The 72,089-nt window shown below is 37.9% G+C and overlaps 4 protein-coding genes across 4 annotated transcripts; 3 read left to right on the top strand and 1 right to left on the bottom strand.

The window, feature by feature from the left end:
• The first annotated feature begins 4,466 nt into the window (after window positions 1–4,466).
• On the top strand, window positions 4,467–6,068 carry LOC136259401 (E3 SUMO-protein ligase ZBED1-like). Its single transcript, XM_066052891.1, has one exon. It carries the CDS (start codon window positions 4,467–4,469, stop codon window positions 6,066–6,068), a length of 1,602 nt encoding a protein of 533 aa, XP_065908963.1.
• A 26,685-nt stretch (window positions 6,069–32,753) lies between these two features.
• Window positions 32,754–33,662, top strand: LOC136259400 (serine/threonine-protein phosphatase 4 catalytic subunit-like). Its single transcript, XM_066052890.1, has one exon. The coding sequence runs from the start codon at window positions 32,754–32,756 to the stop codon at window positions 33,660–33,662; it is 909 nt and encodes a 302-aa protein (XP_065908962.1).
• Window positions 33,663–37,932: 4,270 nt separating this feature from the next.
• Window positions 37,933–55,393, top strand: LOC136258554 (uncharacterized). Its single transcript, XM_066051874.1, has 12 exons — window positions 37,933–38,119; window positions 38,249–38,422; window positions 39,987–40,105; window positions 40,438–40,572; window positions 45,158–45,205; window positions 49,564–49,621; window positions 49,679–49,765; window positions 52,374–52,430; window positions 52,484–52,570; window positions 53,473–53,529; window positions 53,583–53,669; window positions 54,767–55,393. Exons 7-12 carry the CDS (start codon window positions 49,682–49,684, stop codon window positions 55,301–55,303), a joined length of 909 nt encoding a protein of 302 aa, XP_065907946.1. The 5' UTR covers window positions 37,933–38,119; window positions 38,249–38,422; window positions 39,987–40,105; window positions 40,438–40,572; window positions 45,158–45,205; window positions 49,564–49,621; window positions 49,679–49,681; the 3' UTR covers window positions 55,304–55,393.
• A 981-nt stretch (window positions 55,394–56,374) lies between these two features.
• Window positions 56,375–57,625, bottom strand: LOC136257557 (uncharacterized). Its single transcript, XM_066050783.1, has 3 exons — window positions 57,471–57,625; window positions 56,943–57,076; window positions 56,375–56,768 (listed from the first exon to the last, which is right to left on the bottom strand). Exons 1-3 carry the CDS (start codon window positions 57,585–57,587, stop codon window positions 56,681–56,683), a joined length of 339 nt encoding a protein of 112 aa, XP_065906855.1. The 5' UTR covers window positions 57,588–57,625; the 3' UTR covers window positions 56,375–56,680.
• Between the last annotated feature and the right edge of the window lie 14,464 nt (window positions 57,626–72,089).

The following is a 72,089-nucleotide window of genomic DNA, read 5'->3' as shown; positions in this document are numbered from 1 at the left end:
ATGACTGCATTTGTAAGCTATGATCATTATAAATAAATACATATAGTTTATTTTTTCTCATATTGTCACCATACAAATTGATTTTTCTGTTGTTGAGACTTTGTAGTGCTGTAACTTCGAAACTTCTTAGGCTTCTAGAGCTGAAACTTTGACAAATGCACTACATATGGGGTTCTTGCAGATCCAGTCACATTTTAAAGGTGAAAGGTCCACTGAAATAGTAAAATACACTTTGGCTATTATCAGTCCTTGCTACTAGTGGGATAGGTTGGTGCATGTGATCATGATTTAGTCAGATTTTGTTTTCTATAGTGTATCGTGGTTATAGTCGACTATATTATGTCATAACACATCAGACAAAGAAACTTTAGTATGTGTGAGGTTCTATTAAAAGCGACAGAAGTGTGCATGTACTGGTAGATTCAATTTAGTTTCACATCATATCTACCACAACTTGAAATGCATTAAGAACTTCTGCTACATCCAGTTACAAGCCTAAAGGAGATAGTGAATTTACGCTGGTCTTGTGGTAAAGAACACTCGAGAATGCACTGCTTGAAGGTTCTTAGTTTACTAATTTGTTAAGATGCCTTACTGTAGTTATACTCATGGTAAAGTGTCAGTAAACTTAAGTATATGGAACATAATTATTTTACTAAGTTTTAAACTCTCAGTAAAACATCAGTGAATGCGGGTTTACTGAAAAACTACTAAAATAACAAACAATTAACTGTTCCATATACTGGGGATATACCACTGTAGTAAACTAAGATACTTCAAGCAGTGATGCCTGTTAAAGGGACTATAAATCAACAGTACGGTGGTCAAACCACATCTAAGTTTATTTCTTGGATATTTTAAGGGTCCAATACAGTGAATGGAGGTAGAGAAATGCAAGAAAAAACAATTTCAATGGCACCACTGGCAAGATATGCATGAAAGATTATCCCTACCAGGTGGAGAAGTGACTCAGGGAAGTGTAACATTGATAACATTGTTTGTTTCATGGTACTGCTAACCCAGCTTTGTAAACAAACCGAACTGATCTTACTTCAGTGAAGCATAATGAAGCTAGTTGAGCTACAAGCAACTGCACAATTAGTTGTTTTCCAGCAGAACATTCAAGTAATCTTAAGCTTGGAACACTATAAAGTTGAAGAGGAGATAGAGCTTGGTATTGCCACCTGCACATTAGACTTTCACTACCTTTCCCATTGTAAAATGTCTAATAACAGTACTTCTGGTTCTTTGTCTTGTGACATATTTGTGGCTTAATATCTCAGTATAACATTGTAATTAAATTATTAAAAGGTGTGTTTTGTGTAATGCATGATACAGCCCATTTATTCAATTAAAAAGATTCATTTCAGTATTAAGCCAAATTCCAATGCTATACACCAGTGCTCCCAATAAGAATTCTTAAGTGCCAGGACAAATCCAAACTTGGCAGGACACATTATATACTTTGCATGACACAGGTGGCCTATAACACTGCCTGTAGTAGGCATTCTTTGATGTAAGGCACTCTAGCTATAAACATGATGTGTTGAGACACTATTATGATTTTGTGAGGTTTCTGTACAGCAGAGAAGTTAGCATTGGTACACTTGTGGTTACTCTCTTGGGTGGCTTGAATGTTCAATCTCCTAGCAACCAAGAGACAGCTACTATTAGTAAACAGTAAACCAAATATGCACACTCTGGGCTTTTTGGGCTCCTATGATAGGACATTACCGTATACGGCAAAACTTTTGAGGGGGGAAACATTCGCGGTTTTCGCGATTATGCTGCCAACCGCGAATGTTTTCCCCTCGAATATTTTGTGTGTAAAAAACCTAAAAACTATACCTTTTTGCATTTTGCAGGTCTTCATAGCCAGAGCAGCAGTTTTGCAAGCTCACACATTTGACGTTCTTTAATTGGAGAAAAAATAGTGTTTGTTTGGGAACGCTTTTTTAATGTTCAACACATGGCGCTGCTTAAGTATGTCAAGCTCAAGAAACCGACTTTGCCAGATCTGGCACTGTGAAAAAGATGGGATATAAGATGGTATTTCCAGTGGCTTATTGGATACAAATAAGCCTTAATATAAACCCTGTATTATACTCATGTTATACTTTAGTATAATGTATACTATACTATTACATGTATGGTTTCAGTTTTATTACCACAATACTTGGAATAGCTTATATCTGATATAATGCCCACACTATACTATTACATATAAGGTTTCAGTATGTTTAACACATTTACTAAAGCCTTATAGGGATTGTTAGTATAATACAGGTTATACCAAGCTTTTTTGTATTCAATAAGCCACTGGAAATACCATCTTATATCCCTCTTTTTTCACAGTGAAACACCTTAATAGAACAATCTCTCATACTAGGCAATATAGATACACTAACAGAGAAAACAAGTAAAGATAAAGTTGTTTTGTGAATATAATTGAAGAATCATAAAACATTAAAATATTTCTAAACAGCACATAATAGTGCCATACCTAATTAACCTTGACACATTTAACCTCTCAACTTATATAGTGTGACAAATCACATTTAATTGTGGGTTTGGGTTTACAATATTTGGTGCATACAAGTTGTGTTCCTGTAAGTGGTACTGTTAACATACTGTACAATACAAAATTTTATTAAATTGTTAATGAGGTATTCCCATACATAAAAAATCTTTTTAAAATCTTACCTCATTAGTAAGACCGCATTTGTGACTGGATTTTGGAAAAACATTCCAAATCGTATCTTAGAAGTTCAAGATAAATAGTTTTAAAGAATTCAAGCATAACTTGCCAAGGATAGTAAGCACGCATATGAAATTTTCAAAAAAGGTGCATCAATCTATTACCTTTCAGACCACTTCCAGTACTTGTAGCTGCTTGCAGAGCTTCCTGCCAAATAAGATAGAAATCTGAGCAGTTGGACGACCGAAATAGTATTACGAGTGCTCACAAAGGAGTGGAGGGAGAAGTTGGCGGGGAGAGCAAGTTCAAAATGGAGGAAGACCACGATTGGAGTCCAGACATGAGATTACAGGGCTGTGCTGTCTCCTTAGTGGCTGATATGCAGCAAAATCAACAGAACAAATGTCTGGCCAACCACTGATTCTTGCTAAGCCAGACCCTTCACAAGGCCAGATACTGCCATTCGACATCTCTATACCACCCAGAAAAGACGTCTGTTAAAACCAGTCTCAAGTAGTTTGAGTAGTACTGAGGGTGAAAACTAGTACGATAGTGTGGCTATTTAACGGTGGTGTTACGTAGTTTGATTTTCATGATGTGCGATTTGGATTGGTTTTGTAAAATCTGGTCACATTTTAATAACATTGCAAACACATGCTCAATAATTAGGTCTTCAACATAACTTGACTCATATTTGTAGCACTACCACCAATTAGCACCATTACAGCAATAAACTCATCAGAGGTGGATGTGCCTTTTAACAAATATCTGCCTTCTGTGTTTTCCCATTCCTTTTATCTTCAATTAGTCATCTTATTCTTCATGCCAGCTACAAAGGCATTATTTTTCCATATCAATACTTTCCTTAAATGAGAGAGAGCAATTATTTAGATTATACAAAATTACATTTTAGGTACTTAACGGACTGTAGTATCCTTGTGATAGCATTGGGTAGCAATTACGCAGGGCTTGTAAAGTGATTGCAATGGGCCACATTAAAGTCATCTGTTTAAAAATGTTTAGATGATGCTGTCTACCAAAGTATCATAGCCTCCGAGAAAAGATTTTGACTAGTTGTAAACCTCTACGTAATTGCCAACTTCACTTACTTTTAAACCCATACCATACCATACCAATACCCAAACCCTTACCATACCCACACCCTTACATAAGGACTGTACCCATTGCTACATGTGTCTGAGGTCTCACATGTGTTATTTAAGTTATACTGTATAAAACTGTCATATTTAAGGATTAATGGCTTTCTCTCCTCACAACCACATGTGTATTTTATAGCTATACTCTAACAAAAGTTTATGAACTAAGTTAGGTTCCAACGATATAAAGTAGTGAAACAATATGTGATGGAAGTCATGAGGGAAAATCTCTACATTGTAGCAATGTGGGAAAATCTCTAGTTTGGCACTGAAAAGATAGACATGCTAACTTGGGCATTTTCCCACAATGTTACAATGCCAATTCGGGATTTTCTCTCATAGCTAATTATTTTTTATGCCATTAATTATAGATATAACTTATGAAAATTTTTTGTTGATACTTCTGAATAATATTACAATGACATTATGGGTGTGCAACTGAATCAAACAGTACAATGTAGTACCATCCAAGTAGTGATGTGCGATAAAATCGATTAATCGATTATATCGATATATTTTAAATATCATGATGACAATTAACCAACAGCTTATATCGCGATATGGTACTGCATGCGCATGCGCCCTAATCACTTTTCATGAACATTGGAAAAATGGCGTCTAACTTAATTCCGCTCCCCAGTGGCAAGAGCAAAGTGTGGCGCTATTTCGGATTTAGAACTGATGGAACTGGAACAATTTTGAACAGAAGAGAAGTGGTATGCAAGGTTTGCTCGCAGACTTTACCGTACTCGGGAAATACGACGAACTTAACTCACCACCTTAAGCATAGTCACGATGAAGAGTACTCACTTCTTGCTAAGTCAACTCCGTCTCCATCAATGCCAAAGTCGAAGAAAAAAGAACAAACGATGGATTATTTTGTGAAAGGTCTTTACACTCGAGGAAGCCAGCGTTTTAAGCAACGTGAGGAGTCAGTGATGGAGTATGTGTGCAAAGACATGGAACCACTTACAACAGTTGACAGCGTTCCGTTTCTTCGACTACTACAGACACTGGATCCGAGATACAAGCCTTCCTCCCGTGCCCACTTTACTCGAGTACTATTACCTGCCAAGTACAAAAGTGTTAAGGCCTCTGTGACAGATACAATAAGTAATGCTAGCTGCTGTTCACTGACTACAGATATGTGGACTGGGTGCCATAGCCACTCCTACATGGCCGTGACTGCTCATATTGTCAGTGATGACTGGGAGATGAAGAGTTTTTGTCTTGCTACTCGTGTGGTTACCAGTGCTCACACTGCCGACAGTATAGCTGCTGAGCTGTTGGCTGTTATAGCTGAATGGAAATTGGACACCAAAGTTATTGGAATCACCACTGATAATGCTAGAAATGTTAAGAATGCTGTGGATAGTTTGGAGTTCACTCACTTTGGATACATTGGGCATACCCTCCAGCTGAGCATTAATAGAGGACTACAGCTTGGGTTTGTCTCACGTGTTTTGGGGCGTGTTCGCAAACTTGTGGAACATTTCCACAAGTCAACTAAAGCCACATATGCTTTGCGACAGAAACAGAAGTTGTTAGGAGTAGCTGAGCATACTCTTGTACAGCAATGTAAAACAAGATTGAGTTCAACATTTGCTATGCTGGAAAGGGTAGTAGAGCAGCAACAAGCACTTTGTGCTGTATTGCTGGATAGTCAAGACAGGGTTGTACGTAGTTTACTTCCTGATGGAGCAGAATGGAGTGTGATTGAAGAGTTGATGGTCATATTGAAGCCTTTTGCTCTTGCTACTATGGTGCTAAGTGGGTCATCCTATGGCACTATAAGCATTGTCTCTCCTCTTATTCACAAGTTTTGCTCAAACCTTGATAGGAAAGAAGATGACAGCGAGAATTTAAAGCAGATTAAGGTGGCGATTCAGTCAGACCTAATGGAGCGTTATGTAGGAGACACTGCTAAACTATTGCAAGAAGCGGCATTTCTTGACCCTAGATTTAAGCAACTTAATTTTCTGTCTGATGATGAAAGAAGAGATACAATTGAAAGAATGAAAGTGAAGATGTTACTTGCAGCATCACACGAGTCTTTGTCATGTGAGTTCAGTGAAGCGGAGCCTCATCAGTCATGCAGTGAAATGGAGCATCATCAGTTCTGCGAATCCACTGGTGCTCAGCCACCTAAGAACGCTATTATTTGGATTTTTAATTGTGGACACAAGTACAACATTAATTTAAACCTTCGCTGATTTTTTTTTCCTACTTTTATAGTGAATAGTATGCTGTAAGTGGTCTTGTACCTCAAGTTAGTTGTTCATGTAGTCATTGTTAGCCAGTGTAGTAATCATAAATTGGTAATTATCGTGTCTGTAATATCCATTAGTATGAAGTACTGAAGTATTTATTTACATTACTGTGACAAATGTGACACTTATTTACAACATTGTCATACTTTTCTTTTTTTTTCTATTCATATCATCATATTTACACCTCTTTGGATCCCCGGTTCTATCCACAGTCTCCAGGTTCAACCTGAGATGAAACACGCTGAATGGTTTCCCACTCCCTTGAGCCCAAGCCAAGTCTGGCGAGGTACTCAGTGGATGAATGGCTCAGTTCAATGCCCCTGGACAATGTCGGAAATGCATGGCAAATGGCTTTTGGTGGTTTTGAGTTACCACACGTGTGAAATGTCAAATGAAGACTCAACCTTATCCCATGCTGCAACTGATCCAGCTGCAGTGTGCCTCAAGTAGATGTACGTGCAGGAATTCTTCCCCACTTGCCTGATGTTTTATCATATCAGTTTTACACCTCAGATTAAAATAAAATGGCAATGATAGTAGCATACATGTATGTCTCTGGCTCCATAACATGGCTTCCTTATGATCATATCATATTGGGCAGAAAATTCAATGTAATGAGAGTCATGTGAATATAAGTTGCCATAGTAAGGTTTAAGCAGGCCAAGCAGTACCATCAAATAGGTTCATGAAGTGTACTATAAGTTATGACAGTATGTGAAGGCACTTACTTAATTGGTAGATTGAGCATTCACCATAGCTTTTGTTCTAACGTGACAGACTTGTTTGTTGGCTGTGTATATACCATCACATCTATGGGTAAGTGACTTTTTAAATGCAATGGCTTGCTTGTATGGGTGTTGCCAGGTTCCACATTGTGTCTACTCATGTGGGTAATTAAATGCTGACATCGTTAATGCCAGCTTAGGTGGGTTGTTTACCACATGAGTTTGTAATGAAGATTTGTAGTGGCTGAGTTGTCTCCCAGATCACGTGAGATGCTCACGTGTCCCCTAAACCAGGAATATGGTTAGCTACACAATAACGACACAAGACAATTCAGCCATTCCACCCTGGCACACCCATTCCTCCACACAAGCCTCATATGTATTCATATAATAGTATTGGTTGGTCATAAAAACCGCAACTAGTTAGCTAATTGTTTTCGTAAAAGTGTGTGTGTGTGTACCTATCTACATATCTATGTTTGTCCGTACGCACCCACGTGAGCAAAATCGTTTAATAAAGACGTAAGAAGTAAAAGTGAAATTAAGTCTGTAGTAAACTTCTCCACAGGTGAACTTTGCTCTGAGGTAGTTTCTTTTCGGCGGACTGAAATACGGGTGTGGTGACTTTCCTCAGACTACCTTCCCCTTGAGGTTTTCAGGCATTTAGCAACTGAAAAACAATGGTGCAGGCCTCGTACACTACCAGGAATAGCCTATCGCTTCGAGTTGAAAGGGGGCGTATCCCTTACGTACGCGAACGAAAATGAAGAGCAGCTTTGAGGCTTTGTCGAGAGAATTTGTGGGAAAAAACACGTTAGTCACACTATAAAACAGTTTAGAAGATAGTTCTGTGCGTAATATGTTGGTAAAAGCGGTTTGTTTAACAAACGCTTCCCTAGCAGTGCATAGCAACGTAATTGAGCGAATTACGAATATTTCATGAATTACGAAATATGAGAATTAGCTAATAATATTATTGCACAACCCAAAACTACCCTGTTTTAAAGTAGTAATATATAGTTGGTTAATTCATAGTAGCATATACTGTCTATAGTTAATTCCAGATGAGTTAGCTAGCTGCATGGCGCCTGGTTTTTAGAAGTAACACAACATCAACTTGTTTTGGTTGAGCCAGAAACTCCACGATTCCATAGAATGATGCAATTTAATTATTTTAGTTCAGATTCTTATCAGATTCATGGTGCTGGTTATCTTGAATATTTAACTTTATCATTAACCTGAGGTGGATTGCATGCCCTCCTTGAAGTTAATAGACATTTAATTTAACTTCACATAGCTATATAGCCAATAGCAACACATGTGACATATTCAAGTTCAAATGCAACTGCAGTCAAGGTCTTGACTGGGCAAAAATTCACCTTGACTTTGTGTGTCTTAAAATGTTTCAGTGTTTGACTGCTTTATTTCTTATTTTCCAATGTGTACTGGCACTTGTACCATAACAAGTGTGGGCTTGCAAAAATAGGGCATAAAATTTGCCTGCATTTCAAACTTCCATTACTCAAAACTTTTTTATTGTATCATGCTATGGTCATGCACTCTTCTGCCGGCGTTTAAATGGCTATTTGATACAAGTTACAGAATGCAAATATTCTATATACTAAGATATGACTGGTTGTGTGGCAGGATGTAGTTTGTGCCCACCCTATAGTATTTTCACAGGTCCAGTCACATACCAGCTAATTTCTTGGTGTGTGTTCCCAACAGCTATGAAGAAACATCATTGCAATCATAGCAACTTGTTATCTGCTGAAAGATCTTGTTGGAGATCCTTACTTCTTGTGAGTGGCATTATAATTCCTGTAAACTCACATATAGTTTTTGATTGTGGGTTTTGAATACATCCGGCCCACAAGTAATTAGTGATGGGCGATATCAGGATTTTCAGAACGATACGATATCGATACGATATTGACTAAAATTGACCGATATTGATACTTTTCGATACGATATTGCAATATTATTTGTTCATGTAAATTGCCAGTTTTCTTACATAACTTGATAGTAGGTAGCTATAGCTATACACAATGGAGATTCCCCGCCCACATACACGAGAGTAATAGTGATTTGAAAATTGCTGAAAATAATGGAAAGCTACAATTAACAATTAAAATTAGCTAAAATACATTTTTAAATTAAATTCAGATCACGTGATGTATCGTATCGAAATATCGGATTCTGAAAAATATATCGATACTTTTCGATATCAGCAAAAAAATCAAACGATACGATATAATATCGATATATCGCCCAACACTACAAGTAATGTACATAGAATGATTTTGTTGCCTAGCTTGCATGACCATTGACCTACCTAAGTATAGTCAAAAGCTAGTGACAATCTCTTACATATGACATATGTGGTAACGTATGATCAATAGAATGTTCAGTCTGGAGTGAATTAATATACTTGTTGTGCTACACATATTTTTGCACGCAGGCTACCCCTTGCACAAATACTGTACAAACATTTACTATTAGAGTTACGTAAAAGTCTAACCTCTCTTTTCGCCATGTTGTATGAAACATAAGCAGCGGAAGGAGAGTTGCTTTTAAATACGCGCCAGGCCCAGCGATGAATTTCACGTGATTTACTGAAAGGGCAGGCGAATGGATGTGATCAGGGGCTTGATGTGATGATGGAGGTTCCTCGGGAGGTTCTATGATATTACTTGTGCGCCAGGTCAGTTACGCAAGATACATGTTCACTCGATTTAAATTACAGTTGCACAGCAGGGGCGGATCTAGGATTTATAAAAGGGGGGGGCTAAATCAAGGTACTAATCTCTTGGGTAGAGGTGTGCAAAGCACACTTCCCAGCATGCGAAGCATGCTGGAACTAGGGGGGTCTGGGAGCATGCCCCCCCAAGAAATTTTTGAAAAATAGATGCTAAAATACTGCAATTTGGAAACATTTCCACATAAATTCATAATATTTTCTGTCTGTAGATATTTCATATACTGCCTTTAGATTATAGCAAGAGTCCATAATAAAGAGGAGAGTGTCCAACTCAGTATTGTACCATCAAAAATGAGCCCGGTAAGTACGTAGTGATAATTGTTCCTGTTTGGCCACATTATATTCAAAGAAGCCTCTCTATGAATGGGTGTCAAAGTGTTTAAAGGGCTTCTATCAAAACTCACTAGGCTTCTTTAATATGAATATGGCTAAAATATGGTCACACGGGACAATTGCCACTATGTACTTACTGGGCTCATTTTTGATGGACCAATACTGAGATAGACACTCTCTTCTTTATTATGGACTCTTGATTATAGGTATGGCTCTTTAAAGCATTTTGCTAATGGAAAAGTTTGGGTAGGTACAGACAACCAAGTACATGATGCAAACAAAATCTGACTAAATCACATGCACCAACCTATCCCACTAGCAGTGTTGGGCAAGTTACTTTTTACAAGTAACTAGTTACATATTACTTGCAACCAAACTATTTAGTTACGGTTACATATTACTCATAAAATAAAGTAACTATATTAATGTATTACTTTGTGTCCATAGCCTTAAGCTGTCATGTGTGAAACTACCACCTTATCACATGACATGATTGCGTTGTTGGAAAATGTGCAAATCTTGTTATATGTAAGAAGCTGACGAATAAGCTTCATTCAGTAGGCTTCATTAATTTGTTGTGGCTAGGCATGACTCAGTGGATTACTAACGAGATTAGTAACTTTGTTACATGTAGTAATGATATTACGTGATATTCCATAATATTACAGTAATTATATTACTTAGGTAACACATTACATTTGTAAGTAAAATAACTTGAGTTATATTACCTGTTTTTATAGCGTATTTCGTTATATTACTTAGTTACCACAAAAGTAAAAATATTACGTAACACGTTACTTATATAACATGTTACTCCCAACACTGCCCACTAGTAGCAAGGACTGATAATAACCCAAGTGTATTTTACCATTTCAGTGGACTTTTCATCTTTAAAATGTGACTGGATCTGCAAGAACCCTATATGGAGCGCATTTGTCAAAGTTTCAGCTCTAGAAGCCCAAGAACTCTCAAAGTTACAGCACTACGAAGTCGCAACAACAGAAAAATCAATCATGAAGCCACTGTGATCTTCTTGTGGTAGTGGTGACAAATTTAGGACAAAAGGTCAATAGATTACCTTGTCCTTCACCAGCTAACAGGTGACATACAGCTTACACCATCAGGTTCTCCATGAACAAGCAAATCCATTGCTGGGTAAGTAGGCTCTTCCTATACCAGGGCAAAAGCGAAAATTTGAGGAAAAAAAGCAATAGTGAACCGCTTGTCCAACCAAAGCAGACTAATGCCCATACCTTCCATCTCATTGTGAGCCTAGTACTAACACGTAACAAAGATTTTGGAACTCCTCTTGCTTTTGGGATTGCAATGCTACCAAGGTTTTTGGCATTCCTTCCTTCGTTGCAAAACAAGGGCTTAAAAATTTATGGATATTTTTACGATTTTGTAAATAATCTACCCATTGCGTTTATTGCATTCTACTGTAAAATTAGGCTTGCACAAACATATGGGACTCTTGCACAAATGTCCACCATTCATTGAAAAATTAGTAAAGGTATCTTAGAAACTTGCACATACACATGTATGAAGGTGGTTTTATTGAAGAGATGATGACAAACTTCTTTACGTCTATCATACACACATACCATTGGGGCTACAGAAAGATAAGCAGGCAAATAAATTATGATAACTACAGTTTAACTGGTTTGAGACTGACATCCCTGAGCAATGGTTTAATTAAAACTTGAGTATTTTTTGGTTTCTCCAATAATTATTACATTAGACGTTTGCTTAATGCTGACATGCTCATAAAGCCAGAGCGGGCCATTTTACAGTTTCCATTGTGTTGGTTTCCTTATCTAGGTATGAAAAAAGTAGAATAGGCTTACCACACTAACTCACAAGTAGACCTGTTTGAAAGCAGTTTCACCAGAAAGCAGACTGGCCATACTCTTACACTTCTAGTATATTAGTACCTGATATTAGGAAATTATCAATACCACATGAAGTTCTTTGGCTGATAGCTATATAGTTACTCTACAACAAGACAATGAAATGCACAATTTGCTGGTACCCAGATTTCAAGGTTTTCAAGTAGAGAAAAGAAATTTTAAAAAGCATCCTATTCACTAGTCTGTTTTAGACCACAGCAAGATGAAATGCTAGAATTTCATTGGCTACTTACAGGTATCTAAATCCTTCAGATCCCTTGTTTATGTTTCACTAGATCCCTGTCTCTGGGACGATATAAAAGATGGCTATTATGCACCTGTAACATTGGCAACACCTATTATATATACTACGTACCCGGGATTGGAAATGGAGACACGTGATCCAATGGACAAATTTCATAATGAAAAATTGACCGTTGCCCTAAACTTTACATTATTTGTAGGTTTTAGTGTCTTAAGTCACCTCTCCATGTTTTGAAGAAGATAGCACATATAAGTCATGAGATGACATTTTGAAGTTGCAATTTTCCCATACATTGTCAATGAGAGGGGATAACAGTTGCCCCTTCTCGGTAATTACACAAATCATGGGATTCAAAGAATGTCATATCTTATGACCTATATACACTATCCATATATAACTTGGAGAGATTATTGTTGACATTCACACCTACAACTTATGTAAAATTGAAATATATGTACTTTTGAAATTTTGGTTTTTGCATATGTTGAAATACCTCATTTTTGTGATTGCCCAGAAGGGGCAACTGTAGCCCTCTCACATAGATATGTATGGGAAAACCACAATTTTCAAAATGTCATATCTTTTGACATAATACGCTATCCTTTCAAAATTTGGAGAAGTTACTTTAGACATCATAACCTAGAAAATAATGGGAAATTCAGGTTGCTAGGGGCAACAGTTACTTCTATATCCTACAAAACCTTATTATGAAATTTGTCTATTACTTGTGTACATTTGCTCAAATCAGTCCACGTTGGAGCGCACCCCCCAAATAACTGCCCATTTTTCAAAGTGTTTGTATGGTAGAAGACGAAGGAGAAGGCTTAACATCCAGGTTGAGATATGCCTAAAGCCACTAATACTGGTAGGTCAATAGTTGCTTAGGCGCCTACCGGGGTCAAAATTCATACCTAGTGAATTCGCTGTTCTGTCGTGTCAAAACCATTTAGCCGATGGACTCAAAAAAGTTTTGGGGGGTGTGCAGTGTAGTGGGAATATTTCCAACCCACAAAAAATGTATACAAGATCAGTGTTTAGTTACCTAAGTGGTACTAGCTAACTAAGTAATTATGTCCCTTTCTTAGCTGTTTTGCCCCTACCCCAGGCCTGTAGCCTGTACAAGAATATGGTAAAACTCTTAAGTGCTTCTGGTCTCAATCATTTGTAAACCTGACAATTTCACAAGTTAAAATGATAGGCAATTCTGTATAGAGTGGTACTGTACAGCTTTCAAACTTGAATAGTACTTCAGCTAGTCAAAATCTTTATCCAAAGATCTAATAATAGCTACACATTTTAAACATTTGAGTCACCTGGAGCACTGATTGAGATGTTCTATACACTACTGCAGATTTTGTCCATGAAAATCCAATGAAAAAATGTTCACCCTGTGAAAAGTGAAGTTTTCATTGGGTGGTCCCAATGAAATCTTATTTTCATAGGAAAATTTAATGAAAAATTACCACTGAAAACTCTGTGAAACTATTTTTCATGGAATTTTCATTGGTAATTTTTCATTGGTTTTTCATAAAATTTTCCTATGAAAATGCTATAAAAATAAAATTTCATTGGGACCACCCAATGAAAACTTCACTTTTCACAGGGTGAACATTTTTTTCATTGGATTTTCATGGACAAAATCTCCAGTAGTGATACCATATGCATATTTTGTACTATATGCGTATGGTATAGAACATATCTCCAAGTGTACAATGTTGTGCATGTTTCTGTGTTGGAACAGAAAGTCATTTGAGTGTACATATGTACATAATGAATTTTGTATGTTATATGGTTCCTACCACTATACTCAATTTCACGGCAGTGCTATTCACAGCAACTATACAGACTATAGATAAGTGACATATTGTCATAGATGACTCCATTGCTGGATAAGTACAACCATCCCTCTAGCAATATGTTGCAATATACACTGTTGTGCCGTACTGTCATGTTGTTAATTTTGGAGAAAAGGTTTAGTCTACTGTTACAAATGACAAGTTACTGTTTATTGTTTCTTAAAGTCAATGTTTGTTGTTCAGATTTATTTTCCAGTGCTGCCCTTTTTGAAGGTTACCTTTTGCCATAGTATAAATAGAGCAGTACTATAACACTTTTTCTCTCTGCTAAAGACTCTGTAAAGGTTGCTCCTAAACTCTACAAGAAGTTTTATTGATAGCTGAATTCTATAAGAAGTTTTGCTGAGGACTAGCTGAAGAAGAAGTGAGACTAAACTGTTTATTGTTGTTATCTTGGAACTAGAAATAGCTGAAGAAGAAGAGAGACTTAACTGTTAATTGCTGTTGTTTTGTATGCCACAAGATTATTAAAATCATTCTTAAATCAAGTTGTCTTGAAACCACACTTTCTGGGCCCATAACCCAGAGGTCGATGGATCGAGACCATCCTCTGTTACCAGAAAGTGTGGTTTCAAGACAACTTAATTTTAAGGAAGGATTTTAATAATCTTGTGGCATACAAAACAACAGCAATTAACAGTTAAGTCTCTCTTCTTCTTCAGCTATTTCTAGTTCCAAGATAACAACAATAAACTGTTCAGCCTCACTTCTTCTTCAGCTAGTCCTCAGCAAAACTTCTTGTAGAATTCAGCTATCAATAAAACTTCTTGTAGAGTTTAGGAGCAACCTTTACAGAGTCTTTAGCAGAGAGAAAAAGTGTTATAGTACTGCTCTATTTATACTATGACAAAAGGTAGCCTTCAAAAAGGGCAGCACTGGAAAATAAATCTGAACAACAAACATTGATTTCTGAAATAATAAACAGTGACTTCAAGAAACAATAAACAGTAACTTGTCATTTGTAACAGTAGACTAAACCTTTTCTCCATTTTATTACTACAATGTACAGTGGAACCTGTTCTGTATAAAAAGGTCTCCTCTCTGAAATTGGCCAGCTTTAATCCCTTTAGTGAGGCAGCTATACACTAGCCCAATTGAATAAAGCAAACATCAAGAAATGTTGGCCTGAAGGTGACCGGCTTAGGACAGGTTCCACTGTACATCAAACACATTGATGTCATGCATTCACAATGCAACAGTCAAAAAGAGAGGGAAATCACAGTAATCATATACTGCACTGTGCTAAGCAGAGATGCCATGTACGTTTATCACCACTACTCTTGCCTGCTATGGTACATTCACTTTAAGGTAAGTGAGGGCAGGTAATTCTGGACACTTAGCTTGTCCTCAGCAATAACATATAATTGTACAGGAAATGCACTATAAGATAGGCCTTGCAGCCATAGCTACAGTTACTGTTAACTTATCAATGGAACATGCTGCAGTTGTTTTAGGACTGGCACCCATACTGTTAGGCCAGACCACTTCTTTCTTTGTCACTGGGTAGGGAGAGAAATGGTCTGTTTCAAATCCCCAATTGTCATGGAGTTACACCACAAGCGTGCAGTATTAGTGACCCCTTGTGCTTAAATTACATTACATTTGATAAAACAACAATAACCAGAAGACTTCAAAAACTTTAGACACCAACTGGATGGTTCAACTATTTCATTACAATGGAAAGATCCACCAGGCTATACCATCAATGTTGTTATTTCATTCTCCCAAACTCATCTACCTATTCACACCAGCAAAGTTTCTACTCTAAGGGCTACTTTCCATCTAGAAATGCACTCTAATTTTGTAATGACATAAAATTTAATTTGTTTTGTAATTTCCCTAGCCATATCACCTGTGCTGTCTGCTCTGTAACAATAATATACGTACCATTGTGTCTGAGCATAATCTGAGTAATTCAATCTCGAATTCAATGAACTGGTGACCTTGCCACTGGCCACCCTGCCCCACCTGTTGAGTTCACCTGGTCAGCTACTGTAACTCCAAATAATTCCTTCATTTAGTAAACCTACGAAATACAAATGTTGCGTTAAGTAGCCCTTATATCTCTATTAGCTAGCTATGAGAAAATGAAAAGAATCAACTACTCGTCTGGCTAGGTGCTTCACTGTCATAAGGGTGCACTCCAACGCGGCTAGTTTGGATAAAAATGTGGCGTTTCCAATCCCGGGTACGTAGTATATATATATAATCTGACCTGTAACATTAGCAACACCTGTAACATTGGCAACACTTAATCGGCCTGTAACATTGGCTACACACGGGCATTTAACAGGATAGCAAGTGCCATAACATGCGTAACAAGCATTATAAGGTACAAGTAGTCTTGCGTGGCCAAACTTTGTGACCTCTATGGTCTATGGTCACGAGATAAGGTCTGGCCACATGAGACTAAGGTACAGGGAGAGGTGTATTGAGCTACATTTCTCATGTCACAAGCAGCTGTGAGGATACAACAAGCAGCAGCGAAGGTACAACAAGAAGTTGTGGTCTAGATTAGTTAGACATCAAAACAAAACACAGGGTTCTACAGAATTTATAAACCCTCAGGCCCTGTAGTAGCACCCTCGCTTCACTCGTGTGCCTCAACAAAGCGTCTTTAGGGTTTCTAAATTCCTTTGAACTCTGTGTTTTGATGTCCAACTATTATATAGACCCTGTGCACACTAGTGATGCCATGATATGAAATATCACAATATCATGAGATTTATCATGATAGTGAAAATATTAATGAATTGAATGTGTTAACACCAGTCATTCTACATAATACTTAGCTATAACAATGATGTGACAAAGTTGACACTTGTTTTTTATGCATCACTACATGTTGCCAGAGAAATATCCTCATATTTTGCAAACAGAAAGTGATTTTTCAATAAATGATTTGTGCATTTTTATATATTACGATAATTATAAGTTCTTCTCTATCACGATTATCACATTTCTATAACAATTATCGCGATGTACAATATACTGTGGCATCACTAGTGTACACTAAGACATGATTTGGTAAAAAGTTGCTATGGCTTCAGATTTCATGCTGATCTACCAGAATCTCGGGGGAAAGGGAAAAGTACCAAGTATTCTATTGCAAAAACCTTCTCTATGTAGAATAACTAGCCATGGAACATGTATAGTGTTATGTACTTTTACATAGTAAGGCCACTTCAACTAATCTTTTGTTTCTTGGGCCTGACCAACCCTATTTTTCACAACAAAAATCATGTTAATCACGTGATCACCTTGCAAGTAGTGAAAATGCCATGAAGGGGTTGCAAAGTTACTTTTAAGCTATCATAAAAGTAAGTAATACTCAATACCTAAACATATAGCTGCCTACCAACAAGTGATACAGCAATCATAATGTACCTTAGCCACTGTTTGACTCACAAAATCACTCTTCAGCTGGCAAAAATAATTTATCTGACCCTGTACTTGGGCTGAATTTAGCCCGAAAAAGAAAAAGTGGCCTAACTTACTTTGTTAACGTGCCAAGCCTTTGTGTACACATGGTCTATATAGACTTTTGTAGTAGTCTGACAGGTCACATGAAGTTTAGATTAACAACAATAATAATAAATACCACCAAAGAAGTCTCACACACAACACACAAAATGTTTCTGTGGGGGCATGCCCCCAAATCTTCCCAAACTCCCCTAGTTAGAGCATGCCTAGTGTGCTTCACCAGACCTTCCAACTCGCCTGCATAATTGAATTATCACCCACATGCCAGTCAGAAACTCACTAAAGACTTCTTCTAAAACATAAGAACATTCAGGACCTACTGAAACTAGTAGACATCAGATGAGACACTATTATATATGATTGTGGGTTTAAATTGCAACCACATGAGAAGATGTTAAACAGAGTACCAATGATGGGAGTTGTTTATGATGATGATGTTCTGGTCGATTATTCAACTGTTCTGTGTTTGATGTGATTTTGTGTAAGTAATAATACTGAGAGGAATTCTAACAAAGGACAGTGCAGGTGTGAGCTGTGACCACAGAGTCTCTGAAGCACTTTCTGTTAAAAGCATAACAGGAATATTACCTGGTGAGGGGAGTTGATAAGGTGAAAGTCCAGTCATATCCACATCACGTGATGCAAACTGGACATCATACAGGATGGCAGATGCGTAGCTGTAATGTTTGTAGTTAAGTCATCCAGTAGTGAATAAGCTGCAGTTACAGCAGTGCATAGGTTTAGCTAGGGGCAATGCACTTTAACCAATACTAATTGTGTATGATGAATACTTGTTTTTGAGCCCTCATGAATGTGGACTCTGCATACACTTTGCTAACTACAGGGAGTTAAAGGTAGATTCATGCACACAAAGCTATTCAGATACTGGAAAGTCTGGCTTCACACACCTGTTCCCACATAAGAATATCCTAGATCTCAGGCCTGCCAACCTTCATGGATTTACCGTGAGACTCACAACTTCACTACCAAGCTCAAGGTCCCACAAGCAGTAACTCTAAACTCACAAATTTTTAGTTAAGCCTACCAATTCTCATGGATCATCACTGTAAAACTTTTTCAACCTTTTCCAGTTATTTGAAATATTTCTCCGGTATGTAATTGTGGCACAACTAATAATAGAGGCAAGATCACATGATTATAAAGGCGGAAATTGTTGCAAGAACTCACCTTTGGTCTTCTATTTAATTGGAGAGTATTTGGAGCAAGAACTGGAGTTGATTTTAAGCAGTCAGAACTCTGATCAGAATATACCAACCCTGAAGTGCTTGGTTTGCACATTACACAAGAGGCAACAGCACCTGCTTTCATGGGTTTGTAGTCTACAAATGGTAGGTACTATGTGTTTGGTTAGTATTTGTGACCGGGCCTGCAAAAACAGGGCATGTGGACACAAGCTACACTTTGTTATGCTACAAGTCATATCTCATGATCAGTACTGGAACAGAATATTTGCATTCTGTAACTTGCATCATAAATGCTTACTAAGAACTGAAAATTGCATTGCCATGGCATTTTGGTAAAAAAGTTATAAGTGATGAAAGATTGAAAAAGCAAAAATCATGTTCCCACATGCCCTATTTTCACAGGCCCAGTCACATTTTATTTGCTTTTAGCCTCTAGGATGAAATTAATACATCTCTAAATCATCACATGATATTATAAGCACCTAGTGGCTTATATTGAGAATGTTCCATATCCAGTCACATGTTACAATTTCACAGCAATAAAGAGCATAGATATAGTATATTCTAGTAATGCTATCTATGAAAAGAGTAACCTTTTCAACACACAGTGGCTTCCGAGTAAGTACATTTAGCTGGTGAAATAAGACTCACATGCACACATTTACTGCAGGTCTAGCTATTCTAAGTATACATTAGTGACGTACAACATGTTTTAAATGCTAATACAAGGGGTAGTCACTTCAATACTGTCTGTTGAAACACTTGTGACTGGGATCAAGATTCAATCAAATGATCAAGGGTGTCTTGTGCAGTGAATCAACCAATCAAGTTGTCCTCAAAAGGGATGATAAAACACCATTGAAAGCTAACTTTTAGCATACACGAGAATTTACTGGTGTTTTACAGTAGACTATCAATAATCAAGCCTCTTTTATAGGCGAAATAAAGTGATCAAGGAAAAATTTTGACAATAAAAATTCTCAGTGAATCCGGTTGCAAGTGTATCAACTGGCGGTATGGAAGTGACTACCACTTGCCATATGAAGATGGGCATGTGTATAATTGCATGGCAAAGGTGGCCTACCTGCTCATTGTATGGGCATGGCGGCTGTTGCAATTAGGCACCGGCCGATTATGCCGGCATAATTTAAAGCATAATAGGTGGCCAAAAGCATCAAGCATAATGCCAGCATAATAGGGACGATGTTTGAAAAATTTATTAAATGTGCAATACGCGCGTCTGTAAGAAAGCAAATATTCACTGCCAATAGTATTATTAGTGCATTTTATAATTAAAAACACGTAATACAACTTGTTAAACCGTTTCTTTGTTGGTTATTCACACTTTGCAGAAATAAGATCGAGATACTCTAATAGAGCAGTCAGGAAAGGCTGATATACTCTAATAAAACAGTCACTTATAGAGCATAATTTTGATTTTGAAAGCATAATTTTGAGCATAATAGGCTTAATTTTTGAGCAATGCTCAAAAGCATAATAGGTAAAATTTCGGGCATAATAGGCCGGTGCCTAGTTGCAATTTGTTGTGTCTGCCTATAATAATGTGCAGATACTGTGGATGTAAAGACCAAGTTTAAAATTAAAGGTTTTTCTGTCTCCTAGGCTGGCAGTCTGAGATCTACCCTTGTCGCCTAAGCCTGAACCAACTTTGAAATTTCTAAATCCGCCGGCCATTGATTTAATAAGTACAAACTACAAAAAGTTGAAAACAGCTAGCTATGCAAAAATTATACACAAATTTACCTGTGCAGGGGCGGATCCAGGGGGGGGGGGGGGCTTTGGGGGCTGAAGCCCCCCCTTCATATTTAGGCTTTACTTGATCAATATGCTGAGTATTATAATGAAATTTTGTCTTAGCATAATTATATGATCACTAATAATACAAATACTCATAAAACCACCTTATAAACATCTTTTCAAGGTATTATCAGTGAATTTATGCTAAAGTTTATGCAACTAGGACCTGGATCAGCATTGGAGGTGTACAAGATCGAGATACTCTTAGCAGTCAGCTAACTACTCTAATAGAACATTCACTGGAAACATGTAGTTGGTTCTGTTATGGAATTTTTCCAAATCTGCCTGCACCTATACATACAATGAAGTGCATTGATTTGTTTAAAGGGCTTCATTCATCCACTTGTGTAGTTAATATATATGGCAACGCTTAATTCAGGTACACAATTTCCATTGAAAATGCTCTCAGATTCAATCTTGTATTGTTCAAATTTCAAAATTTTCCACTTTCAACATTATTATTCTAGCATGCACCTATTCAGTGTTGTGCAATTGTGTTTCCTATAGTGTATTGTGGTTATAGTCGACTATATTATGTCATAACACATCAGACAAAGAAACTTTAGGTTCTATTAAAAGTGACAGAAATGTGCATGTACTGGTAGATTCAATTTAGTTTCACATCATATCTACCACAACTTGAAATGCATTAAGAAATTCTGCTACATTGTACATCCAGTTACAAGCCTAAAGGAGGTAGTTAGTGAATTTACGCCGGTCTTGTGGTGAAGAACACTCAAGAATGCCTGTTAAAGGGACTATAAATCAATAGCACTGTGGTCAAACCATATCTAAGTTTATTTCTTGGATATTTTAAGGGTCCAATACAGTGAATGGAGGTAGAGAAATGCAAGAAAGAAACTATTTCAATGGCACCACTGGCAAGATATGCATGAGATATTATCCCTACCAGGTGGAGAAGTGACTCAGGAAAGTGTAACATTGATAACATTGTTTGTTTCATGGTACTGCTAACCCAGCTTTGTAAACAAACCGAATTAATCTTACTTCAGTGAAGCATAATGAAGCCAGTGAGCTTTGATATTGTGAAGCACTACAAGTTGAGCTACAAGCAACTACACAATTAGTTGTTTTCCAGCAGAACATTCAAGTAATCTTAAGCTTGGAACACTATAAAGTTGAAAAGGAGATAGAGCTTGGTATTGCCACCTGCACATTAGACCTTCACTACCTTTCCCATTGTAAAATATCTAATAACAGTACTTCTGGTTCTTTGTCTTGTGACATATTTGTGGCTTAATATCTCAGTATAACATTGTAATTAAATTATTAAAAGGTGTTTTTGTGTAATGCATGATACAGCCCATTTGTCAAATTCAAAGTTTCATTTCAGTATTAAGCCAAATTCCAATGCTATACATCAGTGCTCCCAATAAGAATTCTTAAGTGTCAGGACAAATCCAAACTTGGCAGGACACATTATACTTTGCATGGACACAGGTGGCCTATAACACTGCCTGTAGTAGGCATTCTTTGATGTAAGGCACTCTAGCCATAAACATGATGTGTTGAGACACTATTATGATTTTGTGAGGTTTCTGTACAGCAAAGAGGTTGGCATTGGTACACTAGTGGTTACTCTCTTGGGTGACTTGAATGTTTAATCTCCTAGCAACCAAGAGACAGCTACTATTAGTAAATAGTAAACCAAATATGCACACTCTGGGCTTTTTGGGCTCCTTTGATAGGACATTACCGTATATGGCAAAATTTTTGAGGGGGAAAGCATTCGCGGTTTTCGCGATTATGCTGCCAACTGCGAATGTTTTCCCCTCGAGTGTAAAACCTAAAAACTATATCCTTTTGCATTTTGTAGGTCTTCATAGCCAGAGCAGCAGTTTTGCAAGCTCACACATTTGACGTTCTTTAATTGGAGAAAAAGATAGTGTTTGTTTGGGAACGCTCTGTTTTTTAACACTCAAAACATTGCGCTGCTTAAGTGTGTCAAGCTCAAGAAATCGACCTTGCCAGATCTGGTGGGGAGTGTATAAACAGTGGAATGGACTACTGGAATAGAATTTTGTAAGGTTCAATATCAGTTTTTACATCCAAATAAGTACAACTCTACCCCTCAAGTAAGCAAATAAATAGGATTCCCCTTTAAGTCAGCTCTTTTAGCATACTTCACCTCACCATAGACAAAGTTTACCAATGTAATGTACTGTAAAGTCAGTTATGAACATGCACAATAGCAGTTATTGGGAATACCAAGAAGACTCCTGACTTAACCCTTGTTCTCAAATGATAAAAAGTTAGCTACTGTAGCTAGCTGATTACATGTACAGCTGTACCCATTGTAAAAGTACATTCGAATTATTCATTCATATATTTTCAACTTTACCAGTTAGGCACTGGAGGGTGAAAATGAAACAGAAGGCAGAGCAGTACTACTGTCCTAGGAGCCTAAGCATAAATATTTGGGTAAAGTGAAACGGGACTATCTTGTAAGCATTTACAATGAGCCTTTTCCACAATTGTCGAAAATCAAAATTTAATCCAAGTTCGTTGTGGCAGTGCCACATTGCACACTGAACTGAACCTTCATTAAGACAGTTAGTTTCAGACAAGTAGTAAAGTATTGAGTTATAAGTCATACAAGTGTTGTGGTGAGGAAAAATATGCTAAATGAGCTGACTTCTATGGGGAATACTATTTATTTGCTTACTTAAGGAGAGGAGTTGTACTTATTTGGATGTAAAAACTGACAATGAACTTTAAAAAATTCCATTCCACCATTCCACTGTTTATACACTCCCAACACTAAACTGATACTGGCGCAATGTTTTTTTTTTAAAATGCTTTACTGGGTATGAAGTGTGTCCTGTTGACCCTTTTTCATGGTGGATCTCTGATTAATATTCCAATTACTTTTACATAATGAAACCACCTGGGTGTTCCCCTGTGATGATATTGTCTTGTGACATTGCTAAACAAAATATTGACTAGTTTGCAAACTCTATTTCTGAATAATAATAATAATAGCATTGAAATAGTAAAAGTTGCGTACAATTATTTTAAAGTGAAAAAATATTCGTATCATTACAGTTTATATACCAGCAGTAGATTTGCCTCTTTACTAGAAACAGCACATCTTGCTCTACAGTGTATAGTGGAACAAGTAGAGTAGAATGTGGTCTGTGTGTGACCTTCTGTGAAGTGTTATAATAGTATGAAGGAAAACATAAAAGTTAATGTATACGTACCTTTCATCTATGTCTCTTCTTCTGAGCAGGTAGTGACAATGTTGGTGCTGATGGAATTGAGTTGATTTTAGTGTCTTCTATTGCTAGTAGGGATGCGTCGATTTCGCCAGCAAAATTATTGGAATAATAGGAATACAAGAGCAACAAGCAAAATGCTGGCAAAATAGGAGCAAAATCGAGCAAAATAGGCGCAAAATAAGCAAAATTTGTTAATCTCAGATCTGTTTCAGACAGTGTGAATGTAACTGCATAACTAACACAAGTAACAACTTACCATAGCTACGTTTAACACTCGTACGTTAAATGAGTATGGCTCTAGCTGAACTTTGACCCGAAGGCGAACCCACAATACATGTTAGCGAATAATCACGTGTGAAATAGTGTCTACAATGGATGTGATAGAACGCATTGACTACAGTTCAAGTGCTGAAAGCGATGTTAGTGAAGTAGATGACAGTCTTAGCATTGTTAGTAATGATGATGACCGTGAATCGTCTCGCGAGTCAGATGTTACAACAACTTCGACTAGTACAACTTCGAGGACTCGTTCTACCGGAAGTGCCAGCAACTCAACGACGCCAACGTCTAGTGGAGTGTCCTTGCTTAGTGTGCTAAAGGCACCAAGTGCATCTGACTTCTCTCGTAAGAGAAAAATTGCCAAAAATCCACCAGCTGGCAGGAAGAGAGCATTACATTCGAATTCGCAGAGCAACCCCAAAACGATCAAGCCCCAGCAAAGAGTAACCGAATATTCCAAGGAACCCTTTACTGTAGCTACTGGAAAGCTTTTTTGCCAAGGATGCCGGGAAGAGTTACCCCTCAAAAAGAGCAGTATTGAGTATCACTTAAAATCTACTAAACATGCTAATGGAAAGAAAAAGCTGCAACAAAGGAATGTTAAAGACTCAGACATTGCACAATCTCTGCAAAGGTATAATGCAGAAGCTCATGGGCGAGGTGAGACTCTTCCGGAACAACAGCAGGTTTTCCGAGTCAAAGTGGTCAAAACATTTCTTCAAGCGGGTGTACCACTAAGTAAGGTTGACCAGTTTCGTAGTCTTTTTGAGGAGACAGGCTATCGCCTTACAGATCGCAGATTTATGTTTGACCTTATTCCTTTTATTTTAGAAGAAGAAAAGGCACGTATTAAGCAATCACTCCAGGGTCAGTTCTTGAGTGTCATTTTTGATGGTACCTCTCATAGTGGAGAGGCATTAGCAGTCTTAGTGCGCTTTGTAAATGATTCTTTTGAAATTCAACAGCAGCTTCTAGCCATCCAACTGCTTTCAAAATCTCTCACTGGGGAAGAAATTGCACACGAATTGGTACAAGTGCTTTCAGTGTTCTACAGCATTTCTTCCAGCCATCTTATTGCTGCTATGCGAGATAGAGCATCTGTTAACAGTGTAGCAATGAGGACATTGAAGATTGTTTACCCTAATGTAATAGATATTGGATGCTTCAGCCATGCTTTTGATCGTGTTGGAGAGCACTTCAAAGTACCAACCCTGACTGAGTTTATTGGTAATTGGCTAGCACTTTTTTCACATAGCATTAAAGCCAAATTTCTATGGAAACAACAAACAGGAAAGGCAATGGCATCGTATAGTGCTACCAGGTGGTGGAGCAAATGGGAAATTTTTAAGCAAATAATGCTCCAGTTTGGTGATATCGAACCATTCCTAAGTGAAAATACAGACTTAGGCCCTGCATCTCTTCCAAAGTTACTAGCTATTTTAACTGACCGTGAAAAGCTTGAACACTTAAAGCTTGAGCTTGCTGCTGTTATTGATTGGGGGGAGGTGTTTGTTAAGGCTACATATAACCTTGAAGGAGATGGGCCACTGAGTTTCACAGCTTATGAAATAGTACAGACTGTTGTTGCAGCAGTCAGGGCAGCTCATACTCCAAACACTGAAGCTGTTATTCGCAGTATCACTACTCAATCAACTGCACAGCAGAGGCATCGCAGCTATGCTCGAAGCTGTATGCAACCAGCTCTAGATTACTTTCAAGAACTGCTAGATTCTTCCTTAAAGGAGCAAATTTTAGTTTTTAAGGCTGTGAGAGTTTTCAATCCGCACAAGATAGTAATGCTTAAGCCAGATGTTTCTCATGTAAATGCATTGCAGGTTGTTCCCTTCTTTAAGGATGACGAGCTTGAAAATTTGAAGGCTGAACTTCCTTCTTATGTAGCTAAGGCGGATGGTATTAGTGATGAACTTGCTGCTCTGGAATGGTGGAAGCTCAATGCAACTGATTTGCCTTTATGGTCAAATGCTGTAAAGAAGGTCTTGACCATACAGCCCTCCTCGGCTGCTGCAGAAAGGGTGTTCTCACTATTGAATTCAGGATTTGGTGACCTACAAGGAAATTCACTAAAGGATTATATGGAGGCATCAATCATGCTAAGATACAATCACTAATATCTAAACACCATAGTGTATGTAAACAGTGCTTATTGATTATTACATGTAATTATTATTATTACATTGTACACCAACTATGGAGCAAAATAGATTGTTGACAAGCAAAATATTGAGCAAAATAGGTAGGTAAAAAAAGAATTGCTGGAAAGAAAAATAGGTGAGAAAAAAAGCAAAATAGACTCATCCCTAATTGCTAGTGATGACCATTGTACTGTGGACAACAACTAATGAACAAATACATCTGCATATATGCAAAGCACAAGTGGAAGGAAAAATATTTTGCAGTCTAGTAGGGACTGTTGCAATAAAGTGAAGAAACTATAGATACTATGAATAGTGTATAAGCAACCATTTATCGGATGGGCTCAATTACCGGAAATACATGCTTCAGTTATCGGACGGGTGTTATACTAATAAAACGGTGGAATTCCGTGGTACCAAGAAGAGACATGGTTGACAAAGAGTGTGTTGCTTGTTAAAGGTTGTAATTCTAGTGATAAAGGAATGGACAAAGATTAACTGTTTGTATAACTTCCGTGCTGTAGATTTGGGGCTGTTTTCAGAAGCGAGTTCAGCCTAGCACTTTTTCTTCGTCACTTTGAAAGCCCATGGCAGTCTACTGTTAATTTCTACTTCATTGTTAGTTACCAAACAATAAAGGAAAAAAGACAAGCCATGATCAAAGCCAGCAGTCACTGGAGCTTCCACAGAAAAACATGGTACGGCTAGTGTCGAACTTTCCAGTTGAACTGGCGTAACTTATGATGACATGGCGGCTGTAATGAAGGCAGAGATTGGTGAGAATGTAGTCCAAAATAGTGTCTTGCCATCTAGCCAACTGTTGAGAAGTGTAAGAAACCTAATATTCATCTCCACGACTGAAGTTCAAGTATGCCACCATGCTTTCCCTACAGGGCATCTAGAAATCACCAAGAGATCAAGAACACAACCAACAGAAGAATGTATAATTGATTGGGAGCTGGTTGTTCCACTATTAAATACTGTAGAGCCCTTAAAGGACCATTGTGTGTTCAATTATCAAGCAATTTATGTGTGCATTTTTACAACAACAAAAATCATAGCTCATACATTACGTGATCTGACGTGCTGAAATTTTACATGGATGTCAGTTAGACCTTCATAAATATACAGGAATTTCTTTCAGATTTTTGTGAGGTTCCAGCACAAGGCCATGACCAGCTTTGCACTATTGTTTGATAAGTGAAACACACAAGCCTATGGAGTTCTGGTGATTGAGCCATTGTTCCGATAAATGGTTACTTCCAACTTTTCACATTTTCAGCTGTTACTGGTCAGGAGGAGCACCTTTTGACACCAAACTTGGTATATACACAGGAAGATGAAATCAAGTGGAATACCTCTGCCAAGAATAATGCTCCAGGAATGTTCTGACGAGAAGGAACGTGTGGCAGGATTAAACGCTCTGTTAATTGGTTGCTTACGCTATCTAAATTTAATCCATAAATGTCAGTATATCAGTGGTATGGGTAATGTAAGGATTAAATTTACACATCATCAGGTGATGATTTGTTGTAACAGTTGATCACTCAGGTAGGTCCAGGATTGCCAGGACAAGTCCTTTGGTCTGAAATTGTCCTTTACAATATATAGACACTAAAGGACATCCAAAGGAAGTCCTTGTATTCACCTATAGCATCCCAAGTCCAAGTAGTCCCTGTACACTAAAAGACATCCCAAGACATGTACAGTCTCTGTATATTAACCTCTAGTATCTCAAGTCAAAGTAGTCCCTGGAACACTAAAGGACATCCCAATACAGTCCTTGTGTCTCTCACCGATATATAGTGTCCCAAGTTCTAATAGTCCCTGGAAGACCTGGGACAGTAAAGAACATTCCAAGACAGTACCTGTATATTCACCTCTAGTGTCCCAGGTGCAAGTAGTCCCTGCAAGACCTGGGACACTAAAGGAGATCCCAAGACAGTCCCTGAATATTCACTTCTAGTGTCCCAGGTCCAAGTAGTCCCTGCAAGACCTGGGACACTAAAGGACATCCCAAGACAGTCCCTGAATATTCACCTCTAGTGTCCCAGGTCCAAGTAGTCCCTGCAAGACCTGGGACACTAAAGGACATCCCAAGACAGTCCCTGAGTATTCACCTATATATACAGTATATACAGTAGTGTCCCAAGTCCAACTAACTAGTCCCTGCTTGACTTGGGACACTAAAGGACACCTCAAGACAGTAAATGATCTATATCAAGACCATCCTCAATTAATCTGCATAGTTCATTTAAGATAGGGACATGTAATGTATTCTTACACGTTCCCAATGGTCCTTTTTATCCTAGGATATGTTGAGAATTCCTCAAGTGTCCTTGTCATAAAGACCCTCTCTAGTCCCAGTCCCCAATGGTCCTTTTTATCCTAGGACATGTTGAGAATTCCTCAAGTGTCCTTGTTGCAAAGACCCTCTCTAGTCCCAGTCCCCAATGGTCCTTTTGTATCCTAGGACATGTTGAGAATTCCTCGAGTTTCCTTGTTGTAAAGACCCTCTCTAGTCCCAGTCCCCAATGGTCCTTTTGTATCCTAGGACATGCTGGGAATTCCTCAAGTGTCCTTGTTGTAAAGACCCTCTCTAGTCCCAGTCCCCAATGGTCCTTTTTATCTTAGGACATGTTGAGAATTCCTCAAGTGTCCTTGTTGTAAAGACCCTCTCTAGTCCCAGTCCCCAATGGTCCTTTTGTATCCTAGGACATGTTGAGAATTCCTCAAGTGTCCTTGTTGTAAAGACCCTCTCTAGTCCCAGTCCCCAATGGTCCTTTTGTATCCTAGGACATGCTGGGAATTCCTCAAGTGTCCTTGTTGTAAAGACCCTCTCTAGTCCCAGTCCCCAATGGTCCCCTATCAAAAATATTTTTCAAGTCTTGGCCAGAACTTTCAAGATATCTGCTAGGATATTCAAGGTTTTGAAAGTTAAGATATGTCTTGCATTCGTCTTGTATAATTTTTACATGATTATGTGCTGGACATCATGCCAAGATATGTCTTGCATTTGTCTTGCATGATTTTCACAAGATTATGTGCAGGACATCATGGCAAGATATAACTTGCATTCATCTTGCATGAGTACATATACTGGACTCATGCCAAGTTATTTCTTGCTACTGTCATGAATGATATTGCAATATTTTGTAAGATTTTTCATGTTTCAGGAGCTAGAGATCGATCTTCACTGTCTATGAAGATAGTATATATAAAAGCAAAAGAAGTTTACTAATTTTGAGACTCATTTTGTGTAATTGCTCTTGAAAGAAGTTCCCACTTATAATAATAATTGATTGCAGGTAAGTTTATAAGGCTATACAGCCTGTTACACCTGATCAACAGGTTAAAAATAATACAAGTAAACTAATTACGTACACATATACATAGTGTTAGGTGAATGGTGATCAATCAATTTCTTAAAATCATCAACTGACGTTGCACAAACTACTTCCTGGAGTAAATTATTCCGTGGTTCCACAACATTATAATTCTAACATCTAAATTTAGTATTTGTAAGCTAGCTTGCTATATACTTCTAATTAGGCTATTTACTAGCTCAATTTAAGTGTATCTCAGTGTGTATATATTAGATAAGTTTTAGGATATTTATACTATTAAAATAATATTTATGTTGAGCCAAACCAACCTCACCATGCAATGCTATACACTCATTGATTAAATTAGACTACAAATGCATACACATTTTGCAAACACTGTTACAAGTAAGGCAATTTACATTCACTCGTGCAAGTATCAAAAAATGGATTATGCAACTTTGTGCATCAGGGAGCATGCAACGTGCATCCATTTTATCAAGATAATGTATTAAACATTTGTCGAAGTTTCTTATAGCCATGCTTGCTTGATCATTTCTTTGTTATTATGCCCATAGGTGTAAAGTGTCATATAGTCTATAGTACATGCACATGGACAAAACAATACAAAATATCATCACCAAAATTTAATTTTGTGTATGTTTTAGCAGATGGTGACATGCATGCTGCAAGTATACGGATGATGATTATATTATGTATCACATCTGATGAAATAATAGATATCAGTGTGCACCAAAATCTAGCCATATTGGTATTTCATGGTGTATGCTTATATCTGTTGGGTATTGCATGTATCATGGATATACATATAGCTATACAAGCTGACTGGATCATGTAAACATTCTGCATTGTTACTCAACTGTTGAAGTTGATGTTTTGGGTCATTTCCAGCCACATTGTATACATTATAGTTTTATATAAGATAAATCACTTTCTGCAGCAAGAATTAAGAATCTCCTTAATGACATGGCCAGAGCTTCAATTTTTGCCTCCCAAAGGATTTTCTTTAGTAGTAACTGTGAGGAGTGGACATGCAGTTAATCCAGAATGACTGTTGATAATAAATGGTAATAAAATTTGCACTCACTTTTTCCTTGCCGTGCATGCCCATTACAGCCTATAGCCTGTCTGTGGTCGCACGTTGTCCAAGGACTAGCTCACTTATTTTTGTACATACACTTTACATCTGATGATGGTATTCATGCATTGTACCCTGTTCATTGACAAACCTGTCATGCATACTTGCATGCACACTGATGTGAATCGGTACTGACCATTTGTCACTATGATTATACTCTAGCGCATACCAACAATATACAACTTAATAGGAGTTTAAAAGGAGAAATTTATAGCTTTGATTTCATACATGCATGCTAAAGAAGAAAGGTGTGCGTAGCACTTTATATATCTACATTAGTTAGAGTAGTTGCAGTAAGTGAAAATACAGCAATATTAGCTATGCACCTATCGATCGCAAGCCCCATCCCCCGCCTGGGGCTTATGTGGCTTGGGATGGGGTTTTGTCAAGTTGCATGTAGCATGCATGTGCTATTCCCCATATGTGGGGCATCACCTTTGAAGCAAATTTCCATACAAAGCCCTACTTCTCCCATCCATGATCCTGGGATGAGTGCTGGAGATTTGAATACTTTTAAGCATGAGTGAGTGCATTAATACAAGATTTACCCTCATTACAAGAGTAATGTTTAACATTGCTAGGTTCACCCTTTTGCAGACAAATCCCCACCATCGCCCCACATATGGGGCACACAAAACCAAACAAACCCCGGCCCCCACCATCTCCCCATGTAATCCCCAGGTGGGGGAGTGGGGCTTAATATTGATAGGTAATTGCTGCACATTATCAGATTAAGGCCACTACAACGAGATAACTTGTTTCTCATCAGCTTCTTATAGAATAGCACATGTGGGCGGGCGGCCGGGTTATCTCATTATCTCATTACTTTACAACTCCTAAATTGCAGAAGTTTAAATGTAGCTAGCTATTATACACTTGCACATAACCAAAATAATGATCTCCCTTTTCATTTTTAAGTGTTTGGCAGTGTTCAAGTGATTGGCAGCACTGAGGATAAAACTCAAAATCAACTTCAACTTCTTCAGCACAGCAATAACAAGGTGAGAATTCCACAGTAGCTTGTATTGAGGTTATGTACCACACCCTTAACAAAATGACACATCTTCAACAGCAGCAGTATAGCTATATAGCAGCAGCAGTAGCCAGCAGCAGCAGCAGCAGTAGCCAGCAGCAGCAGCAGTAGCCAGCAGCAGCAGTAGCCAGCAGCAGCAGTAGCCAGCAGCAGCAGCAGCCAGCAGCAGCAGCAGCAGTAGCCAGCAGCAGCAGCAGCAGTAGCCAGCAGCAGCAGTAGCCAGCAGCAGCAGCAGCCAGCAGCAGCAGTAGCCAGCAGCAGCAGTAGCCAGCAGCAGCAGTAGCCAGCAGCAGCAGTAGCCAGCAGCAGCAGTAGCCAGCAGCAGCAGTAGCCAGCAGCAGCAGCAGCAGCAGTAGCCAGCAGCAGCCAGCAGCAAGCAGCAGCAGCTAGCAGCGGCAGCTAGTAACAGCAGCGGCTAGCAGCAGCAGCTAGCTAGTAGCAGCAGTAGCTAGTAGCAGCAGTAGCTAGCGTACTAATGTTAATAATTCTAATAATATTATAGCACTCACTGATGGTGCCTCAGTGGTTGTAAATGCTCTAGAACCAACACGGAAATGAAAAAAACTCACGAGTAGTGTCTGCATCTGCAATAGTGAGTGCGCATGCGCATAAAAAATTTTGATGCGGGTGGTTGACGAGAAACAAGTTATCTCATTGTAGTAGCATAACTGTAAGATATATTGAGGTTCGTGAAGCTATAAACATTTTTAAAATTCCGAGTTGGGCGCCGCTAATCAAACATTATTTTTGCGATATAGCGCGGGCCCTTCTGTGAATAAGATTAATTCTTGATCACGTGACAATATCGGACTGAGAAATCAAATTTCAAAGAAAGCAATTGTAAGTGCAAAGCATGCTATACATACAGTAGACTAACGTTGCACACACCGCTCTTTCTTTAAGCGAATATGTATTGAATTGCTGCATACACGCTCTAACACCTCAATTAATTAACCGCAGTAGCGGGCATGCATATGCGCGCCCTTAATGGATCATGCGGCCGTAGTATAATAGGTTTCAATTATAATTAATTAAGTTCACATTAATTTATGATATTTTATTTAGCTACAGCTAACTATACCTAGAACACGCAGAGAACTTGTGATGGATATTGACAAGTGTATCGAAAGCTTGGCAAAGGGATTGCTGATTGATGAAAAGTCTGCCACAATGGTATGCCGCTCAGCAATTGATATTTTAGCTGAAGAGCCGCAAGTACTGAAAATCACCCCACCTGTTACAGTATGTGGAGACATCCATGGTCAACTCTATGACTTGAAAATGTTATTTACAACTGGTGGTGAGATTCCATCAGTAAAATACTTGTTCCTTGGAGATTATGTGGATAGGGGCTATTATAGCATAGAAACATTTCTTTTGTTGCTTAGCTTAAAAATCAAGTATTCAGATATGCTCTACTTGATTAGAGGAAACCATGAAATGTGTGAGGTGACGTTGAGATATGGGTTCTATGAGGAGTGCATGAGAAAATATGGTTCAGCTAATATATGGCAGCACTGCTTAAAGGTATTCGACTTTCTAAGCCTAAGTGCAGTGATAGGAGAGACGATATTTTGTGTGCATGGCGGTTTGTCACCACACTTATTTTTGCTAGATAATATTAATGACATCAAAAAAGGCACTAGCAGCACAGCTTCTGATCACACCGATCTACTTTGGTCAGACCCCAGCGAATCCAATGGTTGGGTAAAAAGCCCAAGAGGTACTGGTTTCCTGTATGGACCTGATGTCATTAATAAGTTTAACCAAGCAAATAACTTGGACTTTATATGCCGGGCACACCAGCTCTGCATGAGTGGCTACAAATGGAACAGTGATTGTACTGTTATCACTGTGTTTTCAGCGCCAAATTACTGCTACCGCTGCCAAAACAAAGCTGGTATAATTGAAATAGATGAACAGTTATCCCCAAATATCAAGACCTTTGAAGCTGCTCCTACTAAAGATCGCGGTGCTCCATATAGAGTACCCTCTATATTTTTAGGAGATTAATTGTGTAATAATTTTAAGCAAAAGTGTACATTTATAATAAAAGTGATTAATAGTAAAGTACATGAAAAGTGATTAATTTGTACAATGGTAAAATGGATCAACAATTAATGATGTTCATAAATATTTGGCTGCAGCGCAATATACATTCCAACATCTGTTTCAACCAGAACAACTTTTCGGCAAATACATTTTACATCCACTGATATCAATGATGAACTCCTAGATTCTATGGGAATGATGAAATTCTTTAACAAATTAATGTTCTTATAAGCGTCAAGTGTGTCTTTGTGGGGCTCACCAGCTTGATGTAAAAGTGAAACTTGTTTTGGCTGATGTACATTGATCAAGGCAACTGGAGAAGGCTTCAGAACAAAAAGTGCTATAGTTCCAAATAAAATTGTATTATTGTGTTTAAAAATACAGACTGTATCATTCCTCGCACAACTATTTTGGGATGAGCTACAGTGAAACATTTCTCCCTCTTTGAATAGTCGATAAAAACATTCAAATGGATCATTCTTATCTTCACAGTTTATAGCTACTTTTTGATCAGTAGAAAGCAGCATCAGAACAGATACACCAACACGGTAGCAATGCTGATCAATGTAAAACATGTTTGAGCGCGTCTTCATTTGACCACTATTTAACATCACTGATAGCTCAGGATTGTGTTCAAAGATTTGTGCCCTTAAAAACTGTAGCGTGACAATTGCATCACTGTTAAAAACAAGTTGTTGGTAGATGATGTTCTTACCATGAAAAAATTTCTTTAAATACCCATTTTTACTTTCGAACCCAAAAGTGGAGTGAGTCCACAGTGGGCCCCAAAGACGTACAAATTTAGTCAAATGAGTTAAAAGAAGCAGATTATGAGTGCACATGGTTTCACCATACAGTTCCGGAATCAGCAAACAGAAATCACATAACATTTGGTGAGCAATATCAATAGAAGACTGAGCAATAGTATCACCGAGTAAAATGTGCAATGCACTCACAAATAAAGCATAATGATGCCAATATAGAGATGGAAGGTGATCAACCAAAAGTGGCAATGAGTAGTACAAAAACCAATTCCTTAGCTCTGATGCCTTCCAATACTTCAGATGGCTTTTAATAGACCTTGGTCGACGAGTAAATTCACTTGGAGGGTGCTGCTTTAGTAATTTAGCATCTATATCGTTGGCATGCCGTCCTAAATAAAATGGTTTTCTGTGATAGCTAGAGTCAAACCATTTATTTAGCAGCATTTTAACAACACCTAGTAGCACTGTGTGCATATAATCAACTGGTACTGCATCTACCAAATCTAAAGCAGTATTTAGAACAGAAGTTCCCATTATGCCATTAACAGCTATTCCTTTGCGCTCAGCTTTTTTGCCCTTTTCTACAACTTCACTATGCGTTCGCTCTCTATATTGCAGTGGAAGATAAATTCTTGTGTTGTTAGGTAAACGAAGTCCTGGATGCAAGCAAACAGAGCAGCCATACTTCCCATTGTACTGCTTTGCAGCAAGTACAGCTGCTTTGGCTGGTAAATCAAATATTGCTAAAACCAACTGGATAAATACGGTGCAAGTAGTGGTTGGTGCTGCAATTTTTAAACCAGATGTTGCCAAAGAGCCCAGGCTCTTTAAAATTGGGTCAAACAAGAGTTTCATTGGCGGCTTACATCCTATCCAAAACCCTGCAAGAATTATGTTCTCTGAGTACATGCGGATAGCAGGAGGCAGATTAAGAATAACAAAACTAACTGGCCAAAGACTAACATTTGAAGATTTAAACAAGGGAATTCCGTCAGTTGAAGCCAGAAGTGCAACCGTGTTGTCATCATTATTTGATAAAGATGACCCATCCCATACATCAGTTAAGGTCCTTTCTCTATTATGAGAAGAAAACTGCAAGGAGTCCCAATGCTTAGTTAGAATGGCAGACAAAGGTTTTACTAACGAAATGTGTACCAAGTGGCCAATAGCATGACCTTTCACTCTACAATGACACTCGTCTTTGCAATTGCTACAGGTAGCACAAACTTCAGAATGCTTATATGGAACAGAGAATTTCTCAAAGTACTGTTTAAACTTAAAGAAACTCTTGGGAAGATGGTTGGGAAATGGCAGATGCAAGGCGTTTGTAAAAGATGTTAGCCTCCTGCGCCATGCTGCCAGTAGCAGACAGCACAAGGGGTGTAAAAGAAGCGTGTTCGACTTCCCGGATCCTCTGTCCATAAGCCCTACGCTTGACATTTAGCCAGCCTTTTCTTATTTAAAAGAGTACGCGCTTATAATAAAAAACGCAAGGCGCCTATAATCGATAAGGGCCGGAAAAAGTGGTCTGGCTACGCGAGACTACTGACCATACATGAGCTGCACTGCAATGCAATTACTAGCTTACCTTGCTGGCGCCATCTACACAATGTACTCCGCGGAACGGACACAGATGGATCAAAACAGTACCTACTGTATCTTTCTCTACTTGAGGTGCCAGTAGCTTCACTTTCCATCTCCTTAGTGAGTACACGGAAACGTAAGGGATTCGAGGAAGACGATGTCTCGCTCGGTATTTTAATTAAAGTGCATCAATTTAATTACGCATGCGCACTTGTACCACAGTACATGCGTTGTTTAAAACTATTGAGTTAGAGGTTTGCGTGATATGGAAGGTGACAGCCCAAAGGATTTTGCTGATTGTATCGATTCGTCGATTGAATCAAAGAAGCGCCCTGTTAGAACGAAAAGGATGCCGCAGAAGCTGATGGACTCATCGTACGCTTTGGCTGGAGACGTGTTCACTGTGGAAGAGTTGACAAGTAAGTACAATAGATACGTAAATAATACAATTGTGTATTATATATATACACTGTTTATAACGCTCTTGCTAGGACTATATAGGCAGATTTAACAAGGCATCCTAGTAACATTTCTAGAGGAGCGGGAATTTTGTATATTTTAACCTAGTAAGACAGACTCTTCACCACTTTTTAGAGAAATTTATCCCTTCACCTCCCCTGACCACCCTTGGCCCTAGTCTCGCCCACCACAAGGGTCTGGTGCCACGCAATAGAGGCACTTGGCTGTGTTAACTTATGATGTCATGGTGCATACTCGACTCACCGACGATGGAGCACCGTTTAAAGGCCGGTTACAGTAAAAGAAACAATAGTACAGTGTTTACCAGCAACTGACATCAACATTCACAGAAGTAACAAAGGCAAGTTCTAGTCGCGTGAATTTCATAGAATATTTGAAGTCGATTCTGATTGGACGTTTCAGGCATTCTTGAATCTGATTAGTGACCGCACTTTTGTTCGGTTATGGCCAAACTTTTGTATTGCATGGCACCAGACCCTTGTGGTCTGGGGCGAGACTACCTTGGCCTATATCAGTGGTAGCTGGGCATTTCATTGATAAGAAATTACAAATACTAGCTAACTAGCAGGGTACAAAATTGTAGTAATCCAATATTTGGTTCACAAGCACCTGGACAAAAGGTTTGGCAGTATATACATCGTAGAATACCCAAGAAAAATAGTTTGTAAATAGTATTTGGGACACTGTTCTACTTCAGTATGCATATTGTCTGTTTAAATGCATACTGCATGCATACTATGAAACGCTGCTGTAGTAAGCCCTTGCTACAGAGGTTTTCAGGTTGGTTGTCCGCAACTTCCTGTCAATACCTGGCGCATGTGCACCAATGAAATTCACTCATTCGTTGAATTCAAATTCAGTGCTCAGATGTCATTGGCTGTTGATTGCACATGCTGGACAGCCAACCTGAAAACCTCTGTATCATAAAGATTATATACAGTTCCTTGGACACACAAAGTGTTGATAGTGGCACCAGTAGGCTGCTTATTTAAAACTATACTAGCCTTTTCTTTGTTGTTAAACATATGGAACTGTATGGTTAAGCAAAAGTCTGACAGCCTTCACCACCAACTATATTATGATCTCTTGCCAAGGCTTACAGTCTCTACAAACAAAAGAATGCCACAAACTCCCTATATATCATGTATCCTATTCCTGCTGATGATAGAGAATTGTTAGTATCTGATGATTGGTGTTGATAAGGTCAACCCTTTTAACCACAAGTAGGTTAAGCACAACTTTGCTGAATGATGTGCAAGCATAAGCAATCAAGTTCAAAAATTTCAGGGCTTTTTGTCTGTTTAAATTACTTTATTCCAGATTGTGAAGATCAATTGCCTTGATGTTTTATATAGTACATTTTAAGTGTAAAAGTATATGTACAGAATTTTGTGAATAATTGGATGTATGCATCATCCTAGATGTGATCAGTACACAATTTCCTAGTATTGTTCAAGGCATGATTCGGTGTTCACTCACTACTGCTGTTCTCTAGTTGATGGAGTAGGCATGTGTGATCTGTGTGGGCTGCATAGCTTGACAGCTGCATGTAGATTTGAGATCAGATGTCATAAAATGGCATCTTTTGTGGTCAGTGAAAATCTATTGTGTCTGTTATACACCTTATTTGCCACATTCTTTATTTTAAATATCATAGTAGGTGCCTGAATGTTGATTGTACATAATATATACTTTTCTATAATTTCATTTTTGTTGTAGGCATATTTGTTATAGTGAAATCTGTACAGAGTGGAGAAATCAAGCATGTTCGGCTGCAGTACCTGTCCTTGCCATCCAATGAGCCGTTGTCCAAGACAAAATTGACAAGGGGCACTGATCTCTTTTTTGATTTCCAGGGAAAATCATATCCTGTTCAGTTCCTGGGTTATCAAGGTATTCATGTGTGTATGTGTTAGGCAGTAAATATACAGTAATAAGTATGGCGTTGTGCCAATATCATTTTGGATAAGTACAATTTTACACTAATTGGATATGCACTCCTATACTATATAGGAGAGATTTTGCGTACCCCTACGCAAAATCTCTCCTATATATATGGGAATACATGCATTTATTTAGCGTACCCCTACGCCATGGTGTTTTCCCATATTATATAGGAGGGATTTTGCGTACCCCACGCAAAATTACTCCTATATAATGACAGTACCCCCGTACTGTCATCAATTTCTTTGTCTGTCTGGCTACTTCCAACAAATGTAGCTGAAACTTTGCTCTCAAGAGTACAGCATTGATCTTTCATCAAGCTGATAGTTGGTGTTAAAACAATTGTCAATTTTCCAGTAAGCAGTGGTAACAGTTGAAAACATAAGCTTTTGCCAGATCCAGTAGGCTGGACCACTAGTGTATTGTGGCCTTTCAATGTAGCCATTATCATCTCAAGCTGCCAGTCCTTGATCGAATGTATTGCAAAGTGCTTAATCATGAGGCCAGTGATTTGTGCTTCCAGTTGGTCTGTATTATAACATACATAACATCTGCAGTTTCTGCGCATGATGTACATTACTTACCAGAGGATTGATCATGTTGATGTGAGGACACCAGGTGAGGCAGCGTGCTCAACCGTACAATGTGGTGATTGGCTCTTGATGGTTGTTTGTGCCTCACTGTGCCTCACTGTGCTGCACATCATGCAGTAAGCATTGCTGCATTCTTCACAGTAAAATGTGGCAACATTCTGACAATGTTCACACATATCTACTGGGTTGTAACATCAATGATACCAGTTCTGACAAAATACATATTTATTGATACTCACCAGTAATTTGATCCTGTGTAAAATCTTCCAGATTGTCAGGCTGTTCCTGAAAGTCATCTTCAATGCAATAGGGATTCTCCATGACTCATCTGCTACACTCCATTTCAAGAGCTTTCAACAACTGTGCTGAACAGTTCTGCAGCTGGCTTATATATGCACCAAGATTTTAAAGTGATGCAGAAGTGTGAACCAAAGCTTCAAAGAAACACTTTCTTTGATAGATTAAAGTGAAGGTCACAATGACCTTAGTTGTAAGTGACAAAGAAAGTGATAATATTGAATAAAAGAATATTGAATAAAAGAAGTGGGAGTCACACTGACAAAGACTAAAAAATTTCTCCTATGTAATATGGGAGTAATTCTGCATGGGGTATGCAGAATCTTTCCTATATAATATGGGAGTAATTCTGCATGGGGTACGCAAAATCCCTCCTATATAGTATGGGAAAACACCATGGTGTAGGGGTACGCTAAATAAATGCATGCATTCCCATATATATAGGAGAGATTTTGCGTAGGGGTACGCAAAATCTCTCCTATATAGTATAGGAGTGTGTATGCAATTAGTGTAATTCTATCCTTAACCTATCATTTTATATCATGTTTTCAGTTAAAAACTTGATGCATACAGTGTATACTGCAACGTAAACTAGTGTCATTGTAAGCTGTATTATCATTCAGAAAATCAGAATAGTAAGGGAAGAGGGGAACAACATAAACAGGCCAGAAACGATTCTTCATCTGATGAAGAAGGTACTTCACTGCCAACTATTTCTGGCCAAGAAGGATTGTTTCATGAGGTATGTGCAATTCATACATGATAAAAGACTATCAAAGAAAGTTTCAGTTTGCTAATATATCAGCTATGTTTGTGACCGGATTTGCGATAAGGGGTTTTCCACTAGTGTCCACACACATCGGATTTGGAAGACCATATCATGGTGTTCAAGAATGATACAAACCTGAAATTTTGCCAGCTCTTAAGCACTCACTACTCAAGTGAATAGCAACTCCCTTTCCCAAGTTATAATTCCCCAAATTTGGATGTGTGTGGAAGACCTTTTTGCAAATCCAGTCACATTTAGGTTTAATGTCAATCAGCTTGTACACATGGATTTTGATATTTAATTAGAAATTTCTTAAAACCGATGATGTGCCTAAGAGGATAAAGGATTTCGAAAAGAATGATGGATTAAGGAAGGCAAAACATGAATCAAAGAAACCAAAATCCCATAAAACTGATCAGTCAAAAAAGGCCAAAAAGAAGGTTCGTGTTGTTGGTGTGGAAACTTGTGAATCAGTAAATGTTAATAATTGTTGTAGGAAAAATCACAAAAAAGAATTTTCAAAGGAACAACTATTTTTTCATTTGATGAAAATTCAGTAAGATAACCATCTTAATTTAGAATCTGGTCCATTCATATAGAATTATTTAATCGGTCAGCTTTGCCATTACAGCTCTTCAAAAAATTTACAAATCTTTAACTTGTGTTTTGTAGCAGCTAGCGAGTACAGTGGTATAGTTGTAGTAGTGCGTACAGTGGTGTTCTTGTGTGTACGGTGGTGTAGTAGCGTGTACGGTGGTGTAGTAGTGTGTACGGTGGTGTAGTAGTGTGTCCGGTGGTGTAGTAGTGTGTACGGTAGTGTAGTATTGTGTACGGTGCTGTAGTATTGTGTACCGTGGTGTAGTAATGTGGTGTACCGTGGTGTAGTAATGTGTACGGTGTAGTATTGTGTACCGTGGTGTAGTAATGTGTACCGTGGTGTAGTAATGTGTACCGTGGTGTAGTAATGTGTACGTTGGTGTAATAGTGTGTACGGTGGTGTAGTAGTGTGTACAGTGGTGTAATAGTGTGTACGGTGGTGTAAGTGTGTACGGTGGTGTAGTAGTGTGTACGGTGGTGTAATAGTGTGTACGGTGGTGTAGTAGTGTGTACGGTGGTGTGGTGTAATAGTGTGTACGGTGGTGTAATAGTGTGTACAGTGGTGTAGTAGTGTGTACGGTGGTGTAATAGTGTGTATGGTGGTGTAGTAGTGTGTACGGTGGTGTAGTAGTGTGTACGGTGGTGTGGTGTAATAGTGTGTATGGTGGTGTAGTAGTGTGTACGGTGGTGTAATAGTGTGTATGGTGGTGTAGTAGTGTGTACGGTGGTGTGGTGTGATAGTGTGTATGGTGGTGTAATAGTGTGTACGCTGGTGTAATAGTGTGTACAGTGGTGTAGTGTAGTAATGTTTACATTTGTTGAAAACATTTCAGGTCATTTGGAAGGTTTGTTTGGCCTTATCTATAATTTTGCCTAAGCAATATTGGCACATCATTGTTTGAAAAAGGTGAGGGTGGATTATAGGTGATTCTTTTCATGGATCACACCTACTCCTGAGTGTTCCCTACTACAGTAGTGGACATAAAAAAGGTCACATTTGCATTCCGTTTCGTTTCATTGAACAGAATGAAAATGTTTGCAAAATGTTAAATAACAACAGCCGCCATTTTATAAAATACAAAGACACCTACCATGTACAAAATGCTTCATAACTCTCTGTTGCTCGCATCGACATGATATACTGTAAGTGTCACTAGATTCGCCATTCAATGGCAATTCAAGTGATATATAAGATCACGTGATTTGAATGTTTAATTATAATGGCGACTGAAAAGTGTGATGGATGCAAGCGAGCAAGAAACAAACGGCCTTGTCTCTACAACCAGTTAGCCTTTCACTATTATAAGTTATGCAGTTCCGTGTAGGATAGAAAGTGAAATGCAAACTCTTGGCTTAGCCAGTGGCTTCTTACTCCGCCTGTACAAATACAAGAAGAATGCGTAGTTAATGGAAAACACGTAATTTTAGTCAGGAATAAAACAGTAGCTTCTAGTACTTGTGCTTCAGTTATTCACCCTAATAGTACCGTTTGTGTTTCACCGGCTTGTTCCAGCTCCACTCCTCAGCTGCCTTCATTGTAAAATGCTAACCACAAATGGAATGGAATGGCAACACCGTTGCATGGAACGCAAACGTGAACTTATAGTACTATTGTACTGTATGATAAAGCTGATTCAAAAGTTGCAGACAATTATAGACTATTAGTGAATTTTTATTGCTTTTAACCTGCTAAAAACTGAATTCATAGGAGTGCATAATCATACAGTACGATGGTGCTGTATAGTAGGGACCACACAGGAGTAGGCGTGGCCCACAGCAAAGAATAACCTAATAATAGCCTAATTTTTTCCCAAACAATGAAAACTAAGCCCAAACGAACCTTCAGATCGACCTGAAATGCTTTCAACAAGTGGCTATGAAATTTAAAAATAATTTAATGAAATTTTCAATTGACTGACTGATTGACAGATGCCTTCAGACAAGCATAACTCAATAACTGCTAACACTGCGTGCTTAAGTTTTCCACTGTTTGACGTCACTTCGCTCGAGAGGTGCCTTTTGGCATACTGCAGCACATATACATGTAATGAATTCATCATGGACTTACCAGTGTCCTCCTTTGTGTCCCATTTATCTTTGCTTAGAAGGAAATGTTTCAATTTCACGGCAACACGCGATGGCTTCCCTGACATAACAGAAATAGTACATATTTTTTGTAGAGTTGCACCGATATGAATATTGGTATCGATATAGCCATATCGGTCTTATCGGTTATCGGCCAAAAACCCAGAAAATCGCCGATATAGCTGTTGTTATTATTATCATTATTATTATAGCATACGAAATCGCTGTGCAGTGATCTTGTAGTAGACCAAATTTGTGCGCAGTGAATGGCAATTATAGCCTGTGTTACGTCATGTAAGTCATGTGATTTAATTAAATGCTACCATGAAAGTGTGTTGTTAGTGTACACCAACAGTAGTAGATAACCGCCTATTTGTAACAGGATAAAATACCTCGTGTTACAGCTGTTATTTGAGATTACTTCAAGATGGAGGAAAGTTTCTTTTCTTGGGAAATATGGCAAAGCAGTTTTTTAGTGCTCCACCAACTAGTGTTCCATCTTAATGGCTGTTCTCTGGTGTAGGAAATCTGTATGGTGAACAAGGAAATAGGTTAAGCCCTGAACATGCTGTTCATGAAATGCTTGTCAGTATTAAGTACAATAAGCATTTATAGTTAATCAAACAAACTTGTTACATGTAGCTATATGAAGATGTATTGATTTGCATAGAGTGATATTATAATTACATATTACAATTAGTGAGTCGAATACTCATATTGGTATCGGTGATTTCGTACAACATATATCGGTTAACGGTAAATCGGTGCACCCCTAATTTTTTGTACGCGCTTATTTGATTGCAGAGGGTCGTTACTATTCAGTGGACTGGACTGACATATTTTTTGTTTACACGCATTCTATGGTTGGATTTGTGGAGTTTAAAAAGATAGAGAGGCTTTTACAGCCCACTACTAAATGGCCTAATGTAATTCGCGGACTGGACTCATGGACTGGACTTGCGGACTGGACTCACGGACTGAGTTGGAAACAGCACTTAAACAATTAATAATTCAGGTATTATCCATGTCTTGCAGCACTGGAGACACCATTATTAACCTAAAAGCAGTTTTAGTTTGCTGGTACTGCTCTTCCTTACAAGTCATGAAGGTTGCGCGAGCACTAATTTATTAGAATACACTTACAACTCTTGTTACTAATAGTGATAAAGTGTGACAGAGGCTATTGTTGTAACGTAGATGTTTTATTTTGTTGCTCAAGTACTTAGCACTAGTGTTAAGGCTGTAGAGTAATTCTTCTCAACAGGCGGGCCGGTATGAGGTGATGGGGCTTGCAAATAAACCACTTATCACTACAGCCTGAGGACAAAGTACAATATCTACGCTACAACAATAGCCTCTATCATGCTTTATCACTACTAGTAAACAAGTACCATAAGTGTATTGCACTTTGTGACTTGTAAGGAAGAGCAGTACCAGCAATAGTAGTTCAATAATGGTGTCTTCAATGCTGCAAGAGATGGATAATACCTGGATTATTGTTTAAGAGTTGTTCAGTCCGTGAAGGCCATTTAGTAGCAGGCTGTAGCCTCTCTAACTTGTGAAACTCCGAAAATCCAACCATAGAATGCATGAAAACAAAAAATATGTCAGTCCAGTATTCCAGTCCAGTAGTCCAGTCCACTGAATAGTAACGCCCGATTGCAGAGGTGCTTTTCGAATAGCTTTTGGTTCATAATTCTGTTCAACAGGCTGAACATAGCTGCGTAATGGATACTTCATTTTCAGACGATAATTATTATTACTTGGGCACTCGTTGCCAGTGCGCATGCTTTAATAGTCTTAATAATTATTTTTTGCAAAAAAAAATTGCAAACAATTGCACAAAAATTAGGAGTTTTCTACTAGAGTAGGGACCCTAGTAGAGTAAGAAGAAGTGCTGAAACAAGCTAGAGTAGGCCACAATACTAAATCACAGTAAAGCAATAAGAAGTGTTACTACTGTGCAGTGTGCACCATTATGGTATCTTGAGCATAGTAGGGATGTAACACTTCTTATTGTTATACTGTGATTTAGTATCGTGCCCTACTCTAGCTTGTTTCAGTACTTTTCTTGGTCTACTATGGTCCCTACTCTAGTAGAAATTTTTTGTGTACTTGTAGTAAGTAAAAGTTATAGAATTTTGAGGTGTATTCATAGTGTGCAGAACAGTGGAGCTATTGGTTGTCCTAATCAATCAATAGGTGCAATACTTTTTGTGTGTCAATATGCATATTTTGTGCCTTTCTTTGTTTTAACTAAAGCATTTGAAGCCAAACTAGTAACTACTAAATTCATTAATTTAATTGATAATAAATTTAATCCTTGTATGTGTGTTTACGTAGGTATCTTCCTATGAAAGCGATGATGACCACAAGAAAGATGCTCTGAAGGTTTGGATTTTCCTAATGTAGCCCACTACAATATGGGACCCGCTGAGCACAATAAATTAAAATGTTTTTGCACATCCCTTGAATTCCATTCAATTGCACTCTATTGAAGGAGTGGAATGCCAAAACTTTAGCCTCCTATATGATAAACAATCTTGGAGTTACAGTGCTAGATTTTTAAAAAGGAAGAAATTCAATTCGTACATACATAAAAAAAAACACAATACAGGTGCTTACAATATCAATCATAGCTTACAAGTAGAGGGAGCTGGAAAGATGGGACAGACTTCAATCGCAATGTTCACCATGAGCTATGCATATGTGCCTCGCTGATAAAAAAACAACAGAAATTTCAGTGAAATTCAAATTTGCTGGTAATGTACAAGATGACGCTAATTGGATGTGCACCCCCCTATATATAGGAGTAATTTTGCGTACCCCTACGCAAAAAGTCTCCTATATATAGAGGAGTGCATGTGCTAAAATTACGTACCCCTACGCCAAGCAGCACTCCCCTATATATGGGAGACATTTTGCGCACCCCTACGCAAAATTACTCCCCTATATATGGGAGACATTTTGCGTACCCCTACACAAAACCTAATCCTAACCCTAACCTTAACCTAATCCTAATCCAGCTACAAACTAACCCTAACCCTGAATTTAATTTGACCAAAAGGGTGTTAAAAGATTGATGGTGAACATGTACACTCCTATATATAGGGGGGTGCACATCCAATTAGCGTCATCTTGTACATTACCAAAAGATTGATGTCAAAGAAATGGTGAACATGTACAATTTTCCGTAGGGGTACGTAAAATGTCTCCCATATATAGGGGAGTAATTTTGCATAGGAGTACGCAAAATGTCTCCTATATATAGGGGAGTAATTTTGCGTACCCCTACGCAAAATGTCTCCTATATATAGGGGAGTGCTGCTTGGCGTAGGGGTACGTAATTTTAGCACAAGCACTCCTCTATATATAGGAGAAGTTTTACGTAAGGGTACGCAAAATTATTCCTATATATAGGGGAGTAAAATCTAATTAGTGTAATTATATCTATGACCAAATTTGCTATAACAAGGTATTGAAATGAGCCAGGTAATGAAATACGCATGCCTCAAAACTTTCACACATGCTTAAATTGCTTCATAACGCTGTGAAGCAAAACCTCTATCAAGATACCATATAAGATTCATTTGGACACAGGGAGTGAAAAATCTTTGCTTCATGTTTCCATGCTAGATATTTGGTGGATTGTGGGTGCAAATGTAACATTTGGTAATAAAAAATTACTACTGTAATTTCTTTGCTGAATTAACCTTTTTGCTTAGTACATATGAAAGCATTGAGGAAAAGTACTACAGATTGATAGATTAGTATTTTATAGTGCTTCTTCCTATATATATATATAGGAATAATTTTGCATAGGGTTACGTAAAATTTCTCTTGTATATATATAGGAGTAGAAAAACAATTAGTGTAATTCTATTCTTTACCGCACAGTATGTACAAACTGTATAGGGCCCTCATGTACGGTATTTTGTAGATGGGACTCGGGGACTGGCCTAGAAACAGCTTATTAGTAACATTCCAGGCATTTTTCTAGCTCCTGTAATGCTGAAAGCATCTTGCGGTGGTACATAGGAATTTCTACATGGTTAGCCACAGTTGATAGATTATTCTGGTAGATTTACTAACTATAGAAATATTTACTGCTAGGGCTGAAACAAATACTCGAGTATCGTGAAAGATTTTGATACACAAGTAGTAAAATTGGTAATTGGGTACTTGTTAAGATTGCATGACCCAGTTTACTTTATGAATTTGTAAATATGAAATGAGTAATAGTTAGACAGCAAATACTAGCCCTAAATACTAGCAAATACTTGGCTCTGCCTCAGTTTCTATGTTGCATTCCTATAAAGTATTTGTGCCCAAATAGGATAGTATTTGTTGTCCTATTTAGACAGTGGCCTGCTAATAGTGAGCTAGTGTAGATGCTTCTTTTGTAAACACTGAGCGGGCATTCCAGCGGTGAAGTGGATACTAAGTTAGTCACCAAATCCATGGAACCCGGCACGAGGCACTTGAATAAGGGCCTTCAGTTGTACTGAGAATGGCACAATAGCAGCGAACTGGTGTTAAGGTTATAGGTTTACAGTTTGACGAATAGACAAAAGCTACCAGCTTAATTAATTCATGGCTTCTATTCAGTTGAGTAAGCTTATTAGGCGGCTACCACAATGGTCAGTTTAGCCACGGACTACACAGCAATACGGTTGTTACAGTTTAATGCAGGACTGTTGCAATCAGCTCGCAATTACTTCACTTTGCTTGGTCTTTACTAACATATTAAATACTAATGGTCAACAACAGGCTATTAATTGTATCATTGTGCTTCATTGTGGTTGTAAACAAGCGTGACCACTAGCCTTACCTAACCACATGTCTCTTAGTACTAAGAGACTTCCTACAAAGGTCTCTTCATAAATAAGAGACCTATGTACACGCATCAAAGTATACACTACATACCATTGTCTGAAAGACTGTAGAGTTTGATTGGGAAAATTTAATGCATATTTTTGCAGTAGGAATGCCAACATTAGTGCTTAAATACAGTGTGTGTATCATTACTGATTCTTGAAAATGTTGTAAAATGCTTAAGGTCCAGTAAAACTTTCACATTCCTATGACCATAAGAAAATAAGTACTTGATTGTTAACTTGAGTGTATCTGAATACTAACATAATCATTTCAGCCCAATTAAATATGTATAGTGACTTTCACCATGGGTGTCGTTGATGAGACTACTAGGCTATGAACTATAATTCTTTCCAGCTACACAAGGCTATCTATCCTCCTTTAATTATTGCTGAAGAGTGTAACACCAAAGGAATTAAATCTATACTAGCAAAACTATCTTTTCCACGACCAGCACAAGTGTGTCGTAATATGTGACCCGCTGAGCAAAAACCTGACTTTTAAGCATAATTGAGATATTTGCCATTGAACTACATTGTGTAAAAAACACGTACTACAAAAATTGTTTTACTTACATTTTAATCACTTTGATAAACAGCAAAGAAATAATGGAAATGCTATAACTAATATACCAGTGGATTTGCCTCTTCATGGTGAGTAAGAATATCTTTGTTTTGTTCCATAGCCTAAGTGAAACATGAGTTATCGGTGTTTGTTTACATTGGTATAAAATTTAAGCTTAAACAGCCTTCTTCTTTGAACGCCTGGATGGATATAGACTAAACACTTTATCTTACTGAATTCCCCAGTTCATGGTGAACACAATGAGTCAAATGCCAACTCCACAGCTTATTTCCTTGGTGTCTTATGATCGATTAACCCTTAAAGCCGCACAGGCTGATATGTTGGCCTAAGGTCTAAAGCACGGAAAATGCATGCTTCTTATTGGTATAATGCATGCTTAAAGAATGTCTTCTGAACTGGCAACCTAGATCAACCTTGTGTAGCGTTTTGAACAGAAACTATTTGTGAAAAAGAAATTTTAGGCTTTGGGCTACTTAGACAAGTAGAAATAATCATTGTAACAACAATTGCTCACCTGTTATGCTGCCACGAAGAACGGTATCTTTGCTTCCGTTTGTTATACACGCACCACATCGGCAGCCATTTAAAAGATTGTATGACTCGCTTAGTTTTATATGGCATGATTCATTATTGAATGGCGAGCTGAATAGTGAGTCCATAGGACGTACTGTGAAGAAGTTATGAACGTTCTTCTGCTTATATGTAATACTTAGTCTACGCAATTTGTGACAGCTTCTTTTCATGGTAATTTTTACCCTAAACGCGTTCGTCCAACGGTAACCCCTAGGTACTGTTTTATTCCTTATTACATCATGAATAGAATGGTACAAATTGTGTAGCCTTAGCACTTACTGTACAGACATTACAGCGCTTTGTTTGTGGCCATGCAAAACAGCTGATATATCGGCCTATACATTTTCAGTGCACTTTAATTAATAATCGCGTGCGGCTTAACAGGAAGTGGTAATATATTATCCTATTAGTGACTGTACAGATCAATTATTTTGCTTTTCTTGCTTTCTATCGCTACAACTTCAAGACAATTCATCAGATAAGGCTGAAACCTTCACAGCCCATTAGTTTTTAACCATAGAGAACATCTAACCAATAAAAAGAATTTTGAGGAAGATGAAATAAAGTCGGGTTTTGCTCAGCGGGTCACATATTCGTGCATGCATGACGTAAGAGCAGCATCAGCAGGTGTAGTTTGTTAAGGTCATGAATTTTGTACTTGTCATTTCTGCTAGCAATGATGTGTATATTTGTGACTCCGTTGTGTATTTTACTAGGAGTCAAAGATGTCACCAAATTAAAGCAGCAAATATTTCTGACAATGACGAATCTTTGGTAAGTAAGTCAAAACATGTGACAGCTAATGTTGAAAATTAGATTGTACTTTATTAGGTGATGGAAGCCTCCAGTGAAAGGGAGAAGGATAGGGAGAAGCGGAAGAGGAAACAAAATGATGGCAAAGAACAAAATGTAATCAAGGTACTATATATATCCGTACTCTCAGCATTCTCCACAATCACCAGGCCCGTAGCCAAGAGGGGTTCGGACGAACCGCCCTTTAAAAATTAGGTCCACTTAAAACTTCTTACTTCAATCACTATTCACTAAACAAATCGGTGCGGATAGCACAGGGCTGTCTTCTCATGGCGTTTCAACTAATTATGAGTTTGAGTAAGTTCGATTGTGGGTTTAGATTAATGCGGTTTTGAGGATTTCGCTGTGGTCAAAGTGTCACCGCCGTGCTTAGTTAGCTACTAAGCATGCTAAGTTACTAAGCGTGCTGTGTGATTCTTCAGTATGGACAGAGTAGCGCAAAAGGAACGTGAACGGAAGTGCTCAGCTTCATCCTGCCAGAGATTAGACAAGCTTTTTACGAAGCTGAGACGAAAAGATGAAATGCAGGCGAGCCGGATGGTCCAGGTGAGGCTAGAGCAGAGGTAATCGAAATCGATTCCGACTCTGAGCAGCAACGCGATCGTCCAGTACTCAGTAAGTAGCATGCATGCCTAGGGCCTCGATCTTAACCTTTGGCAGTAGCTATGCTAGTAGCTACTGAATTAGTGATGTTGAAGTATTGTATAACAACAGAGACAAGCCTCACAATAGCTTCATGATGCCTAAGCGGTATTTGTTAGGTTGAATCAAACCCAATGGTGCTTTCAGAGTGGCTAAAACCAGTACTACAAATTGTTTATAAGTTAAATTTTCTAATCGATTAAACTAACACACTATCTTATTTGCCTGCTCATGGAGAGTTTGAATATCTTTGCTTCATGTCTGTAGCCCTGAGGGTACGTGCATTACGTGCATTTGTTTACAGTGTGTTAGATGTAAACAAAATTGTTATCATTTTTTTACTAAAGAATTACCTTCATACCTGTACGCACAAACTACTACAAGGATAATGCTATACCTCAGCTGATGTAACACTTCATGGTAAGTGGTACAACCCAAACCTTTCCTTTGCAGAATATTTTAAACAATGTTATGGCAGCAAATGTAAGCACTTGTAGTTTATTTTACAATAAATACTTGCCAGGGCTTAACCCAGGATTTTAAGCTACATAGAATAGGGGTGGGGCAAAGTAAGTTTTTAAACCAGGCGCGTGCCCACAGCCGGCCAAAGGAAATTGTTTTACAAAAACTGTCTCTGTGTTTGTTATATGTTTGTCTGTCCACTCCCGCAATTGGTTGGTAAATAAGCTGTGCTAAACTTCTGTCAGTTAAGATTTACTGCAAGGCGTAGCAGCACTTCGTCACTAAAAAATGCAAAACATGAGGTTTCTAGGGGTCTGAAAAATTAGGTGCTAATATATGTGATGAATTTTCGGTATACGACATTAGTTATGTATCAAGGTTTGTGTATAATCCTAGGGGTGCAGTGTCGCCCCCTAGGGCTGAGCGATTGTGACATTTTGCTACTTTCACGATTGTAGGATGCAACATATCACGATGTTATAACTCATCATCATGTGTGGACAACTTTGAATGAATTATTTAATACACAGTAAAATTGTGTACAATTGTTCAACACAATTAAGGCCAAAGGCAGTTACAATTTAATACAAAACACTGTAATGAATAATAGTATCCTTAGAATTCAATGCTTTCTAATAGGTAAGCTGTACAATAACGTACGTAGTAAAATTTATTCACAACGAACTCTAGTTCCTTTGATTGTCTTCTTCCACAACCGTATGTGCCACCATTTTGTATTTAATAATGTACGTTTGCATGTGATGTGACACATCGCGAGTATTTATAAGACATATCAACATCACGATGTTCAGAGACAATCACGATTAATCCCACAATCGATATAATCTCACAGCCCTATCGCCCCCTTAGATTATGTCCTGCTTGCTTGTTGTATTGCTGTCCAGCGTTATAATTCCAAATCTACTCACTGCAGTGGGGTGAAAATCAAATATTCCATTCTTTATACAGTGCAAATATGGCTCGGAATATAATTTTTCATTGTACGAACAAGCCGGGAGGATCATCAGGGCTTCATTTAAAGGGGGCGCTCGCCCCTCCTTGACAAATTCTTGCTCCCCTTAAATTTTAAGCAATAGTTTAATGCCTCAGAATGCATTTGAAGCAATTTGGGAGAGTCTAAAATACAAAATTTCCTGGAGGGTATAGGTACCTGAGAATTCACCAGAAGCAATCTAAGAGAGTCTGAAATGTAAAAAAATTTGGAGCGGTATGCTATTCTGAGAATGTACTAGAAGCAATCTAACAGCCTAAAACGCAAAAAATTTCCTGGTGGACAGACCCCTAGATGCCATGTGCGTAAAAGTAAGCATACCAAGCTTTACACTATTGGTCCCCCTCCTTGCTCTCATAAAACTACATTTCGCCCCCTCTCGAATCATTTCCTAGATGAAGGCCTGGTCGCATATACCTATGTTGGTGCAATAATGACTAGGTGTACAGGCTTGTTTTTTTTTTTTGTTTTTTTTTTTCACTTTTACATGTCACTGTTACTTGACAGGTACCTTTAGTTGTAGCATTCACTGTTTGTATACTGCATGCATCATGGAGTTGCCTTAATCTTACTCCATATGGTTTTTTTTTTAAATAGAAGTCGAAAATGTCACCAATTAAAGCAGCACATATTTCCACCAATGATGAAGTTTTGGTAAGTCAAAACATGTGACAGCTAATGTTGAAATTTAGATTGTACTTTATTAGGTGATGGAAGCCTCCAGTGAAAGGGAGAAGGATAGGGAGAAGCGAAAGAGGAAACAAAATGAGGGCAAAGAACAAAATGTAATCAAGGTACTATATATATATATATATCCATACTAGGGCTGGACGAATATTGAAATTTACCTTCGAACATTTGATAATAAAATATTCGAAGCTTCGGTGTTAGCCTTCAAGCTAGAGGCTTTCTTGCTCTTACTAGTGAAGTTTTATCCTTCTATTAAGTTGGTAAGTGTTTGGAAAGTGCATAGCAGCAGTACTGAATGACGCGATCGATCGATTGTAAATGGGCGTATCCGCTATACTGCAATCATGCATAGGTAACGACTAAAAGGACGTTTCCTGCCATATCCTTCACTTTACAAGGTGTTTTAAGGCTATAACTGTGGTAACAAGCTAAACTGCGATAGTTCAAAAGTGGGCATGGCACTCTGAATGCACAGATTGGCTTAAATAAAGGTTGATACTTCATCCAAGAAAAAAAAAACATATGAATTCATTTTAATGCCAGTGTGCTGGTTATATTCCTAACAAATGCAAATGCATCTACAATGTTTTAAACTAAAGTCGATTAGGTTAGTACTCTCAGCATTACTTTCTCCAATCACTATCACAATCACTATTTGTGCAGTGTCGCCCCCTTAGATTATGTCCTGCTTGCTTGTTGTATTGCTGTCCAGCGCTATAATTCCAAATCTACTCACTGCAGTGGGGTGAAAATCAAATATTCCATTCTTTATACAGTGCAAATATGGCTGAAAATATAATTTTTCATTGTACGAACAAGCCAGATTTTAGCTGAGCGGGTAACGCATACCTATGTTGGTGCAATAATCCCTAGGGGTGCAGGCTTGTTTTTTTTTTCACTTTTACACGTCACTGTAACTTGACAGGTACCAGCATTCACTGTTTGTATACTGCATGCATCATGGAGTTGCCTTAATCTTACTCCGTATGGTTTTATTTTTAAATAGAAGTCGAAAATGTCACCAATTAAAGCAGCACATATTTCCACCAATGATGAAGTTTTGGTAAGTCAAAACATGTGACAGCTAATGTTGAAATTTAGATTGTACTTTATTAGGTGATGGAAGCCTCCAGTGAAAGGGAGAAGGATAGGGAGAAGCGAAAGCGGAAACAAAATGAGGGCAAAGAACAAATCGAAATCAAGGTATACTTTCTTGATTATAAAAAAATATACATTTGTGTAAATTGAGCTGTAGTTATAATGTGAAATCAATCTAAACATTTTGCACACTTCATACAGTACTGTATATTCGGAATGGTATACATGTATGTAGCAAAGCCAACTCCATATACCGTATTTACTTGGTTAAACACTGTAGCTACTAATACCTTAGTCTCAAAAATCGATGCGGCGACTATTCAAACTCTACCACAGTTTGATACCCGTGAACGATGTTTAAGCCCTTATTTTCACAATCGATTGTGGGGCCCCCTTCAGTGCGGCGACTAGTAAAGGTGCGGCGTTTAACCAAGTAAATACGGTATGTCTTCAGAGCTATACCCATGCATGGGCCAACATTTCCAACAATTTTCTATGAATCAAACTAATTTTCTACTTACTGACTGCCTGGTTAATTGATGCCTTCAGCCAAGCATAACTTTGCTGTGGATAAAGGAAATGGGCTGTTTTCTTTGCTGCTAGAATCATATCAGTTTTTCATAAACTGCAGAGACTTCAATTCTTGCACCATGTAATTAACATGGTTCTCTTTTCTTTCACTGACAGTAGATGATGTAAATTCATGTGTGTATGTGTGATGGCTTTCCACTATAACTTACTGCGGCATGTGTGATAGTTTTATTTTGTATAGCCAATGGGTTGCTTGCAGTTGTAATGTTCTTTGTGTGGAACAATGTGTATTGGGGTTAATATAGCATAAACAGCTGCATTACTTTTTTGATAATTGGAGTAATCGCCCACCCAGACACATACATTTTAAGGCTGCCGCACATTGCTTTCCTTTTTTCTCACTTATTTGGCTTTACGACACAAAGTGCTTGTAGGGTACACTGTCCTACAGCATGTTGCATAAAGTGTGTTTGTAATGGTACATAAAGTTAGGGAAAATCCATGATTGATTTTGAACTTGCAGCCGTGGGTGCAGCTTGTGCTGTCTCACCAGCAATTTATGTTGTTTGTTGTTACAAAGAAACTTCATCGATCAGATTTTTACTTCTGTAATGAATTGGGTACATGTAAATTGATTCAATTTTAACTTATTTTTTGTCTTTTGCACACAGATTCTCCTTATGCAAATCCTATCACGGCTGAAGAGGATCGAGAAGTTTGTAATGCCAACTAGAGATAGTTCTTCTACTCCATGTGTAGCCGATAATGTTGGTGGCATTAATGTTGCATTGCTACCTGCCAAAGATTCGTACGCTTATGCACTGATTCTTCTTGATGCCCTATTTACAAAAGAAGAGCTGAGCCGATCATTGATGTTTAAGACCCCAAAAAGTTCAAAACCACCTTTAGATGAGAAAAGAATACAACGCCTCATTTTCCTGGTTGAAAAACGGTTTCCTGGTCAAATAGACATGAAGACTCTTAAGTTGAAAGTAAATCAGAAGTGCAGAGATAGTGGAGTAGTAAAGGTAAAGAAGGAGGCTGTTAAAGAAGAGGAAAAGGCAGCTACAGAAGATACTGATGAAGTGGAAGCAACTAATTTAATGAAAGGCTCGTCATCTGGAGCCACAAGATCAAATACCATTCCTCTCTTCAAGCCATTTGTTGATGGTGACACAAGCGAAGAAAGTGATGACGATGATTCATGAACTTTGGCAATAAACAATATGACGCTACCTGCATAAATTACATAATAATTATTATTTCTGAATTTCTGCTCATGAAAAGTCTTATAAAGAACTGTGAATTCTTACTTCCATGTAGTGTCTTGACTTGTCTTTTCTTGCGAAGACTTTAAATGTACATGTTCCAAAATCATCCATGGTCTTACAAGTGTAACTTGTAAGACCATGGATGATTTTTTTTAGAAATGTCTTGCAAGAATGTTTACTAGGGTCCTTTTGTATCCTAGGACATGTTGAGAATTCCTCAAGTGTCCTTGTTAATTGTAAAGACCCTCTCTAGTCCCAGTCCCCAATGGTCCTTTTGTATCCTAGGACATGTTGAGAATTCCTCAAGTGTCCTTGTTAATTGTAAAGACCCTCTCTAGTCCCAGTCCCCAATGGTCCTTTTGTATCCTAGGACATGTTGAGAATTCCTCAAGTGTCCTTGTTAATTGTAAAGACCCTCTCTAGTCCCAGTCCCCAATGGTCCTTTTGTATCCTAGGACATGCTGGGAATTCCTCAAGTGTCCTTGTTGTAAAGACCCTCTCTAGTCCCAGTCCCCAATGGTCCTTTTTATCTTAGGACATGTTGAGAATTCCTCAAGTGTCCTTGTTGTAAAGACCCTCTCTAGTCCCAGTCCCCAATGGTCCTTTTGTATCCTAGGACATGTTGAGAATTCCTCAAGTGTCCTTGTTGTAAAGACCCTCTCTAGTCCCAGTCCCCAATGGTCCTTTTGTATCCTAGGACATGCTGGGAATTCCTCAAGTGTCCTTGTTGTAAAGGCCCTCTCTAGTCCCAGTCCCCAATGGTCCTTTTTATCTTAGGACATGTTGAGAATTCCTCAAGTGTCGTTGTCATAAAGACCCTCTCTAGTCCCAGTCCCCAATGGTCCTTTTGTATCCTAGGACATGTTGAGAATTCCTCAAGTGTCCTTGTTGTAAAGACCCTCTCTAGTCCCAGTCCCCAATGGTCCTTTTGTATCCTAGGACATGTTCAGAATTTTTCAAGTGTCCTTGTGTAAAGACCCTCTCTAGTCCCAGTCTATAGTGGTCCCTTCATTTCTTAACATTCTGCAAGTGCCATTACTCTCTGTATTATGAGTCTCCTTGTATCCAAAAACATGCATGTTGGGATTTCTTGACTGACCTTGTTGTAAAGACTCTCCAATCCTCAATGATCATACTTTTACCCTTAATGAGCATTAATGTACTGACGTAGTATTAGGTCGTATACAATTTATTCAGCATGCGTAATGACAAGTTGTCTAGATCAATAAGCTTTTAAAGTAATTTGCTTGCTACTAGAACAGCTAGTTCAAATGTGCTAAGATCTACAATACCAATCATGATATAATGGCAACTTCAGTCCAACTTCCTAGGAGATCTTCTTGGAGTGCACATCCCATCCTCCATATCCTGGATAAGTCTCTTACGTTTCATTCCTATGCCCCTGTGGAAAATGTAAAGCAGTTATAACCAAATATGTTTGTCAAATCCATGTAAAACAAGGAAACGTGTAGTAATCAAGCTACACACATGCATGCACACAAACTATCTTGAACTGCAAATACACATACGTTAACACATTTTTTTAGTTAAGTACTTACTTACACATGATACTTACATTGGCAAAATTTCATCTTGGACAAGGGTATGTTCATATTGTGGCAATGAAGTACCTACTTTAGATAGTTTCTTTACAAAACACATCTTTTCTTCCTTGTCACTAGGTACTAATGCCTTCTCAAACTCGTAGTGCTAGAAAATTATAGTCATCACAAACAGATTACAATACAGTTGATCCCTATATTATAAGGTAAATGATGATGATCTTGTTTACGTTTACCATATTGTAAACAAATGCATGTGACATGTTTACTATTGAAGCTACAGAAACGAAACAAAGATCTGTGAACTCTCCATGAGCAGGCGAATAAGATGGTATGTAGTTTTAATTGATTTGAGTCTTCCTTCTTATACATGCTTGTGCAAACAAGTCGGGTTTTTTGCTGAGACAGTCACTAGTATATTTCAGGTGTAGTCTCTATACCACCCTTGTTTCAGTACTTCTTATTTCTTTGATCCATTAAAATTCCTTGTGTATACCTATTGCATGCATGCAAATGTACACATGTACGTGTATTCTTCTAACCGTAGCTGAGCCTTTGCTGCCACTAAGCTCAATGACTTTTCCTAACCCTTCATTCTCCAAGTAATAAAATGCCTTTACTGCACCATGCTTATTTCCCTTGTTTCTAAACTTCTTCATAGCTAATAGTGGCTTCAAATGCAATCTTTTGCCAGGCAGCATCAAACAAAACAATGCGGTAGACTTTGTGCAGTCTGTATCTTGATTGGAAGATGATGACTGTTCTAGGCTATTGACTTCCTCCTCCTCCTCATTATCATCATCATCATCTATAATGTTAACAAGCACACATATAAACAATTAATTATGCCATAAAACCGCTGTGTTATAATAACACATGCATATATGTTGCAAAAGTAAACTATTTGCCAGCAATTTATAGCTGGTCTCGTATATAACAGGAAAGTTTAGATTGAACAACTATTTTGCTTAGCAAAACCCCTCAGTGATTCAATGAAGGCCTATATACAAAGGAATTCTCCACTTTTTCTTCACCAAATTTGCTCACTGTTTCATATGACATTTTTGGTAGTTGCTTTTCAAATAGTAAACAGCTGCAGGATGACAGTGGGCTCGTACGTCTGATCTACTTAATAAATTTTCCTTAAAGTTGTGTGTATAAATTTATGTGTGTTTGCATGCATGTCCATAACTGTGTGATCAAGTACACTGCTTCCATTGTACATGAAGGGTACTAGCAATAGCATAGGACTTCAATTTGTTAAAGCCCATACCAGAGAAAAAAACAAAATCCAGCCTAGGGGAATAGCATTTCAGCTCAAAACATGAATTACCCAAGACAGGTACTTTCTTAAACACAGTGTTGCTTTAGATATTGAGTGTTTCTTAATTTATTAGAGAAATTATTACAAATTCATTTCTATTAGAGTCAATTACACATTTCATTTAGCACATTTTCTGATATAGTCTACCATTTTGAATGATAGTTAGACATCAACAAAACAAAGATTTATGCACTTGAGTTACCCAAAAGCCCTGCTTGTGGCACTTGAACAAAACAAGGGTGCTACTATAGAGTGTGAGGGCTTTTATATTATGCAGAACTCTGTGTTTTGAAATCAGATCGTACTACCTTCACAGCTACTTGTTGTAGTATAAGAAATGTAATATTAATTGTAAGAACCAAGCAAGTCCATTACACCTCCCTCTGGTCAATACAACTTTTACTGTCTCTATTTGTTGCCAGTGTTACAGGTGCATAATTTACCTTTTTTTGTATTGCCATGGATCTATTGAGATGAAAAAAGAGATCTAAAGGATTTATATTCCTGTAAGTAGCAATGAAATTCAAGTATTTTATCTTGCTGTGGTGTAAGTTAATTTGAGCAAATTTTCTACCAGATGCACACTCTTCGATACTGAAGATCACAACATTATGCTTTCATAGATCATCGTCTGAAATGTCTTGAGAAAGATCGTTGTTTTGAGGTTGCAAAGCATTAGCAGCAGGATTTGTAGTTGGAGGATGTGCTGTAGAGTTTTGGGAAGGTAAACAGGACAAAACAGAATTTAATGAGTCTTTTAATTGCTTAATTTTGGCTGCTTGGTTAGCCAAAACACAGTAGACACAAAGAAATGGCTCAGATTCATCTGAGGTGTTGGAGATTTCGGCACAAATATGAGCTGATAGACCTGCACAACATCTGTGCATCCAGCCTTGACACCAAGATAGGTCTAGGACGTCTAGGACTGGAAGAGTATTTGCCAAGACGTACAGTGTGACGTATGGCACTTCCAGAAGTTCTTGAAGTGTCAATAGCAGAGCAATCATCTAACACCTTACAAAAATCATGCTTTACTCTTTTCTAGTTGGTCAGTATTGATCAATACCCAACTTATATACCTTCAAAGCATAACAAAAGTGAAGAAAGGTCCCATATTTGATAGCCAGTACCCCATCCTAATTTTACATAGTTAAACAGCAACAATATTTTAAAAGTGCAATTTTTAAAGTCACATTTTTGCACTTAACTACATATATTACCATACAATACAGGTGTACTGGAGTGGTGGAGATGGGAGGGGGGGCAAGGGGGGCTGTAGCTCTGTCAAAAGGATTATGGTATGGAAGGGTTTAGCCACCCTAAAATTATCCATGGCTGTCATTGAGAGCCTAGTTCAATAGCATCAACAATTCGAGATACTCTAATGGAGCAGTCACAGTATTCTTCAGAGGAGCAGTGTAGCAAGCTACGTATGTAGTTGTAAATAAGGAGATATAGTTGGTGGGCAGCTCTTGTCAGTAGGTAGTTACCTTTTTTTGGTTTTCGACTTACAACTAGGCCATGGCAACACCAAGCTAGACCCCCAGCCCCTCCTAAACAAAGGTGTCTCCACCGTCCTGCAGGTGTATGATGTCTCACCTGCACATTGTACTTCATCACTTAATTGGCTCCTACCAGAGATGTATAAAGAGTGTCTTGACAAAGTTGATTGCAGCTTGAATGTCTTCTTCATTGATCTTTATGTTATCATTTTCCTTAATGCCATCTTCCTCATTAGCTTTGTCGATTTCCTCATTATCATCATCAGTATTGCCATCACCATTAGCCTTCTCAATGTCTTCATTATTGTCGTCACCATTAACATCATTGTTACCATCATTGTCCCGGAAAATACCAAAAAGGATGTGAAAAATTACTGCCACTCTTAGCACCTGTCCACGACTTTTGCTGAGTATGCCTATACAATTAATGCATGGGACCTCATTTATATGCAAATGATGCACCTGCTATACACACTTATAATTTTAGAAAAGAACAAGGTACTGAGGTAGTGAATTAAACATTAACACATATCAACAGCACACATACTTTGATTTTGTATACATGTTCTGAGTTCAAAACAAGAGTTTGAAATTGAGTACCCATTTTTAAAACTTGTTTAATCATCTTCTAAGCACCAGTAGTTATTTAAAGCATTTGAACGTCAAATGAATAAGAGTGCTATTATTTCCATACAATACTGAATGGAAAATACTGCACTGCATATGGAAAACACAGCACTGTTGATCACATGTGTAACATTTTAAATCACCATAAGTAGCCAAAATGATGCTATCTGTTTGTTTTATGATCAAACGTGTACTATATAGACACTTACTGATTGCCTGATGGCCGAAAACTGACACAGTTGGACATGACTAAAACACGGAACGGACTGGGAAAACGGACTCACAAACGGACTGGAAGGAACTCCCCTAAAAACGTTTTTTTTGCCATAGAAACTCATTAAATCACTGCTACAAAGAATATAACACGTAACAACAGCCTTAAACTAACCTCTAAACGTGTGCTAGAGCCACCATTACTACCCTGAAATAATTTACAAAGCGCCAGTCTGCCAGTTTGAGCGCCTGTGACAGCGAAGTTGTCGGTTAGCTACAGTTTAAGCAAACAAAGTAACACAGACTGTATTTGTAGTAGCCAGTTTCTTGCCAGCTGATTAAATACAACGTGGCCGCCACGAAGCCTACCTGTCACGAGCTGTCACCTGTAAAACTGAAGATCAGCCATCAAACTAATTGCAGCAATTAACCAGACCATGAATTCCTAGTAACATAGCGTCTTAACAGGCTTAAAGCTTGTGTCTTGTCTTGTTTACACATGCGAAACGAAAGTGCGCTTTTAATTAAACACAAAATGAATTTAATTTCAGACTATCTTTAAGCGCAGGGCTTAATATCGGCTTTAGCAAACTTCGACATCGTGTTCAGAGCAGTTCAGAGGTTTGTTTCAGGTCGTTGTTGCGTGTTATATTCTTTCTAGCACCTATACAGTGAATTTCTATGGCCAAAAAACGCTTTCAGGCAAGTTCTTTCCAGTCCGTTTGCTAGTCCGTTTTCCCAGTCCGTTCCGTGTTTTAGTCATGTCCGACACAGTTATAGTCTACAAAATGAACGCTCTGAACAAAGACGACCAGAAAATGCTTTAAGCACTGCCACACTCATGCAACATAGGGAAAGTAACACTTTTGTGTGATCTTGAGCCGAATAATACAGCCTCTCGCCCACACCTTTTGTGAGATTCTACAGTATCAGTCTTGAGGTGATGTTGTCTGTAGCAAGCATGACTCCTCCGCCACGAGACTGTCGATCGTTTCTATAAATGACATAACCAGTTGGCAAGATTTTGTCGTTTAAAATGTAGTCCTTAAGCCAGGTTTCAGTAATAGCTATAATCTGGAAATCAGAACTATACACATAATGCTGAAAATTGTTCAGTTTATTAACTAGACTACGAGCATTCCAAAGACAGAAAGGTACTGTACCATGGTCTTGACAACAGTGACCGCCCTGAGCTAGTCAGGTGGAATTCATGGTTTCAGTGCCTGTATGTGGACTTTGGTCTGGGGGAGAGGCACTAGCAGATCTGCTTTGACTGTTAAGTACTGGAGAAAATGACTCAATATTTACAGCATTAGAATCCTTTTGAACCCTACCATCAATAACACTAGTAAATATCTTTCCATTTAGAAAAAAATGTTACTCCCTCTGATTCTAATTGATTCCAGTCGCAACCATTCTGTATAAGTTGCCACCTTTCTTTCAGGAGCAGAGATTAAATTTGTCTGACTTGAAGTGGTAAGTCAGGTTCCTTCACGGCATTGCTTTTTATTGCCATACAGTAATTGTTTGCTCTTGATGATACATACAGTGTACTACACAATTAGAGTTACAATGTAAATTAGAACCTGAAAGCATTTCATCTAATCCAGCTATCTTTTTCAGCATCATTTGTACTTCATCATAGTATGCTGCAAACTTATCTGTAGACTGCAGTTCAAAGATGCAGTCTGGCAGCTCCTTTTGCGATTCACTGGGTTTCCTCCACAACTTTGCCAGATTGGTCACTGTTATAAATATAGATTATTATACTGTACTGTATACCTATGTACATACCAAGGGATTCACAAAAGTCTTTATCTATTGTTGTCAAGTCTTCATACTTCTGATATAGTGGCTTTGGAAAAAACCATAGGAATCGGTGACTGAACCCCTTCTCAATGCTGCTGGGCATTTCAATGACGTTTCGAGCCACGTATGGCTGTGTGAACCCTCCCACAGTTAAATAGGTCGATGGCATAGAGAAATTAGCTTCACCACTGACTGTAAAATACAAGCAAGTGCAAATACACCTGTTACACAATCCTGGTTAGTTAAACACATCAGAATATTGATAATGTAAAAATAAACCATGCAACCATTACTATAACACCACCAAAAAAGTCTTTAAAAGGGACAAGACAACAATAAATGTTACAGCGTGTAAAATTTGAGCACACATGTGCCCACATTCATAACATGTTCTAGCACATATACCACTATGAATTTACTCTATGCCAAAGTAATAATGACAACCCATTGCATCATTCATAAGGGAGGTTAAAAATTTCCGCTGTTCATTTCTTTCACACAGTTTGACAGTGGCTCATACGTATGTATAATTTAGTCAGTGTTTTTGCATGTATTCAACTGAAAAGTGTAAGTGTTAAATATTTATGCTGGTGCATGGCTATAAAAAAAGCTCACTTGTATCTCTTCTCCAATGTTGACCATTGTATAGTTGTAAAAATACTGACATCTCGTGGGTATCTTGTAAGCCCTTGCCACGATACAGATTAATTTGTGACAAAAATGCAGAGAGCTCATCATATAAGCCAAACTATCTGCATGAATTATCAGACATTAATGCCCCCATTTTCTCGAAAGATCCATCATCAAACATCCAAGAGGGATCGTTATCTTCAATTTCACATTGGGCTCTAATCTTCTTTAGTAGGTCAATAAGGTGTCGGAAGAGGGTGGACTTTCCATTTCTAGTGGACATTGATATTGTTAGCCACATGATCACTGGCTCTGTCCAATCTTTGCCATTTACCTTTATTACCGATGGTGATAGAAGAAAGCCACAAAGGTGCATGTATCCGCATAGTACAGCAAGGGGTGGCACATTTAAAGCTGAACCAACTTGTTCACATCCCTAAATATTATAACAAAAAACAACAATTTGTATGTTCATTGTGAAACATTTGAATGGAGTTAAGTGTAATGGATAACATACACCAAGAATGCATCTGTAAATTAATCTACTATATTACTGGTTGATGTATCTGTTGACATGGTAATTAAAACTGAACCAAATTACAACACAACGCTTTTAAAAAATCCGGCCAAACACTACAGCTCTATTTTATACATAGGTGCATGCATATTAGATGCTTACTGTTTGTAAACGTGCTGGATATGATGACCAATCTACATCAGTGTTCCAACACAGCTTTAGCCTCCTCCTAGTACATTTTCTATCATTCACAGTACAGTTGCTTGGACTGAATGCCATGGCTAAGTAAAAGCTACTGCTGAAACAGACTAGCCTCTCTGCAGTTGAACCCTTTTATACACAAAGATTACATAAGCAATAATAAGTGAAGCCAAACAAATAGGATTGCATCAGATTGCATCATGTAATAGATTTGTGACACCCTGTGACCTCCAACAGGGAGGAAAAATTTTAAGAATTGAGTAAGAAATCAAAACATCAGTAGTGTAAATAAACACATTTTAAATTCTTAACTCAGGTCTTTGTTGTAGTGCTCTGTTGTTGCTTATTCAAGATGCTTCAGGAAGCTTGTGATTTTACTACAGAACATTCTGTGCTAAGAAGACTGTCATTTGCAGCAGCTTCATTACCAGAAGATACTCCAGGATATTGGGAATTTGTTTCAAGCTTTGGTTTTCGACATTCTACTGACAAAATAAATATTGAGAAAGTTAGGCTTTATTTGGAAAATACAAAATGTCTGGATGCAAACTCATTTTGTGATGATTACAGTCTGAGGAAAGAGCTAATAACACATGAAGGATTTCAGGGTCATTCAATTGGCATTGTTCTCATATCATGTAACAATGCTTGTAAGATCTGCAGTGGCAAACTTTTGGTTAAGAAGAATAGACCAAGCTTTCCTGTTGTGTACGATGATGATTTAGGAACTGTTAGCAGTACCCATTTTCGAAAGTTTTGTCATAATTCTGCAAAGGGGTGCACATTTACTCAACATTATGGATACTACACTCTTGGGAATGACTCTGAAATGTTGTACGATAATAATTGCCTTGATCTTCCTTATTTTCTTTCAACAGGGATGACTGCCATATCAACCAAAATTTTGACTAGCTTGTCAGCAGAGATCCTACTAGGCCAAATGTCATATCGACAAAAGGCAGAGGTTTACAACTATATCCATGGATATGATGCGGCCTTTGCAAAGTCTACTTTTTCTGCTGTAAACGAAAAGTACATAAGTGTCCTGCATGTTCACAGGCATGCACATGGTAAATTTATTCTGCATCTTAAACCTTAATTATGTGTACATCTGTTATAACTGCATGTGATGGTATCTATGTATGGATACATCTTATCTTATGTGCATAGCGTATAGGGGACTTAAGTTAATAACCTGATTGTCCATTAGGTAGTGATCTTATTTTTTATAGATGCATGAATGAAAATAAGTCCACTGAAGCTAGTAACAGAGCAGTGCTAGACAGGAGAAGATTGGAAGAGGCACACTTGAAGTTTTGCCTACTTGATGTCTTCAAACGTTATCCAGATTATTTCCCGACATGGTGCATCCACACCAATTTTCAAGAATGCCTGCACCATTATACACCGATTTATTATGATGCTTTTACTCGATTATATGCTGGTTAGTAATACCAATAGCAGGCAATGCAGGAATATTAACTTCTTCTTTGGTGTGTACCTGACCGTAGATTGTAAGATGTCAAAATTGGGAGAATTGGTTGGAGCACTGAAGCCATAACATATGACCTTTTATCTGTCACATGAGATCATGTGACTCTCCAGCGATTAGGCATGGTAAATGTGTACCCCAAAATCTTTGATTGGGCTTTCATATTTGGAGGTGTACTAACTTACCCCACACCAGGTGCTCTATACTAAGCTGATTTATACATAATTATCCTACAATGCGACCCATGTCAGTAGTGACATTAACTAGCTGTATTTTGGTAATATGACTGAGTAAGTGGGAAAAAGAAAAAGGGGTCTCAGCTATTGTTCAGCTACCATACATTACCACCCAAACCTGTTGTTAGTAGATAACCCGAATACCATACATAGTGTGCAACCTAACCCTATTCATAGTTGTTTACTGACACCTTCTAATGCATACTATGTTTTACCTCAGTCCCATGATGCAATGTTGCCATGGACAGCACTGTTTAACCTTTGCATTAAATATGTAGGTCACATGTGCAATTATCCAGGATGCCAAAGTGTCATTGTTGTTGATGGTAACATGAAAAATCGAAGAGACATCTGTGCAGCAACAGAAGCAGGCTATGTAGAATATAGTGGTTTACCTGGAAAAATTAAATCTGGTTGCCAATTAACACCAATGCAAACATCCAAGTACTGTTACCAGCATGCTGAACGGGTTTGCAAACCAACACCAGCATCTCTACAAGAAGATGAAGAGCAGGGAAGAGCTTCCAGTAACAGAAAGATGTTATCAGAAGAAGGGATAGTAAAAATGATTTTGTCGAAGAAGCAAACAAGGAGTGGAGTTTATTATCAGGTATTTAATTTGCCAGCTTAATTGATAAAGCACACCATATTATTAAATCTTGTACAAGAAAGTTTGGCAAATGATCAATAATCGGTCAAATTTTCTATTGAATACCATTTTTAAAGATATAAATATTTGTGTACATATAGGTGGCATGGCTTGGATCAGAAAACAAGATTACATGGGAGCCATCTACTTCACTAACACAAGCACTCATCGATGATTTTGAGAATGGCGTGGTTTGCAAGGAAGCTATTGCAACTGACACTAGATTTGGATCTACAAATCATATCTTGACTGTGATATCAAGTGTAGAAGAGCCAAGTGTAGAAGAACCTTCAGCAAAGCGAGCAAACATAGCTGCTATAGATCTCACTGCAGGGTAAACAACTATGATATCAAGTTACAAATAATATATCCAACACAAAAAAATTGTGTTCAAAGTACATACATATACTCTTTGTTTTATTTACAGTACTGCACAAAGGTGCAAGTACATTATAAGCTAGATCAGCCAATCAAAGTAATCTTTATCTTCATCTTATTTTTGTCATATCATTAGTGTTCCTTCAGCAAATTTGCAATAGTGTAACTAGTGTGAAGTACAGTGTATGTAAATTTTCTGGGCATTTATTGCTTGTTCATAAATAGCAGGTAGTAGAAAATATATAATGATAATCATTGACAGCAATGTCCAAAATTTCAGTGAATGAACAGTGATTCAACAATGTTTAATAACTTTCCTTCTTCGTGCAAAAATTTTGATCCATCATGAATAGCCATTTTCTGTTGTTTCAATAAATTTACTAAACCTACCTGATGATAATTCCACCATATGTGCATCCGATCTAAAGTGATGCTAATTGGCTTACAAAGGTTACAAAACGATTTTTATGTATTAATTTTGATGTTGACTGTTTGGTAGCCTGCAGCCCACTATTACGGGCTGTGAAATATGCAAAAGTGTCTTTTAGTAATTATGTTACTGTTCAGGTATGCTACTATACAGCATGAGGCTCGACAGCACTTACTCCTTACCATTATACTGCTACTATGTGACAGCGATTATAGTTACTCAGTGATCGTCTTGCCAGTTGATGAAGATGTCCTTAGAGCAAGTTCAACAAGTGAACTATGTAGTCTCGTGTGACCTCTATTACAGCACAGAGATTTAGGCTTTCAGAACAGGGGCTTACAGTTTCTAATTATTAAGCCCCTGCTTTGAAATAGACATCTGGTCACATGAGACTATCTAAATAGCTCACTCACTACTAGACATCTTCGGCAAGATGATTGCTGATTAATTATCACTGTCACGTACCAGCAGTATACAGTAAGATTGAGCCTCATACTGTATAGCAGCATACTGTACACTAGCATAGTTACTAATAAACAGTTTTTCTATATTTCACTGCCCGTATTCAGTGTTTTAATAGTGCAATGCAGGCTACCAAACAGCCATTAGCTGGTGAGATGCAATAAATCCTAAAAGTCCTTCAATGTGTGTAAAGAAGTAATGTACAGCCATATGAAGAATTTGCATCACTTTTCTACTATATCTGAACAATATGTTTAACCATCTAGTTGACATTATTGGCCATGTAGTCTTAATTGTTTTTTATATCATGAATAAGAACTACTCAAGCTAAAATAACTTTTACTATTGGGGCTCTTACTCACAACATAAAGACTTAAGTACTTCAAATCTTTTTTTTTTGGTATTATAAATATATTATATATGTATGTTAGGGTTGTGCAACAGTGGTAGAGTTTGTTTCTTGTGACAACCATTTAGTCTTGATAATTGATATTATATCAATAATGATATGACATCATAGAACTGTTTTGTAAACATATTTGTTGACATTAAGTCAAGTAGTGGTTGTTCAAGTCAGAAATTTTATTACGTACTTTCCCAATTAGTTTGATACTTTTCCACAAATTTTCCATCTGACTGTAGTTGAATTACAAAGATTTACTATCATCTTGATAAACACATTATTTATGATAGGCAATTTAGGTATCCGGAGAGAGTACTTACATAGTGATGCTGTATTCCCTTAACAATAGCCATTATTGAAAAATTACAGTTTAACTTTTTTCATGTAGAATATTTGAAGATGACAAAATAGAATTGTGCTGCAACACTGAAAAAGATAAGCAGAAAAGCCACTATCGTACAGCAGGTATGTGAGTTCTATTAGTACACACAATATGCCGCATTGCTGTACATATTATATACAATACAATGCATTTCTGATCAATCATGACTCCAATGGCAATGAACAGACAATGAAACCAACTACATTTATACTGACTTCATTTTAGAATAAATATGCAGCATTATAAGCTCCATTTTTAAAGCAGTGCTGGCAGCACCATTATAAATACATCATAGTAAGGACATAAGGCTTCACGTAGGGATGTAAGGAGAAATTCTGAATTCAAAATACATTGATAATTTAAAATATGCAACACATACCTCTGCCTACTTTATTCGGGAAATGGAAACCAGAAATGGAAATGGTCAAATTGTCATATAAATGCACCCTAGAGTAAAACCCTTGTTTAGTGGCCACCTCTTAAAGACCACCTTCTTATAAAGACCACCTCTGTACAAAAGACCACATTGTAATTGGATATCAAAGATGGCTAAGGACCACTTTGTGGTCACCTTTGATAAAAACTACCTCTTTTACATGGTAATATTTGGTAAGCTTCAAACATGTAATTCATGACTCATATCAATGTCATCTCTTTGTCCACACTTTACTCAAGCCATATACCATCATTGTTTAGTTTGTACCAGCATAGATAATACTATATTACCAGAATGTGTCATACAAAAAATATATTTTATACAAGTGAAATGTAGCTAGTACACTACAACCTACCGCATCAATGAAAAAATTAATGAGTTCTCATAGGAAATGATGACCTTAAGAGCCTAGTCTTTTTAGTTGTTTAGATAAAGGGTCATGACCTATGTAGGATGTTTGTAACCTAGCTATTATTGCAATGTGAAGAGGTGGTCTTTGTAAAGAGGTGGTCTTTATGAAAGGTGAACATGAAGTGGTCAGTATGCCTTAGCCATCTTTGATATCTAATTACAATATGGTCTTTGTACAGAGGTGGTCTTTATTTATAAAAGGTGGTCTTTATAAAAAGGTGGTCTTTAAGAGGTGGCCACTAAACAAGGGTTTTACTCTAGGGTGAATTTATATGATGATTTGGCCATTCCATTTTCCGTTTCCGGTTTCCATTTCCACTGTCTCCAATTTCCCACTTTATTCTGTGTGAATGTCAAGAGAATCAATGGTACATGTAGAATCAGTTTTAATGCCATCAGTATGAATTACGCAAACTTCTTGATTTTTTTTTGGAATAAACTGAAACACATGGATGATGTACAAAATGGAACCATTGTCTTGTTAAAGAATATACACCCAGTCACCCACTTAGCACCTCAATGCTGTGTGCAAAATTTGTGACCACGCCTATAACAAAAGGCATGTGGGCACAAACTATATACACCCAAGCACAACAAGTCATATCTCAGTACTCGAGTAGAGTAACTTGTACTATATTGCCAATTAAGTATAGCTAATAGGTACTAAAAATTTCATGGCCATAGCTTGATGGTATCAAAAGTTACAAGTCATGAAAGCTTGATAATTAGGCATTTATATGTGCCCACATTCCCTATCATTTGCAAGCCCAGTCACATATGGTGTACATGTTTCACTGATATTGCGTAGCACCTTTATTAAAGACCACTTAATTACACGAATCTAATTGTCCCAGCAATCCCCGACCACTTGATTGTTGAAATTCATGTGATGTTCCAAACAGACCAACAATCTAGTTTATATTTTCAAGTAGTTGTCTAAATGTTTCTGCCCTCCTGAGAGAGTACTGCAGAGATAGAATTTAATTTAGTATGTACTGTTAACACTGACAGGTACAGATTCTTCACATAAATTTTTTTCTGCATTCAGTATAGTTTTCAGTTACATGTTTCTGAATCCCTGCTTCACAGGCTTACTGTTAGCCTCCTTGCAGGTCCCTAGAGGGATAGTTGTCTAATAAATTAATTAATTAATTAATTAACAAGTAGAAGGAAAAATTAGGAATTTTAAGCCAGATTAGGGATCAAAGAACAAAAAAGGAGGGAAACAAGGGAACAGCTATGCCGGTTGTGAAACAAGGGAGGTTGCCTATACCTGCAGATATACTAGTGGACATGTAATCCCTATTCTTCAGTCTAATACATGGCTGAATTAGAGATTACATGTCCACTAGTATATCTGCGTGTATAAGCAACCTCCCTTGTTTCACAACCACCGTAGCTGTTTCCTGTTTCCTGCTTTTTTTGTTCTTTGATCCTTAAAATTCCTAATTTTTCCTTTTACTTGGTTGTTTACTTTTTTAATAACACAATTAATTATGACTACTGAATCCACATGTATCACATTAAAAGAAAGAATGGCGCCAGGCACTCCATAAAATAAAATTTTGCATCTGAACGCGCACCCCAATAATCAATTACGCACTGAAAAGTGAGGTGGCCATTACGCTTCGTTTGTAGCTATGCGCTGCTTGTTACACAGCGTTACAAATGCAGAACAGTACAAGAAACATCTCTGCAATGAATTCAGTTGCTACAGAAAATGTGGGCAAAAAGCATGACAGAGGGAACCCATACTGTATGATAAAAAGGTTTTCTTTTCTTAGCTAGGACATTCCTATTCCAACAGTGACCCTTAAGGCCACAGGTGACCAGTATAGAGGCTTCCACACATCTTTGATAATCAACATACCCAGAAAGCTTGTAGTGTAGTAACAGTTACCAGGATGGTGATATGATTTATAATCATTCTGTGGTTAAGTGTTTAAATATAGATGTGGATGTCCCATATTAAAATCTTGGAAAACATTGTAATGATATCTAAATTTGATGCATAAGTTACTGTATGTTAGAGTTAAAGCACCGCCACATGTGTGTACAGAAAATACAGTACGAGGGGATGTGTCGAGAGGCTAATACAGCATGAGGCAAAGGAAAGTGCTGTATTTTCCTCGAGACACCCCCGAGTACTGTATTTTTCATACACACAAGCAAGGCGGTGCTTTAAGTGTTACATTGTAGCTACTTCCTGATCGTCTGGCTCGGAGCGATTTTCTCTAGTACTCAAACCGCTGCGATTTTCAGTGATAAGGATATCAGTATATGTTTAACTAGTCGTAGAATGAAATAATAGGATTAGTTTGGCTAGTTTTAGCGATTTATAGTGTCACGCATGTGATCAATCGTGCTGCCTTAGTGGAGTCGTGTTTAAAAAGCTTCGTGATCAGACGATCAGTAAGTGTTTATACAATCTATTCCTAGCCATAGAATGAATTCATAGGATTAGTTTGGCTGGTTTTAGCGATTTACAGTGTGTTGTTTACGTAACATTCCACAAATAAATTCTCTGCATAACTGTACTGTATTTTCATAATTAGCTGCATAACTGTACTGTATGACTCATGCAGTACAGTTATGCAGCTGATTAGTACTGTATGGAGAATACAATACGTGGCATAGCTTTGATCCTCCCACGCAAAGTACAATATACCATAATAGGTCATGTGTTTTGTGACGTTGTTTACCTGTACTTTCTTTATAAGTAATATTGTGATAATTCGTATGCATAATACTGAACATTGCATTTAATTAGTACTACAGTTACCAACAAAACTAACAACTATTATTTTATTCAATTACAGGGATTCTAGTTGGAATGAAGCCATGTGGAATGATAGTCTTGTTTTCAGAATTATTTTCAGCTGAGTCAAAGTCTCAGGTGTATGCAAATTTGCATGAGTTTTTGAGGACTAATCCCACTGCTACAAGTAAACTAGGTTCGTACACTGCATTTTATAATATAAGATTGATGTATGAAGTGCACATAATGCACAAAAATATATTAAATGTATAAGCCCTTTATGCTGCAATTACTGAATGTG

The sequence above is a fragment of the Dysidea avara genome, chromosome 6 (genome assembly GCF_963678975.1).
Source record: "Dysidea avara chromosome 6, odDysAvar1.4, whole genome shotgun sequence".
Taxonomy (NCBI): Eukaryota; Metazoa; Porifera; class Demospongiae; order Dictyoceratida; family Dysideidae; genus Dysidea; species Dysidea avara.
The sequence above is the reverse complement of the archived record's forward strand: the minus strand, read 5'-3'. Positions and strand labels throughout refer to the sequence as shown.

Excerpts from the sequence above, each read along its gene's own strand:
- LOC136259401 (XM_066052891.1), top strand. The coding sequence starts at position 4,467 with ATGGCGTCTAACTTAATTCCGCTCCCCAGTGGCAAGAGCAAAGTGTGG.
- LOC136259400 (XM_066052890.1), top strand. The coding sequence starts at position 32,754 with ATGGATATTGACAAGTGTATCGAAAGCTTGGCAAAGGGATTGCTGATT.
- LOC136258554 (XM_066051874.1), top strand. The coding sequence starts at position 49,682 with ATGGAAGCCTCCAGTGAAAGGGAGAAGGATAGGGAGAAGCGGAAGAGG. Across the intron at positions 52,431-52,483 it reads CCACCAATGATGAAGTTTTG|GTGATGGAAGCCTCCAGTGA; the intron begins GTAAGTCAAAAC and ends GTACTTTATTAG. Across the intron at positions 53,670-54,766 it reads AAGAACAAATCGAAATCAAG|ATTCTCCTTATGCAAATCCT; the intron begins GTATACTTTCTT and ends TTTTGCACACAG.
- LOC136257557 (XM_066050783.1), bottom strand. The coding sequence starts at position 57,587 with ATGAAGAAGTTTAGAAACAAGGGAAATAAGCATGGTGCAGTAAAGGCA. Across the intron at positions 57,077-57,470 it reads GCAGCAAAGGCTCAGCTACG|CACTACGAGTTTGAGAAGGC; the intron begins GTTAGAAGAATA and ends ATAATTTTCTAG. Across the intron at positions 56,769-56,942 it reads CAAGATGAAATTTTGCCAAT|GGGCATAGGAATGAAACGTA; the intron begins GTAAGTATCATG and ends CATTTTCCACAG.